At 36.7% G+C, this 72,089-nt stretch overlaps 4 protein-coding genes across 4 annotated transcripts; all 4 read left to right on the top strand.

Annotated features, from left to right (window-relative positions):
* Positions 1-17,153: 17,153 nt before the first annotated feature.
* Positions 17,154-19,723, top strand: LOC110926365 (probable aquaporin NIP5-1). Its single transcript, XM_022170115.2, has 4 exons — positions 17,154-17,940; positions 18,023-18,442; positions 19,122-19,183; positions 19,272-19,723. Exons 1-4 carry the CDS (start codon positions 17,722-17,724, stop codon positions 19,456-19,458), a joined length of 888 nt encoding a protein of 295 aa, XP_022025807.1. The 5' UTR covers positions 17,154-17,721; the 3' UTR covers positions 19,459-19,723.
* Positions 19,724-31,112: 11,389 nt separating this feature from the next.
* On the top strand, positions 31,113-33,124 carry LOC110921506 (probable aquaporin NIP5-1). Its single transcript, XM_022165844.2, has 4 exons — positions 31,113-31,996; positions 32,090-32,509; positions 32,613-32,674; positions 32,764-33,124. Exons 1-4 carry the CDS (start codon positions 31,790-31,792, stop codon positions 32,957-32,959), a joined length of 885 nt encoding a protein of 294 aa, XP_022021536.1. The 5' UTR covers positions 31,113-31,789; the 3' UTR covers positions 32,960-33,124.
* Positions 33,125-37,229: 4,105 nt separating this feature from the next.
* Positions 37,230-37,784, top strand: LOC110921301 (uncharacterized mitochondrial protein AtMg00810-like). Its single transcript, XM_022165594.1, has one exon. It carries the CDS (start codon positions 37,230-37,232, stop codon positions 37,782-37,784), a length of 555 nt encoding a protein of 184 aa, XP_022021286.1.
* A 19,544-nt stretch (positions 37,785-57,328) lies between these two features.
* On the top strand, positions 57,329-59,414 carry LOC110923357 (WAT1-related protein At3g30340). Its single transcript, XM_022167472.2, has 6 exons — positions 57,329-57,623; positions 57,710-57,772; positions 57,842-57,958; positions 58,052-58,481; positions 58,729-58,880; positions 59,143-59,414. Exons 1-6 carry the CDS (start codon positions 57,436-57,438, stop codon positions 59,294-59,296), a joined length of 1,104 nt encoding a protein of 367 aa, XP_022023164.1. The 5' UTR covers positions 57,329-57,435; the 3' UTR covers positions 59,297-59,414.
* Positions 59,415-72,089: the final 12,675 nt, after the last annotated feature.

The following is a 72,089-nucleotide window of genomic DNA, read 5'->3' on the forward strand; positions in this document are numbered from 1 at the left end:
TGGTGTAAATAAAACATGATGAATTAAAATCATGTGCTGCATATTTTATGCCTTTTGTTTTGGTTGAATATGATTAAAAGAATGAACAAGATTAAAAGTAGAGAAGAAAGTGATAGGTTGTTGAAATGAATGGTTTAGACCGTGTGTAGTGGGGCGTGATTTATAAAATTTTTTCAAAAAAAAACGCCCTATAACGCCCCGGTAACCACTACACCCGGCGTTACCGGGCGTTATTTTTCCAAAAAATTGAATCAGGCGTGATTATTAAAACGCCATTTTGCATTGTTGGAGCTTTGACTTATGTTTGACCCACCAATGAGAAATCACTGTTTTTTTTTTTTTTTTTTTTTTTTTTTTTTTTTTTTTAAGGATTGAAAGGGGCATTATTTGGGCATTATTCCTACTACGCCACTTTTGCTATAATGCCCCCTTGCTGACTAGGACGCCACGTGTCGGATAATGCCCCATGGTGGGGGCATTATAAGGTGTTACCACTACACATGGTCTTATTATACTTTAGAGAGAGAGAGAGAGAGAACATGGAAGTTTTGTTTTGCTGGAATTCAGTGGAATTGGAATACGAGTTTCATTCAAACCTGTTTGGTTTGCAAAATTTGTCGAAAAAGATTAATGGAAATGGAATTGAAATGAATTTTCTTAAATTTACTCGTGTAAAGGAATTCAACCAAATAATATGGAATCTTCGATTCCTGTAGCTGTCAACGTCACTACATGTCTACACCACTGCCACAACCACCACTATCGTTGCCATCATCTACTGAAATACGGTGATAGTTATTGGTGGCCTCGAGGACTGTAGGTTAGTAGTGGCCCCCGTAAGGTGGTGATAACGGTGATAGATTTCAATTCTTTCATGAATTCTTTTTAACCATACCGATAAATTTATCATTTCAAGCCTTTTTTGAAAATTTCAATTTCAAATACAATATTTTTTTTTAAACTTCAATTCTCAGATTCCAATTAATTATAAAACCAAATATGTTGCATTTTCTTATACATGGATGTCATGTATCTTGCTAAGGACTCGTGTTCACTTGTTATGGTGGTTTCTCTATGGTGCTAATGACTTTTGAATAATTGTAATTAAAGCACAAGCTTAGTGGTTGATTCCATCATTCTTAAAAGCAATCATTTCCCCTGAGTGGTGGATCCAGGATGAGATACCAAATTTGATTCTGAAGTTATGTATGTACCAGAATCATCATATGGGATTGTTAGGAATTTTACCCGAACACACCCATGAATAATTATAAGACATGTAATAAGTTCCTAACTTAGGTGCTCCTAGAAACTTTGCTTCTCATATTGGACCATCAACCCCAATGATGTTCATGCGTTCTAGTAACGTTCAGATAAAACACATATGTGATAAAGTTTATTATAAGGGGGGAAGGGGGGCTCACGGGTTCGTTGCAGCGGGGCAACACTGATGCCACCCTCTAGCCATGCACGGTAGTCTGCCTAGCGGGAAACCTTTGCTGGAACGGGTTGAATGTTTGGAGAGTATAAAGTGGGTGTGATTGGTGTGTGGAGTAAAATGGTAGAGTCCATGGTTCTAGGGTACTTGTGGGTAGGCGGCACAAGTGTTTTGATGGTTCTAAAGTAATTGGGTGTAGAATTGACATGGCATCGCAGATTAGACGAGGCTAGGATAGCACCCTTAGGTGCCTCTTCCACCCTAATATCAAAAGTTGTTTCAAGCTTTACAAATAACTCGATATTTATGGATTATAAACATTAATTTCGATCAAAGTAACCTACATATTGACTATGTTAGCTATAGGCTTAAATGAAATAGAAGACAGTAATTCAATTTTGAATTTTCATTCAAAATAACAGACATTCTAGACTTTGTCAACATGCCAATTTTGGCCTCTGAGTGACTGTTTACGGACCGTAAGCTTATATTGCCTACGGACCGTAAGCAGGGTAATTTAGTTTGAAGCTGACACTTGGTTACGGACCGCAAGGCTTATAGCTTACGGTCCGTATGTAATTCAAAACCAGTGGGTGTGCTGTGGGCTTATGGACCGTAAGCCTAAGGCCCTTACAGTCCGTAAGCAGCGTATCTGGGCAGATTTTGTTTGCTAGCCAAGAAACTCTGCCCTCTTGCCACATATCCGTGATTGTGCCACCCATCTTCATCTCTTAACACGTCAAGGGGCACCTGGAATGATCCTAGATCAGTTCTAAACACATGGATCAATCCTATGAATCATCTCCAACTATAAATACCCTTGCATTTGCAACTAAGAGCCTTGCTCATTCTAAAATTTCTTCCTCTATCACTTATTTGGAGCTCCTGATCAAAAAGGACCTCATAACCGAGTTCTAATATTCTCTAGGATCACAAGTAAGTGTTCCTACTCTGCTCATTTCATTTTATAGGCTATTATTTAACCGAAAGTTAAGCAAATTGACTTTTGCTTTGGCTTTCGGTTTAGACCATTATGGTCCAACCATTGTTCGAATCGAACGTGGCTACATGATCGTAATAAGGTAGGTATTAATCCCTCTAAAGGGCACCTCTCGGAAATCACGTGGAGTTGGTCAAATAACGGGTCAAAGTTAAGTTGAATAAAAAGTCAAAATGCAGATTTTCGGAAAACTTATAAGATGAACTTGTAAACGTTTTAACACATCTTTTTGACACTAAATCAGTTGGTAACTCATGTCGAAGCATTTTCAGCCCGTCATTTCCAGTTTACATGTCGGTTCGCAACCGAAAGTCAAGCATTTTGACTTCTACTTTGACTTTTGATTCTGACCCGAATTAGCAACCTTAGCTATTGATTCTAAGTTGCATTATGACTATAATTACATGTAGGATAACCCTCTGTGGTTATACTACTTGGTCATGATCAGTTCTTTAGTTTTTATGCAAGTTGATGAATTATGCCATATTATACCGAAAATGCCCTTATAGTGCATAACTTGGTTTTAAACCATAATGAACATACAAAGTGCATAACCTACTGATGTGGTAACTTAATTAAAATTTCTTGGCATATTGAACTTGTTTATGGCTCATCCGATCACCTGATACCGCCTATGCGCGTACGATTAACTTATGTATCTAGTTTACGTAAGTTTTCGGAATCGGGTCACTTCTTTTCAAATTCTTTGAAATTCCAGAATGTAAATAAGTTTACCCATATTATACAAGTCTTAGTACTTGTGAGGGTTTAAACTACATTCTATCTGTCACCGCTTGATCTAGCGTACCGTACCGTTTTCATTTATTTTAGGTTAACCGGTCCAAGTCTATGACTTGAATAAGACCCGTTAACATTCTAATTGGTTATTATACCATTCATTCCAGACTAAGGCATTCCAGTAGATTGCAACCGTGCTAACTTATGTGATATATTGGTTGTGCTTATTATTATATCTAACATTGAAAGATTACTAAGCCAGGTAAATACTCTTAACCTATTTTCCCTATACGGGCTTAGGATACGGTATATTATTACCGCATGGTCGGGTATGGGATCAAAGACCTATGTGTCGAGAATCCAAATAATCTGTGTTAATTCGTATTGCTTGAACTTAAACACTGGGGGTTAATACGACCGTGTCCTGGATATTCTCGGCTCATTTAATTGCAAGTGGCCACGACCTAATTACGGGGTGTAGGCGTAGCCTGACAGATGCTAATGCTGTATTAAAGTTATTTTTTTAACCCAATACGGGTTTACCCAATAAGGGTATTAAAGTGGTGTGTCGGTTAATCATGATCTCGGCATGTTTTTGGGGCCCCATATGTATTGTCAAGCTTGTAAAACTGATAACATGAGAAATAGTTTATCCCAAGTTATTTATGAATATATATATATATATATATATATATATATATATATATAGAGTAAGGTTAACATACAAAAAGCCTTATCATACATTACGTAGGAGACAATGGTAACCGTTGGATCAGGGGTATAATCACGCATGGGACCACATAATCACGCATGGGACCACATAATCACGCATGGGACTATAATCACGCACGTTCTATGATAATAACGCACGTTATATTTTTTGTCATGTATGTTAATGTAGGTTAAGCCTTGAAGTACATTATACTTTCCCTATATATATATATATATATATATATATATACCATTGTGTACATGAAAATGATTTTGAAATATTTTCAAAATGTGTCGGTTATTTGTATTTAACAGTGTAAACTGACGTATCTTCAAAAGACTAAGTGACAGGTTGCAAGGTTACGAAATAGGCTGGAAGTGCCCAGTAATGCTTAAGAGGAATTTGCAACTCCTTGCATTTGAAGCCTGGTAGTCTGCATATTTCATTTTGTTATTTTCGATCCGCTTATGGATCTTTTGAACATTCCGTCTATATTATATTTTGAACATTCGGACTTGTATATTTGTAATAGTATTTTAAATCCCAAGACTTCCTCTGTACTATTTGTGTATTTGATATCAATCGTCACGTACCCCAAGTCCGGGCCCACCGGGAAATCAGGGTGTGACATGATCCTTTGATCTCTACTAGATCTTTAGATCCACTGTGGTGATCTTTTGGTTCTTCGATTTGCATCTACTAAAACCCACAATCTTGCCCGTCGGGTTTATCAATCTTTAGTTTCTCTTCTGTCATGATAACGCAAAGAAACGAACCCTAAAATTGGAACCACACCGAGTCTTTGCTCAGATACCACTTGTTAGGGTATCACGACTGTGAATTGGAACCGAGAACACTAAGGTACAAGCCTGACTTGGGTTGGAGAATGGGCCATACATTGATCGACTACGGTCGACAGGTGGCGCAAAGCTACGGTTGGTGTTAATTGTGGCGACAATTTTGGACTGTTGGCCAGAACGGATGCACAAACACAAACACTTGCTCACACACACACACACTTAGAAAAGAACAACGGAACACTAGTATTTTACGTGGTTCAGTCTAGTCTAATCTGACCTACGTCTATGGGTGCAACTAATGGGTATTTCTATTATTATGTGGTCCAATGAATTAAAAAGGCCCTATCATCAATTTTGAATTACTATATTAGGGTTTACAACTTTTGGAACAAGAAATGTTAATTTAGTGCAACATGTCAATTAACCGATTTGGAGTATTAGGGTCGGATGCCCTAGGACAAAGCCTCCACATTCCTAATAAGCGGACTATTTGAGTAATCAACTCCTCATCGTCGTGGCCACGGTCAAGGGCGTAGCTTTGTGGGGGGCGGTAAGGGGCGGCCCACCCCCCGAACTTTTCGCTCAGTTCTGAAGAGTATGTAGTTTTCGTATAGAAATTTTTAGGTATATACATTTTCCACCCCCGGTTTTATATAAATTTTTTGGTATATACGTTTTCCACCACCCAGTTGGAAATCTCAAGCTTCACCACTTGCCACCGTTAAATAACTTAACTACTTAACTGTAATTTTATTAATTCTGAAATGTAGGTGTTGGAGAAGGCAAGGTGTTATGTAAAAAGATTGGCTCTATAGTGCATGTAGGGGCAAGTGTTGTGGGTGATGTTACCAAAAGAAGATTCTTGACTAGACATATAAAAAGGAAAGAGAAAACAACAAATCCTACTAACCCATAATTCAGAGTCATGATGATGGCTCGGGTCGGGTATAGTGGATTGAATAGTGATACAATGGCCCGATTGTAAAATTGTATGCAATCCTAACCAAGAACACAAACGGATGGTGGCAAAGTCAAAACTTACCGACATAATGTGATAGTGGTGGGGGCGTTTTTGATTAGTTTAGACATGATTTATGACCATTAGTTTAAAGGGGATGATGATCGATGACATGGGAGTGGAAAAAAAGTGCAAAAAGAAAAATATTTAATAATTAGGGTGGCCAATCATAATGAAAGGGTATATGTATAAGCTGTCTAGATTAATTGATTTTAAATTATTTAATACGGTATTTTGTACGATTTTTAAAAACATGGATATGCTACTGAAAAGTGTATTTTGATATTGATGTGTGCCATTACGTTTTGAAATGATTATTTGATTATTGCGCTTTTAAAATATAAATAATCTAAAAAAGTGTTTGGATGAAAAAGTGGTTATCTGCCTCTAAAACGCAGTTTTGAAGAAGCATGTACCTACATGTTTTTTCAAGACGCAGTTTTGAAAACACAAAATCTATTTTGAAAACACATAATCTATTTTGAAAACGCAACACTAAACACCCAGTGTTTTGTAAATGATATCATTCTAATGCTTGAAACCAACGGTTTAAAACTCATCTTTCTTTTTTGTATTTTTTTCTTATAGGTTTATTTCAAATATGATGGATTATTCCTTTCTTTTTGATTGATGGGTGTCTGCATGACATTGATTGAATGTGTTAAATCTCTCTAAAATAGGTTAAATTATATTTTAATAATTTTTTTTTTTTGTATGTAATACCCTTAAGGGTATGTGGGGGTGTATTCGGTATACTAATATCGGGGCAATCATCGAGCAGTAACACCGTTACTTGTGCTACGGGTAGGGTTTGCATGTTATAGTTAGCGAGGAATGGAGTGAGGATTGTGTGTGTGTGTTTGTCTAGAAAATAGTGCAAAGGGGCGGGTGCAACGGCGTCGCTTCCGGCGGTTGCGACAATTTCAAAGAGGAGAGCTGATTTGTACAATGACAATTGGTTGTTGGGATGGTATGGACGGGTTATATGTTGTCCACCCTAAATTCAAGTGTGATTATTAGAGATTAAATTGTAGAGTTTGTTTAGAATTATTTCAGATGCGATAAGACAAGTAACCGAATTAACTGATTCATATGGGAATCGGTGATTGTGTGAAAAAAACATAAAGAAATGTTAATAATTCTAAACCTGAATTTCAGGTTTATTTTATTGATTGTTATTTTATAAGTAAACTGTGAGTTGTCAAATTCCTGTAATTATTTTTTTTTTGAACGGTAAATTTTGATCACTGACGGACCACTGGAGTATCATCATGCCACCAATGGAACCACCCGATCATATCCATCTCCACTAGGCATAATGCCTATACACCAATTCAGGAGGAAACACAATAAACATGGGAAACCCCCCCCCCCTTGTGGGAATCGAACCTAAGACCTATTGGTGTCAAAGCCTTATCCCACCCCCAGATGCCACTAGGCTAATATCATAATTATCATATTTAGCTTGTCTGTCAATGACAAATACTACGTTATAATCATCTATAAGACCAAAGGGTATGGTGAGGATAGTTCCCAAAGGGACCATCTGTAACAACTGCCACTAAAATCAATGATTAGGACAATAATTAGTCAATAAGAAAACCCTAATTGAGACACCCAAGTAATTCTGCATAAGCCCTAAAATTTTCAGAACAATCGGAATCAGGATCAGGGCCCCTAAAACTCGAGGGGGGCAAACCCTAGTGGAATAGTTATCAATTAAAATCGTTGTTTAGATCTGATTGGCCAAAAGTTTTGATTCAGCAAGCCTAGTCCCGAGCCTAGGCAGCCTATAATTAGACTGCTTAGCTTACGGACCGTAAGGGGATCAGGCATACGGTCCGTAAGCGAGTCCCAAAAATTAGTATAAATAGCCGACCTTGGGACTTGAACAGGGAAATGAAAACGACGTAAGAATTCTGTCTGTACGTCGAGTTATACTCAAAACAGTTCACAACACACACACACGATCACGAGGTGCTGCCGCAATCAGGGTAATAACTCGATCGCTATTACGATTCAACGTCCGATCGATTATAACTATCCAACGATTGTCCGAGTGTTGCTCAAATTGAGCTTGTACTTTGTTATTCATTATGATTTCAACTTGAATGTTTGAGTGCTGTTCGAATTCGGACTATGCTCTGTCATTCGTTGTGAATCCATTGGATTGTTAAGTATCGCACTTGATAATAGTTGTGAGGGTTTAATCTCGTGAATTGACGTAACTGCTGAATTAGTTACTAATCCCGTTTGTGTGTGCATTGTTATTTAAATTAGGTTAAAAGGCTAATCAGTAAAGCTTATACTCTGCTCGTAAATCTGCAATGTGAGTCATTCTCTTTTTATCAACTGTTTTACAAAACTCCAAATTATTTTCATAGTTATAATTACAGGGATTAAGTCTTTGTAATCACCATATTACAGCCGGTATGTGGGGTTTTGTATACATTACTTGATAATCTTCAACATTGGGGCAGCCAATGGGTGATATGACCATAATCACAGACACCACTGGACAGGTGGGCCAGTGGGTCGAGTGGTAAAGTACCGTGGTAGTTGGTTTGATAATCAGAAACATTGTAATCGCTCTTAATACTGTGAATTATAACTAATGTGTCGTTTTAGTAAAATGAATGATTCACTCAGTATTTCCCCGCTGACAAAACCTTTTTCAAACATGTTTCAGGTAATATGTTGTGAGCAAAGAAAGAGAAGTGCCGTGAAGCACTCCCAGCTTAGAAAAGTGGCTCAATGTAAATAAATAAAAGAAACATGTTTTGAAAAATAAAGATTTCCCTGGGAAATCACATTATTGTAAAATACGGGAATTTATCCCTAAGTTATGAAACGAGCAGTTTAAATTATTTAAAGATCCTGTTTTAAAAAGACTTCCGCTATCGCCTAAATTAAATACCACAGGATTCCTGCCCCGCGGCCTCTGAAACGGGTCAAACCGGGTCGGGGGCCGTGACAGGAAAAAGGTGGTATCAAAGCCACTGTTTTAAGCTTACTGATTAAGCTCACTGTTTTAAGTACTCAGGAAAATTCTAATTGCCATTCTGTGAATATGTGTGCATTAACTGACTAATTGTTAAAATTACAGTATGGGTAAACAAAAGATTTCTGCTATCTACCACAAATTAGATAGTACACCTAAAGAACAGGAAACCTCTTCCTCCAAATCTCCCACCAATTTAGAAAAATGAATTTTTGTCCGTAAGGCAAATTATGAAAACCCTTTTACCCCGGAGAAAAGGAATTCAATTCTTAGAAAAGGTCAAGAGAAAAAGAAACCCCAAACTAAGAGAGTGAGGTTTAACCCAGAAGTCCAGGAACTAGACAATTTAGATGAAAAATGGGCAAATCTGTATCTGCTCGCTACCGTAGCAGAAAATGCAAATCTTTAAACTTTAAATCTAGAAATAAGTACTTCCCAGTAAATAAATAAATAAATATGAGTGTGTTCTGTTTGCTGTTATGTTGTACAAATTAAATGTGCAATAAAAATGTTTATTTGTTAAGCTTTGTTCCAAAGTTTTAACTTAGCATTTTGTGCATTTTTCATATATGCTGCTCAGCATGAATGAGATATCGGAAGCATTTTAGAATCTCAACCTCTATCCTGTGCCAATTGAAGTCTCCCACAACTTCACTGGTTACATTGCTGACATAGAGGAACCTCTCCAAGCTCCACCGCTGGAAAAAGCAAAACCTAAAAAGAGGAGAAGATATGTAGGGTGGCGAAAAGTGCGCAGAAGGAAACCTAGGAGACTCCCTAAAATAGAAAATCCTGTGAGTGTGAGCAAGGGAAAAGAAATAGAAACCGGAGAAAGTTCCAAACCAGCAGAAATAGGGATAGACCTAAAGCAAAAGGGAATAGAGATCGGAGAAAGCTCTAAACAGTCTGAAGAAATCACATTCCTGGACGAAATAGACCGCCTACTGGATAATTGTGATGTACTAGAGCCTATCAACGATAATCTCTTCTCTTATCCTGCTACAGCCCAACTCCCAATAAACCTAGGACCAGCTATTCCAGACCCACTAGTTCACACCCGACCATTAGGCCAAATGGAGGAATGGTGGACCAATGACTGGCAATTTCAAGATATAGTCAATAGTCCCTATAGTTTTCTCCCACAGTTTGACCCAGAACCTATCCCTAATCCGCCAATGAGCTATGAAAATTTAGCTGAACTGCGTCAGTTTGGTGAAGAACTGATAGGCACCGGGAATAGGATCCGGGAAATGGGGGAACAAATCTCCTGGAAGTACGACGAGAGGGAGCGTCGTTACTGAAACTGCCAGTAAACCAAAAGATATGAGGGGTTTGGAGAAGTTTGTTTGTATTATAACTAATATAGTAAAACTGACTCTGTAAAATGGGCAATAAAACAATGTAAGATAAACAGTGTGTATTGAAGCAGGTATAATATATAAAACAAAACAGAAGTCGAGGCATCGACAATTTTGGTTATATTTATATGTTATAATAATCTATGTGTTATCTGTGATTTTATTATCAATAATTAGACACTAATAATTCCTATTAATACTAATTAGCAGATGGAGAACGCTAATAGTGAACCAGTTAATGAAGTAAATCAGTCTGAGCAAAATCAGGAAGACCAATATCTAACTAGACAAGATATTGAGAATTTTATTGCTCAAGGGATAGCCAATGCTATTCCAGAAATTGTGGCTGCTGTTCAAAAACCTGCCGAACCACAACAATTAATTCCTAGTAAACGTACTCCGGAAGATAACGGCAGTAACAGCATAAATGGAGGCGGCAATCATGACGATCATGATCCGCAACAGGCCCCACTCCCTAAGAGAATGAAAGCTGCAACGCCTGGTTTCACTTACAAAGAATTTCTTGCCTGTAAACCCGCAGAATTTGCAGGTAATGAAGGGGCAACTGCAACACTGCGTTGGTTAGAGAAAACCGAAGCAGTAATTGCAATAAGTAAATGTGCTGAAGAAGATCAAGTGATGTATGCGTCAAACTTGTTTAAAGAAGGGGCGCTAGAATGGTGGAACACGGTGCTACAAGCAAAAGGAAGAAGGGTGGCCTATGCAATGAATTGGGAAGAATTTAAGAGTCTTGTAGAAAGAAAATTCTGTCCCGAATACGAAAAGGAACAAATGGCAAACAAGTTCCTGAGCCATCGTATGATAGGAGTAGACTGTCGAGGATATACTTCGACATTCTTCGAATATGCGAGAGTGGTACCTTCCCTGGCTTCGCCAGAACCGGTACTCATTTCCCGTTATATTTGGGGATTAATCGGAGAAATCCGTAACATCGTTAAAGCTGCGAGACCACACACGATTGACGATGCTGTGGAATTAGCTAATACCTTAACCGATGAACTAGTCCGCACAAGAGAAGAAGACCGTAAGAAGGAATTGGCTCAGAAAATTACCCAAGGATTTCGTACGGGTAATAATAACCGCTTTAAAAGAAGAGGAACAGGGCAATCCTCAACCCCACCATTCTGCAGAAATTGCAAGAGAAAGCATTTTGGAAGATGCAATATAACCTGCAATTTTTGCAAATCAGTAGGACATAGTGAAGATAACTGCAAAAAGAAAGCCATAGTCTGCTATAATTGTGGAGAAACCGGACATTACAAAACAGAATGCCCTAAATTGGTTAACGCCGCAGATAATAAAGGCAAGCAAGCTGAAGGGGCAACTAAGAAGAATGCTCGCGCATTCCAGCTGACCACTCAAGAAGCCGAACTCATACCAGACGTGATAGCGGGTACGTTCTTAGTACATAACGTCTATGCAAAAGTATTATTTGACTCTGGTGCAAACCAAAGTTTCATTAATACTTCATTTTGCCAAGCTCTTAATCTACCTTTAACTACCCTTAGGCAGATTTTTACAGTCGAAACGGCAGATGGAAATTCTGTCAACATAGATAAGGTATTGCAAGAAGGAAAGATAGAACTATTAGGCCATAAGTTTTCTGCAAACCTGTTACCTATGAATTTAGCCGGATTCGATGTAGTATTAGGAATGGATTGGTTAGTCGCCAACCATGCTCGAATCCTGTGTGATAAGAATTCCGTAGAAATCCGTACCCCCACAGGAGAAGTAATCTTAATTATAGGAGATAGACCTCGGAAGCCATTAAAATTCATTTCAGTAATGAAATTGGCTAGTTATTCAAGGAAACAAGAAATGGTGTATATGATTTCTGTAATCATTAACACTAAAAGTAAGGAACTCCAGGACATCCCTATAGTTTCAGAATACCCAGATGTCTTTCCAGAAGAATTACCTGGGTTACCACCAGATAGGGAAGTAGAGTTTAGAATTCATCTAATTCCAGGTACTACACCAATAGCTAAAGCATCTTATCGATTAGCACCTACCGAAATGCTAGAATTGAAAAAGCAATTAGATGAATTACTAAGCAAAGTATTTATACAACCTAGTTCATTCCCTTGGGGTGCACCAGTGTTATTTGTGAAAAAGAAAGATGGATCAATGAGAATGTGTATCGATTATAGGGAATTGAATAAAGTTACAATTAAGAACCGATACCCACTACCTAGGATTGATGATCTTTTTGATCAATTGCAAGGAGCTAGGTATTTCTCTAAGATAGACTTAAGATCTGGATATCACCAGTTGAAAGTACAAGAGGAGGACATACCTAAAACTGCTTTCAGAACTAGGTATGGTCATTATGAGTTTACAGTCATGCCCTTCGGATTAACAAATGCTCCAGCCGCATTTATGGACATGATGAATAGGATCTGTAAACCATACTTGGATAAATTTGTAATCGTATTCATTGACGATATACTTATTTATTCCAAAAGTCAGGAGGAACATTGTGAGCACTTGCATGCACTCTTAACCTTGTTAAGAAAGGAAAAGCTTTATGCCAAATTCTCAAAATGTGAATTCTGGCTGCAGGAAGTACAATTTTTAGGTCATATGTTGAATCACGAAGGAATTCACGTAGATCCTGCTAAAATAGAAGCAATCACAAATTGGAAAGCTCCACGAACGGCTATGGAAGTTAGAAGTTTTCTAAGATTAGCTGGATATTATAGATGATTTATTAAAGACTTCTCTAAGATAGGTGTACCTTTGACTAAGCTAACCTGTAAGGCAGTTAAGTTTGAATGGGGACCTCGACAAGAGGAAGCTTTTAGGATTCTAAAGCACAAATTGACAAATGCTCCAATTTTAGCTTTACCCGAAGGAACTGAAGATTTTGAAGTATACTGTGATGCTTCAAAATTAGGATACGGATGTGTGTTGATGCAACGCAAAAAGGTAATTGCGTATGCCTCTAGACAGTTGAAAAAACACGAAGAAAATTATACGACTCATGACCTAGAATTAGGAGCCATAATTTTTGCCCTTAAAATTTGGAGACATTATCTGTATGGAAGTAAGTTTACCATCTATACGGATCATAAGAGTTTAAGGTATATATTTGGGCAAAAAGAGCTAAACATGAGGCAAAGAAGGTGGATGGAAATCCTAAGTGATTACGACTGTGATATTCAATATCACGAAGGAAAAGCGAACGTAGTCGCAGACGCCTTAAGTCGTAAGTATCATGAAAAGCAAAGACGAGTCCGTGCTCTTAGGTTAAATCTACAATTAGATTTAATGGAACAATTGAAGAAAATTCAGGGAACGGCAATCAAGGACGATGCCGAAGGAATGAAAGGTTACCTAAAGGAACTAGAACAAGGAAAAGATGGAATTTGGAGATTCCATAAGAAACGAATTTGGGTACCTAAACAAGGAGAATTAAGAAATAAGATTTTAGAAGAATCTCATAAATCAAGGTATACTGTACATCTAGGAAATAATAAGATGTACCAAGATTTAAGAAATAATTTTTGGTGGATAGGAATGAAAAAGGATATAGCCGAATACGTATCCAAGTGTTTAACCTGTTCACAAGTTAAAGCCGAATATCAGAAACCTTCAGGACTACTACAACAGTTAGAAATGCCTGTATGGAAATGGGAACTCATAACAATGGACTTTGGTACTAAGTTACCCAAAACCAGAAAAGGTAATGATGCTATTTGGGTAATTGTGGATCGATTAACCAAATCAGCTCATTTTCTACCAATGAAGGAAACCTTTAGCATGGAAAGGTTAGCCAAGTTGTATGTAGATGAAGTAGTATCCTTACATGGAGTCCCACTCTCCATTGTATCGAATAGAGATAGTCGTTTCACTTCCCGTTTCTGGACAAGTTTCCAGGAGGCAATGGGAACTCGACTTAATTTAAGTACTGCATATCATCCTCAAACGGACGGGCAAAGTGAAAGGACGATACAAACAATGGAAGACATGCTCCGAGCATGTGTAATTGATTTTGGTGGTAATTGGGATAGCCATTTGCCATTAATTGAATTCTCCTATAACAATAGTTATCATTCGAGCATCGAAGCTGCTCCATTCGAAGCACTGTATGGACGCAAGTGCAGAACTCCCGTTTGTTGGGCAGAGATAGGAGAAAGTCAGTTATCAGGTCCAGAGATTGTGCAAGAAACCACTGACAAAATAACACAAATCAAGGAAAGATTAAAGACAGCCAGAGATCGCCAGAAAAGTTATGCGGACAATCGCCGCAAGCCGTTAGAATTTCAAGTCGGAGACAAAGTACTTTTGAAAGTATCTCCTTGGAAAGGAGTAGTACGATTTGGTAAGAAAGGGAAACTGAGTCCCAGATATGTTGGACCATTTCCAGTGATCCAACGAATAGGACCAGTAGCTTATCGGTTACAACTACCAGAAGAGTTAGCTGGAGTACATGATGTGTTTCATGTATCCAATCTCAAGAAATGTCTATCAGACGAATCCCTGGTAGTACCTCTTCAAGATATAGAGGTAAATGAAAAGCTGAAATTCGTAGAGAAACCCTTACAAATAGAAGATCGGAAGATTAAGTTTCTCAAACACAAACGACTAGTGCTAGTGAAAGTCAAATGGGAATCCAGGAGAGGACCAGAGTACACTTGGGAACTGGAATCAGAGATGAAGCGAAAGTACCCTCATCTATTTCAGTAAATCTCGAGGACGAGATTTTTCTCAAGGTGGGGAGGATGTAACAACTGCCACTAAAATCAATGATTAGGACAATAATTAGTCAATAAGAAAACCCTAATTGAGACACCCAAGTAATTCTGCATAAGCCCTAAAATTTTCAGAACAATCGGAATCAGGATCAGGGCCCCTAAAACTCGAGGGGGGCAAACCCTAGTGGAATAGTTATCAATTAAAATCGTTGTTTAGATCTGATTGGCCAAAAGTTTTGATTCAGCAAGCCTAGTCCCGAGCCTAGGCAGCCTATAATTCGACTGCTTAGCTTACGGACCGTAAGGGGATCAGGCATACGGTCCGTAAGCGAGTCCCAAAAATTAGTATAAATAGCCGACCTTGGGACTTGAACAGGGAAATGAAAACGACGTAAGAATTCTGTCTGTACATCGAGTTATACTCAAAACAGTTCACAACACACACACACGATCACGAGGTGCTGCCGCAATCAGGGTAATAACTCGATCGCTATTACGATTCAACGTCCGATCGATTATAACTATCCAACGATTGTCCGAGTGCTGCTCAAATTGAGCTTGTACTTTGTTATTCATTGTGATTTCAACTTGAATGTTTGAGTGCTGTTCGAATTCGGACTATGCTCTGTCATTCGTTGTGAATCCATTGGATTGTTAAGTATCGCACTTGATAATAGTTGTGAGGGTTTAATCTCGTGAATTGACGTAACTGCTGAATTAGTTACTAATCCCGTTTGTGTGTGCATTGTTATTTAAATTAGGTTAAAAGGCTAATCAGTAAAGCTTATACTCTGCTCGTAAATCTGCAATGTGAGTCATTCTCTTTTTATCAACTGTTTTACAAAACTCCAAATTATTTTCATAGTTATAATTACAGGGATTAAGTCTTTGTAATCACCATATTACAGCCGGTATGTGGGGTTTTGTATACATTACTTGATAATCTTCAACATTGGGGCAGCCAATGGGTGATATGACCATAATCACAGACACCACTGGACAGGTGGGCCAGTGGGTCGAGTGGTAGAGTACCGTGGGTAGTTGGTTTGATAATCAGAAACATTGTAATCGCTCTTAATACTGTGAATTATAACTAATGTGTCGTTTTAGTAAAATGAATGATTCACTCAGTAGTTCCCCACTGACAAAACCTTTTTCAAACATGTTTCAGGTAATATGTTGTGAGCAAAGAAAGAGAAGTGCCGTGAAGCACTCCCAGCTTAGAAAAGTGACTCAATGTAAATAAATAAAAGAAACATGTTTTGAAAAATAAAGATTTCCCTGGGAAATCACATTATTGTAAAATACGGGAATTTATCCCTAAGTTATGAAACGAGCAGTTTAAATTATTGAAAGATCCTGTTTTAAAAAGACTTCCGCTGTCGCCTAAATTAAATACCACAGGATTCCTGCCCCGCGGCCTCTGAAACGGGTCAAACCGGGTCGGGGGCCGTGACACCATCCGCCACGTAGGCGTCAACTCAGCAAGGGTGGAGGACCATCCCCTTGGAGACTACCCAAGGGTGTGGAGGGGAAGCAATGACTACCCAAGAGAGTTGTACCTTGTGCTGATTTACTTGTACCCTGCAAGGAGAGAGAGAGAGAGAGAGATCAGATTTGTGGGGGCCACCAAAATATAAGCAGCCAATCAACAAGCCCCGTCCCCAACGTCTCTTGGCGGACGAAGGCGCCACGACGGGCCCCTAGGGGGTGGTGTGGGACAGTCCATGACCGGAGGGGGGGGGGGGACGAGCCCCATACCCGATGGTCTAAGACATTTAGTCTAACCTTAAAACTTATTTGGTAACATCTTATGTTTTGTCAAAACCTAAGAATACACTTTTGTATATGTCTACCTCAAATAGGGTGTTCATTAAACTTTTGTCACATCATCCGCGCACAATACATTTGGCTCACGGATCACATAAAGACCTTCATTCCGTTCGTGACCGTTAGTCGCCACGAACGAACTCTAGGCTCTCTCCTAGCAACACCTGCGTTGTTCGTGACCTTTCTTCCTCTCTCTTTCACCTAAACATCACACGGGCAGTATTTTGGGTGCTCTTAGAGCTTGTCTGGTTTTACTTTTCTGTCTTTGCGTTCTATACATGAAAAACGTTCCCTATTTATTCTGTATAACATAGGCTAAAACAAAGAGAATATTTGTAAAAAGAAATATAGAGCTTCCAATAATAGCTTGCCACCACCACCATCAGCTGTGAGACAGTCCAAGGTACCCTACCCACCTGTGATATGAGCATGGATGAAACAGATACGTTGTGTACATAATTCCCCAAAGAGTTGACCTTATTCTCCTCCCCTTTCCCTTTGGGTACACTATAATCCATGACCCACAATTCACTTAATCAAAAACCCCATCAGCCTTTTTTTTTTTTTTTTTTTTTTTGCTTTTTGGTTATTTAAACACTATTCCCAAACCATTTCTTAGTATATAAACATACATTGTCTTCAATCTGAACCACACCTGCTCTCATCTTTCCCTTCCATGATCATATATTCATATAAACAAAATATTCTTTTCAATTCCCTTCACTATTTTTCATACACCCCCAAAAAAATAAAGATATAGAAGTAAATTATATGCTTATAGTTTTGAAACTATTTCTTGCTTTCATCTAGTTCACTTGTTCAATCTGGCTCTCTTCAAATTCTCTCTTCCTTAATTCAACATTTATAAAAATCTTTCTAGCATGTAACTTCTGACAAATCCATCCACTTATTCAGTTAAAACCCAAAAATATATAAAAAAAAGAGAGAGAGATCTTGGTTCGATCTGGCTCGAATTCAGACGATCTTGTAGCGACAACTTTATAAAAACATACAAATTATGTAAGATATCCGCCACTCCCTATTTTCAAAACAAAACCAAAAAAAAAAAAGAAACATTATATTTTGTACCATATATATTTTGTTGAAAATGGAGAGTAAGGACGGGCCAACGCCACCAGTATCAGCTCCCGCAACACCTGGAACGCCTGGAGGTCCATTGTTCACGTCTCTTCATGTCGACTCATTGTCGTATGACCGCAAGTCAATGCCTCGCTGCACATGTCTGCCTGTTGCTGCACCATCTTTCGGCGCACCACACACCTGCTTCACTGATTTCCCTTCTCCCGACATCTCTCTCACCCGAAAGGTACATCCATTTTTTTTTACAATCAAGATTATAATATCATACTTTGCGTTTAATAATATGATTGTGGTTTTCGGGCATGCAGTTAGGAGCGGAATTTGTGGGAACGTTTATACTGATGTTTGCAGCCACAGCAGGACCAATAGTGAATGAAAAATACACAAATTCTGAGACACTAATAGGGAATGCAGCATGTGCAGGGCTTGCAGTGATGATAATAATATTATCAACTGGTCATATTTCAGGAGCCCATTTGAACCCGTCTCTCACGATTGCGTTTGCAGCCTTCCGCCATTTTCCATGGGCCCAGGTCCCGGCCTACATCTTGGCCCAAGTGTCGGCTTCCATATGCGCTTCGTTTGCACTCAAAGGTGTGTTTCACCCGTTTATGTCTGGGGGTGTCACTGTTCCTTCTGTAGGCACTGGCCAAGCCTTTGCCCTTGAGTTCCTCATCGCCTTTAATCTCCTCTTTGTTGTCACTGCTGTTGCTACCGACACTCGCGCTGTAAGTATATATATAACCTACTTTTTGTTTCTTCTTTTTACATATACTTTTTAGAAATTGATATGTTTATATAGGTAGAGGGTCCTGTACATTAATCCAGAAGTGTGAGAAGTGTATTATAACACTATATATAACAGTATATAACACCATATAAACACCGTATAACAATATATAACACCGTATAACACCATATAACACTATATAACAAATATAACACTATAGTTTGTCTGATAGCATGTTTATGATAGATGTATAGTGTTATATATTCTTATATAGTGTTACATAGTGTTACATGGTGCTATATGGTGCTATATGGTGTTACATATTGTTATACGGTGTTTATATGGTGTTATATAGTGTTATAATACACTTCTCACACTTCTGAATAAATGTACACTATCCCTACCCTGCTCATCTATACCTAATAAATAAGTACCTGTGAGCATAAGATCGGTGTTCCTGTTTATCTTTTTTCACCCCTTCGTATTATATTATATTTTCTAAATTTAAAAAATTACTTAAAGTACTAACTTACACGTAATTTTAATCATATGTTATCTCAATATATCGTTTTATAATAACTTAATCTTCATTGCTAACTATTTAATATCGTTTCATTCAACAAGTCTAACACATGGTTTCTTACCTAGTCAGTGTATATATGTTTATATTAATTCAGGTAGGAGAACTGGCAGGTATTGCAGTTGGGGCTACTGTTATGCTCAACATTCTTGTTGCAGGGTAAGTAGTCTTATATATGAACAACCTTAAGCTGGATTATTAATTGCTGAAATGAAAATTAATGATGATTGATTAATCTGTGTGGCAGGCCATCAAGCGGTGGTTCGATGAATCCGGTGCGTACTCTAGGACCAGCAGTTGCAACAGGGAACTACACGGTGCTATGGGTGTACCTACTGGCACCAACACTTGGAGCCTTGGCTGGAGCTGGTGCCTACACATTGGTTAAACTTCAAGGGGGTGAGGGAGAGCGACCACGAAGCTTTCGTCGGTAAATTGGTTATGGGGATGCAGGGAATTATATACAAGAGGCATGTACGATAGCTGCCCTTTTTATTTAAGTTGTGTATTTGGTATAATGTTAATAAGAGGGGATGCGACTGCATGCATGTCCCTTGGAACTGGTGTGGGAATTAAGGGTGATTTGGTGTAGGTGAATGCAAGTGTGTGATGTGAGAATCGAATGTATGTTGTTATAGGGTTGGATGATAATTGTGATGTTCAAAGTTGTGATATATATTTGATGTCTTTATTTTGTAACTCTTACCAACCCAATTTCTTTTATCCGTAACACATATCCTCTTGGCTCGGCACATATACTAATCTAATATTCTAATCTAACTTATAATAAAAGACTCTGAATAATGCCACGTGACATTCTTTCTTTCAACTTCATAAATTTTATTTATATTTGTTTAATAAATTTTTTTTAATATTAATATTAATTAATAACCAATATATAGATATCACTTATTTTTATCCTTATCTTTATCTATAATTAATAAATAACTTTAATTTTACAATTTAGGCCCTTTGTTTTTTTACTTCAACTCAAAGTTTTTCATCTTTTACAATTTAATCCCAACTCTTTTTTATTTTCAATTTTGGTCCACCATACTTTTCATCTTTCAAAAGTTTTTCGTTTCGTTCTAAATTTTGTGAGTTAACGCACCGCAACGTGATGTGGGGTTCAACATTTCTTCGTATATTTTTTTTTTCCGTTTGACTGGCCCGTCGTGTCACATCTATTTTTGTACGTTTGACAAGTTTGTCCAACACGCGGGTCCTGGATGGACTTAGTTATTTTTTTCTATGTTTTACGTTTCGGTTTAATTTCTCAGCAACGAGCGTGCGTGATTCAAAGATTTTACGTCTGCTTTTCGCTCGGCGTTATTTTTTTCCCGTTTTTATTTATTTTGTTTTTACAAGCTTTTCCTGTGTTGGTGGTTGCTGACATTGGTATAGTATTGCTACTACTTAACATAGTTTTATGACAATCACTGCAACGCATGAGCTTAATACTATTACCTTATTAAAGCAAAGTAAACACAAAGAAAATATTATTTTTATGGTTTTTATTAGCATTTGATCCATACTAGGTTCTTTGAACGTAAGACTTGGGTCACATAAAAATAAAATAAGAAGATATGAACATTTTTAATAGTATATACTAGTGGGATATATTCCCCCCCTACGTGGCAGGACTTCTGTTGGCGTTGATTAGGGACGGTTCTTAGAAAGGTTATGGCAGGGCCACGGTCCGGGCAATTTTTTCGGCCGTAGTGCTAATTTTCCACATTTCGATCGAAATTTTTTATATATACTATGTTTGGCCCGGGCTTGCCCGGGCTTTTTTTAGTGCCCGTGTCTTTCGACCCTGGCACATTTAACGGGCAAGATCCGCCACTGGCGTTGATTAAGCTCGTTACACTACCATCATTCGCTATTGCAACCGAAAGAAGAAGAAAAAAACAAATAATAAATAAAGTCGTTATATGCCCAAAAGAATATCGAAACATATTTTACGATGATCTAAAACCATAAAAATGATTACTATTATTGGTTCTGATAATTCGAAACCGAAATCGATGTTATTCGACTAGAATGCTTCGCTTCGTTAGGGTACTGGTGCAGTACTGATACTCGTATAGCCTATGATATATATATATATATACACACACACACACAAAAATAACACTCTATTTTGAATACAACTTCGTAGTCAAGAAAGTTTTTACCAGAATGTCGAAAAAATAAAACATAACTGTATATTTAGTCTTTTAGAAATAGTTAACGAATAGAAGTTACTACACAAAAATTAAATTATAAAGAAAAAGACCTCTACTCACACACCAACTTTCTTTTTTTAATAAGAGTAAACTTCCGTTTTGCTCTCTGTGATTTGGTCACTTTAACGGTTTTCCCCCAAACCTTTAAAAATAGCCATTTTACTCCTTGATGTTTTGGTTTTGTTGCCAGTTTGCTCCATGCGGGGAGCAAAATGGAAAAACAAACAATTTTGATGGAGTTAGAGGCGGGGAGCACACTGGCAAAAAAACCGAAACATCAGGGAGTAAATGGCTATTTTTAAAGGTTTAGAGCAAAACCGTTAAAGTGACCAAACCACAGGGAGCAAAACGGAAGTTTACTCTTTTAACAATAATCTATGTTAGGAAAGGGATATAATAAAATGCATGTTAAAAGCTTAATAAAAAAGGTGATATGTTTCTATATATTTTTTTAATCTTGGATTGAAGTCTTGGGTTGGGGTCAATAATTGGTATCAAAGCTAGCTTAAAGCTTGAACCAAGGCATGTAATTCGAGTTGGGAAGCAGCAAGTCTCGGCTTGATCAAGGTGTATCTGAGAAATCTTTTTTGAAGGTAGTAGGATTTGGGCGAGGCAATGATCTTCAAGGTGTGTTTTTTTTTTCAGGCTGTTCATGTGTCCTAGGCCATTGATTGGCTCTAGGCGGAAAAAGGTAACTAGCTAAAGTAGGGTTTTGGTCAAGAAGGTGATTCAACCAAGCGGGTTTTTAGGTTCATGAGTGCGAAAAAAGGGCAACAAGTAACTTTTCTAGCGATTTCGAAAAAAAGAAGAAGATGTTTATTTCAGGAAAACCGATGTCTTTTGCAATAAAAAATCAAGAAGGTTATCAAGATCAGTTCTTGATAAATTGAAGAAAGCAAGTAGGTAGAAAGTAATCAAGAACATTCGTTGGAAAGAAGGTTGCCAAGAACGTTACTTGAAAGTAGGTAAAAAGATACACTAGAACGTTCCGTGTAAAGAAGGTTGCCAGGTTTGTTTCTTGAAGAAGATAGTAGGTAATCAAGAACTCAATTTTTTAAGAAAGGTAAAAAGGTAGTCAAGAGTCAGTTGTTGAAGAAAGAAAGAAAGTAGTCAAGAGCTAGATCTTGAACAAAGAAGGTAGAAAGAACAACAAATGCATAATAGAATCAGGCTTTGATTCTAGTACGAGAGCAAGAGAATGAGCCACTTCAATGCCCAAAGTTAAGCGAATCGAGCTATACCATGTGGTTGATTTTGATGGAGCAAATCTTGAGGGCATATGGCATTTGGAAGGTAGTACTTGCAGAAGAAGGTGTGGAAATGAATGAAAAGAATGAAGCTACAACCAAGGCAATGATTTTTCAGACATAGTCCAATGATATTTTGATGCAAAATAGCCTAGTCCCAAACTATGAAGGAGGTGTATCGAGCAGACATGTTTAGAAGGCACATTTGCAAACTTTGAGGTCTGAACTTAAAGCCATGAAGATGAAGGAGAATGAGACGGTAGATGCTTTTGTAGGTAATTTATGTGGGGTAAGAGCCAAGTTCAGATTTCTTAGTTCTGTTCATGGTGATCATGAAAAAGCTGTTGAATTGAACACCAAGGAAGGTCTTACCATGCATAACTTCGATTAAACAATATTCTGATATTAACAATATGTTGTTTGAAGATGCATTAGGTAGAATGAAAGCGGTTGAAGAAAGGTTAAGAGCCAGCAGAAAGTAATTAAAGCAAGTTATTGCTGGCAAGTTCAACTGTGTAACAAGTTGATGACGCAAAGAACTAGAATTATAGAAAAGGTCGAGTTGATTGATATGCACCAAATGCAACATATAAAATATATCAAATAAGGTATAAAATCAACCCTTTTTACTACTAATGTTGGAAAATTGCGTTTCTTTGTATACTTTTGATTTTCAGGATTAAAAGAGCTTAAATGTACAAAAAGAACAAACTAACAGCAAAAAACAACATAAATACGAAAGAAGAGAAGTTGATACATCATACCGACCCTCCGAGCTTCACCCTAAGACCAAAAAAAAAAAAAAAAACAAATCAGAAGAAAAGCACGGGGTTGTGCCACCAAGGCATGGGGCTGTGCCCCACTCCAAATTGCATGAATAAAAAGACAAACAGAAGCAGACAAAAGACACGGGGACGTGTCCCATGGACACGGGCCATGGTCAACTCCTAGATATGCAGAATCTTGCATAGTAAAGCAAGTACAAGGACCACGGGGTCGTGCTTTTGACACACGGGGCCGTGTGAGCATACGGATTGACACGACTCATTAAATGAAGATAGAGAATAAGGTGGAATGGGGCCATGTGAACAGTCTGTTTCCAGCTATAAATAGAGGTGTTTGGTTCAATTGCAATTCATCCCTTGGCAAACCGCTTCTCTCACATCTGCCACCACTCCACCACCAAAATACCACCATCATCCACCACATTCTTCCATCATCCATCCTTAGAATATGTGTAGTAGTCTCGGGATCCAAGATTGATTGTAAGTGTTTTTATCAAACAAAGGTCATGCTTGGCTAATTTCTTACATCACTTGGTGAAGACAAGTCTTTTATGTATTACTTTTGATTTCCAAGCTTTGGTTAGCTTTTTAATTGGGTATGTATTAATGACTTTATTAACTAGTTTTTTATATTGAAAGTGAACTTTATTATATCATCTCTTCATGTTTTGTTGATTCACTTATTCGTGTCTTTACGGTCAATATAAAGCGGGCTAACTGCATGGAAGAGGGTTTGAAGTGTGGTTTGGGTAAAGTTCTAGCCTTGTTCAGTGTATAGATCCTGCAAGGACTTGATTCAAGATTATTAGGACTTCCCTTGAGGCAAATAGCTTCAAATCGGGGGAAATAAGACGGCTTGAATCCCGTATAAATAAACTACTATTAAAACTTTAAATCGGCTTTGCGGGACTGTATCCCTGCTGACCCAGACCAATATGACCGAGGGTAGCGTTGCCTCCAAAAGTGGGACATGCCACATTTTGCATTAATAACTTACTTAATATTTTTCAATATTCCGTCCTTATGGGACTGTATCCCTGCTGACTCAGGCCAATATGGCTGTGGGTAGCGTTGTCTCCAAAAGAGGGACATGTTACTATAACTAAGATAATCTCTTAAAAAAACCCAAAGTCCGGAAATCATCAAAGGATACGTAAAAGATGAGTTGGAACCAAGTGGTTCTATCTTGTCTATTTGTATCTTTTATTATTTTAGTTTCTTTGTTTATTTTTAATTACTAAAAAATCTTTTCTCAAAATTTGGTTAGATTAGACGTTGACGATATTCCGGTATTAAAAGCTCTTGTGTCCTTGGACGATCTCGGTATCTTACCATCACTATCTACGCCAACGATGGGTGCACTTGACCTAGCGTATTGTAGAGAGTGATAGTGTTATATCGTGTTTATAAATTCAAAGCTTGATAAACGAGTAAAAGTACTTAAAACATATTAAAAATCATACACCCTCCACTCACGTCAGTGCTCAAAGTCGTAGATGTGGAAGAGTTTTTGGTAGAGGAGAAAGAGGTCGTGGATCCAGATATAAGAGTAGCTTTAGGTGCTTTTGAATTTGGCACATTTGATCACTTTGGATATGAGTATACCAAATGAGGGATAAAGAGAAAGAACAAAGGAAGAGGAAGCTCATCTCGCACATGAAGATGGTCTACCATTGTTTTGAAGAAGCATGGACAGGTTTTAAGATTAAGAGAGAATATTGGAAGTTAATTTTGACAAGTTCACTTTTGAAAGAAAGTAAAACATGAAGGGGTGTTCCGTAAAAATTATTTTATAATTTTATTTAGATGTTTGATATGGTATTTCGAATGGTAGAAAATCTAGTCAAATTGAGAACTTGGTTTCCAATCTATAATAGGTTTTCATGTTTTCCAAGGGTTTTGATTAGGTTGTAAATAGGCGGTCTAAAGAAGGTATTTGACGTGCCTAAATTTATGATTGGGTTTAATAGAAAAGTGTCTATCAAGTTTGATCAAAATATCTGTTCATCATCTTATTGTGTTTTGTTCTTGGGTTGATATCTTGAGTCGGGGCCAATACTATAAAAATGACGTACCTAACTGGCAAAATGGATAAAGTTAACCCAGTGGACTAAAATAGCAATGATGAAACCTTTTTGGATTCACAGACGAAAAATGAAACATTTGTACTAAACTGACAAATATGACCCAAACCGCATGAATTAAAATGAAATTTAACTCCAAGTGGTAGATGGAATAATTCTTAAAAGCAGTGATTTCACATGATTACTGGAGCCTAGATGTGGTTTAGTCTTACCTGGATGCGATACCAAATCTGTTTAGTACGTAACTTAGTAGAATCATCAATATACACCGGTCCCAACGCAAATTACAATTGCCTTCCTGACCGTCTAACCATATACTTTTTTTAAGAAAATGGCAATGACCCACTTGAACAAATTAAGAACGATTTTTGCACGTACACCAATGATGTGCTCAACTAGCCATATCATTTTTTTATGTTTTACTTTTGTAGTTTTATGTTAATTTAGTTACACTTTTTTATGTGTTCTTCCTACCCCCTTTGGTATCCTCTTAGTTTATATTATATTGTTTAGTTTAATCAATAATTAAAGAAACACCTACGCCATATTATACTCAAAAGAGAAGGTGATATGCAATAATGTAGCAATTAATTAATACATTATGATACCACCACCACACGTTTATGATATGCACTTTTAGTGATTATTCCATCGTTTGCTTGAAAATAAGCCAAACCATTGAATCCATATAATTTGTATGAATTTCATATATTGTAGGTGGATGATTGACTATGGATGGCAATAATTGTACCAATTTTTAGATGTTGGTGTAATTGACAAAACATGACTCTTGACAAGACTACTTAAAGGAGGGAGAAAACAACAAATCCTATCAAGTCCATAATTAAAGGTCAATGACAAGACTACTTAAAGGAGGGAGAAAACAACAAATCCTATCAAGTCCATAATTAAAGGTCAAGACGCAAGACGCTCACTCAAGCCCGCTCGGGTTGAGTCACATGATCGGATTGTTCTATACGAATATATCCTTATCAGCAATAACCAAGGAGCACACGGGGGTTACAACAAAGACATAATGTACCTATATTAATATTAGTATCATATGTAATAATAATTAAGACCATTACCAACAATTGCGCAGGTTAGAAGGGATGGGGGGCCGTACTTTTCGCTCAGTAGTGTTATATATAGCTTTCATATAGAAATTTTTGGGTATATACGTTTTCGACCCCCCGGCTCTATAGAAATTTTTGGATATATACGTTTTCGACCCCCGGCAGAAATCTCAAGCTTCGCCACTGATTACCAATGGGATGTTGGGACCCAAGGAAGCTTATGTGGCGGTTAAGATGAGACTACGTAAAGATGTTCCATTACTTCTGTTTTTCTGTTATTTTTCTTTTTTTTTTTACTTATAAATTTTTAAAGTTTATAAACATATAGATTCAATAAACTATCTATAGAACGTAATATTGGTAGGGCTTTTGTTACTTTAGGGAGGAAACACTCCAATTGAATGCAGGGACGTGCTTGGAATTTCTTAATTAAAAGAGGATGATGCTGGATGGATGAAGGAAGGTGGGAAGAAAATGCAAAAGGAAATAGTTTATTAAAAGTGTTTGAAACATGATTAAAGGGTGCGTTTATAATCTACGACTAATTCTTTTGGTGATTATTGAATAAGAAAATCAATATAATGTGTTGTATTTCTATAAAAAAAAAAGTTGTGAACCCACTTTCATATTTATATTTCAGAACAATAGTTAGGGGGTATATTCATTATTGGCCACACAAATTAAATAAATCTGAATTATTCAAGAAACCAACAAACAATACTCATTATGTATACTTAGTACTTCAACTTTCAGGTTTTTTTAAAAAAAAAAAAAAAAAATTAAACTTCATTAAAACAAACCTCCGATCCAAACGGTCAAAAGATCAATATAATCTTTCAATTTTCTTAACGTACGAAATTAAAAACTTAAAGCCATAATATTTTATGTTACATAACTAGATTGAATGTTTTAACGTTTCCTTAATCTAATTGTAAAGAAATGGTACATTCTCCTAACAATTTGTTTTTGGAATTTGCAAAATCCCTAAACCTATTTATGTGGAGCTCCCTTGAAGGAAAAGGGTTAGAGCCTTGGAAGAAAAATCATATTTCAAACAAAAAATCTATGTTTTTCCACTGTGGTGTACATTGAAATTTTGTTATAAATTATGTTGTTCTAATTAAACGAAGTTAATAACTTGTGCACAATGTTATAACCATAATAATAAGGGTGTAAGGGGTGCTCACCTAATAGGTGAGTCCCCCATCTTACACGTAACCAACCAGATCAAACCACGTCAACTCCCCTAATACACTCCCCTAATACCCCTTTTTGATGGCGGCACTCCCCTATTAGGGGAGTTGGTTTTTTTTTTTCTAAAATAATGCATGCTTATAAATTAAAAAAAGATTAATAAAAATAAAAATTAAATAAAAGACATTTCATTAAATTAAAAAAAAAAACATTCGAACTAGAAAAAAAAATACATTCAACCTAGAAAAATATAAAAACAAACTACTCCTCGTCCGAATCAACTTCAAGGTGAGACAAATCTAAACTTCCGAGATGCTCAACGAGATCGTGTTTTAGCCTCCAATGCGTGTCTTCGTCAATGAGCTCCGTATAGGCTGTATCATCGAAGACGGGTTCGACTGGAGGATCTTGAATATGAACCGGTGCTATCGCCCTTCCGTCGTCTTTTATAATCATGTTGTGTAAAATAAGGCACGTATACACGATGGACCTTATCTTTCTCACCGTTTTCGAACGCATTGGACGATTTAGTATTCCCCACTTCGATTTTAACACACCAAACGCCCGTTCCACATCTTTTCTTGCGGCCTCGTGTTGCCTCTTGAACTTTTTTCGTTCGGGTCGTGTGGATATGGAAAAGACTTCACAAACACGGACCAGGTATGGTAGATTCCATCAGTAAGATAATACCCGCGTTTGTATAAGTGGTTGTTCACTTGAAATGGACAATTTGGCGCCGTTCCGTTTCGTTGAGCAAGAAATAACGGAGATTGTTGCAGCACGTTGATGTCGTTTTGTGAACCTGCTGGCCCACAAAAAGCATGCCAAATCCACAAATCTTGAGACGCTACCGCTTCTAACATAACCGTCGGGTATTGATGATCGCCTCTCATGTATTGTCCACGCAATTCTGTGGGGCACATTCTCCAGACGAAGTGTGTACAATCCAGACTCCCTAACATACCAGGTAGGTGATGCCTCTGCTCATGAGCCTGATACAATAGCGCGATGTCGTGGCTCGTTGGTCTACGTAGGAATTCACCGCCATACCTTTTACATACCGTCTCGCAGAAATATTCAAGGCACTCACGAGAGGTCCTTTCAGACATATTTAAATACTCGTCCCCCTCGTCTGGTGGGTTACCGGTTGCAAGTTGTTTAATTGCCGAAGTAACCTTTTGCAACGGTGTAAAGCTTTTCTTCATTCTCCCGTCTAAGCCTTCTTGAAACCACTCGTCATACGCTTCCACGTCACTAACAATTTTTAGGAACAAAGACTTGGACATACGAAACCTGTGACGAAAAGTATCTTCACTAAATTTTGGATTTTCATCAAAATAATCGGCCATGAGTGTCTCGTGGCCCCCCACACGATCTCGACGGACATAATTTTTTTTACTAGACGATGCCGTGTCTAGTAGCTCCGCTTGTTGGATGAGATTTTGGAAGAAAACTAAGCTACTATCGCTTGACGATGCATCTCCATCGTCGGGAAAGTCGGGTAGGGTAGAAAGAAACGGAAACTTGGAATCCATTTTGTGTTTGAAAGATTGAGAGGAATGAGAGTTTTGGTGTGGGTTTGAGAGTTGTGAATGTGGTAAAAAAAATGAATTAGATTGGTTAGTATATATTGTTTAAAAAAAATTGAATTTTTTTTTTTTAATAAAATCGACCGTTTACCAACGGTCATATCATCGATCCACGCGCAAAAGCAATCGGTAAGGCCACACCCAAAAGCCACCCCGATTCGGGACCCCGCGGGGATGGCGGCGGTGTTCCCAATCGGGGAAAGGCTTCACCGAACCACTCCCCGAAGACGCCCCGTACACCCTAATAATTTCACATGTTAATAATACGACATGATTGGATTGTAATCCATTTTATTCTCTAAATAGAAAGACCTTAGTGGAAACCATATTTTACTATAAATAGGTCCGCACTATCACATATACAACAAGTAAAATGATTATTTTTAGTATTATAAAGAAAAGTGGATTCAGCTCTCTTATTCACTAGCCTTTTGAATTTAGTTCTACTTTTTGATAGTGGCAATGTTTTACCATAGTAGTTGGGCCTTGGGCGGTCGGTTAATTACATTATTTCTATCTTCCCATGTAACCTTGTATTAATTAATAGAACTTTGACCACGTAATTTAAAATTCTCAAAGACCTCCGTACTTGACATATAAACAAATAAAAATGTTTTACACCTAATTAATCAAATGCCAATAATGTTTTCTAAGAGGAAATATGATAACTTTTTAAAAAAATTAATGGCATACTTTGTTTATAAAACTTAGTAACTTAAAGAAACGTTATGGTTTTATATCACCATCAAACATGGAGACAAAAAATATTCATACTTTAATAGTTTTTGTTGCTACTTGTGAATGATTATTGGAGTTGTTAATAATTCAAATTGTCAACCAAATGAAAAGAGTTCTTAAATAATAAGCAACCATTATCAGGAGAGAGAGTATATATATATATATATATATATATATATATATATATATATATATATATATATATATATATATATATATATATATAGGGTAAGGTTCATGCGAGAACCACCTTATTGCGAGAACCACGAGAACCAATGTGAACACAACCTAAAATAGCTAAAAAACCTAAAAAAACCCTAAAAAAACCTAACCCCCACCCCCCAAAAACCTAAACCCCCCACCCCCCAAAAACCTAAACCCCCCCACCCCCCGCCCCCAAAAAAAAAACCTAACCCCCCCCCCCCAAAAAAAAAAAAAACCTAAACCCCCTCCCCCACCCCCCAAAAACCTAAACCCCCCCTCCCCCATAAACTAAAATGCTAAAAACTAAACCCTCAAAAAACCTAAAAAATCTAAAAAAAAATCAAAAATTTTTTTTTATTTTTTTATGTTCAAATCGCTACTTTTAGTAGCCAAAAAAAAAAATTTTTAAAAAAAAAAATTTAAATTTTTTTTTTTTTTTTGATACTAAAAGTAGCGATTTTTATATAAAAAATAGTAAAAAAATAAAAAAAATTTTTTGAGTGTTTTTTAGATTTTTTTAAGTATTACTGTTTGTGTTCACACTGGTTCTCGCGGTTCTCGCAATAAAGGGTGGTTCCTAACGGATCTTTGTCCTATATATATATATATATATATATATAGGATAAGGATCATGTGAGAAGTGATAGGCTAGTTGAGAAACTTGAGAAGCATTCTGGACCACACATTTTTCTAAGCCTTTCGTAATATACACATATGTATAGTTTAAAATTGACTATATACATATATGTATATTGAGTTATACACATATGTATATAGTCAATTTTAAACTATACATATGTGTATATTACGAAAGGCTTAGAAAAATGTGTGGTCCAGAATGCTTCTCAAGTTTCTCATATAGGGTGGACTTCTCTTAGGATCCCTACCCTATATATATATATATATATATATATATATATATATATATATATATATAATATACATACATACATGCATCCATACACAGGAGTGCTGTGAAATAGTCGAATCTGATTGCATGTGATGTATGCATTGTTACTTAACAATAAATTTAAAGAGTTGACTTCATAATTGTATTTCATATACATTCATTAGCAACCTTCACAAACCATTCAACTCATTTTCGATTCTTCTGTTTCAGCCTTTTGCTTATTTAACTCTCTTTTTTCAGACCATTTTCACTATTTATACATCCTTCATCTTCAACCTGGATCGCTCACTTCGTTTTCTTCCATGATCATACTCTTATAGAAACTCTGTAAGCATTATATATATGATTGTTGTTTCAAAACTGTAAGTTTCTTTGATCTAGTTTCTTGTTTAGCCTGGCTATATTCAAGATTTATCTTCCTTAATTCAACATTTATAAAAATCTACCCAGTATGTAAGTTTAGCCAATCCGTCCATTTCTTTTCTTAAAAACAAAAAAAAAAAAGATTTGAAAAAGGAAGCTTGATTCGATCTGGATCGGATTCAAACAATTGTGTAGCGATACCTTTATAAAAATCTACAAATTATGTAAGGTATTTGTCACTGTTCTTTAGATCGTATCTGAAAAAAGTTCAAAAAAAAAAAAAAAAAAAAAAAAAAAAAAAAAAAAAAAAACTGTATATAGATTTTAGTATAGATATATACTAAGAAATGGAAAATGGGGATGCACCAACGGCGCCGGTGTCAGCACCGGCGACGCCTGGGACACCTGGAGGTCCCTTGTTCACTTCTCTTCATGTGGACTCTCTCTCTTATGACCGAAAGTCAATGCCTCGTGGCAAGTGCACGCCATCATGGGGCGGACCGAACACATGCTTCACGGATTTCCCTACACCGGATATCTCTCTCACCCGAAAGGTATACACGCGTGCGAACACATTGTTTTTGTAAATTTTGTTCTTCTCATGGGCCATGTAGCATTGTAGACTTATTCACAGATTTGGTATGCAGTTGGGAGCCGAATTTGTGGGAACGTTTATATTGATATTTGCCGCAACAGCCGGGCCAATAGTGAATGAAAAATACACAAATTCGGAGACACTAATAGGGAATGCAGCATGTGCAGGGCTTGCAGTGATGATAATAATATTATCAACTGGTCATATCTCAGGAGCCCATTTGAATCCGTCTCTTACGATTGCGTTTGCAGCCTTCCGTCATTTTCCATGGGCCCATGTCCCGGCCTACATCTTGGCCCAAGTGTCGGCTTCCATATGTGCTTCCTTTGCACTCAAAGGCGTGTTTCACCCGTTTATGTCTGGGGGTGTCACGGTTCCTACTGTTAGCACTGGTCAAGCTTTTGCCCTTGAGTTCCTCATCACGTTTAATCTCCTCTTTGTCGTCACAGCTGTTGCTACTGATACTCGCGCTGTACGCATATATAACCTACTTTCATTTTCTATTACTTTTTTATTTTTTTAGAAAGTGTTATGCTCATTGGTATATATATATATATACACATGTGTATATTCAGGTGGGAGAATTGGCAGGTATTGCGGTTGGAGCTACGGTTATGCTCAACATTCTTGTTGCGGGGTAAGTAGTCCTATATACGAACACCCTTAAGCTGGATTAGTAGTTAAAAACTTAAAATGGTAATGATGATTGGTTAATATGTATGGCAGGCCGTCAAGCGCTGGTTCAATGAACCCCGTGCGCACGCTGGGTCCAGCAGTTGCAACAGGGAACTACACGGTGATATGGATATACCTATTGGCACCCACACTTGGAGCCTTGGTTGGAGCCGGTGTCTACACATTGGTCAAACTTCCAACAGCTGAGGGTGAGCAGCCACGTTCAGCTCGAAGCTTCCGTCGTTAAATGCTCTGCTCTTTTGTTTCGTGTGTGGTTTGATGTTAATTATGAGTTACTTGAGATTTGTGTTTTATGGTTTGGCTTTTGTGTTGATTGTTGTAATAAAGAAAAACATGTGTATTGTGAAAGTTTGCTTAAAGTTTATGATATATGTAATCTTTGTTTTGTGAAGGACCACTTGAATTGTTGCATTTATGGACCCTTTTTGGTCCTACATGGTTTGTTGCATCCACGAACCCGTTTAGCCCTGTAGGCTCAACCATTATACTTTTCTTTTTAAAGCGCGTGGAAACATAAAATAACACCGATTGCACGACAATCAGGAGATTTTACACATTGGAAGTCATCTTCAAGAAAACACTGGATGTAATTCCTATAAAACATGTAAGTGATGCAGCCCTCACCTTAAAAACAAAAAAGTAAGCTTACATCTATAAACATATAATCCATTAAAACAACAAACCATGGCTGAACTATAAAACAGAGTTGATGACAATTGTTTCATGCCATTGCCGAGAGCCAGATGGACAAGCTGGAAGATCACTAGCCACTTTTTGGCCCTCCAGTACATATGATGGAGCTGATGATATTGTTTATTTTGATGTACACATTTGTGTATGGACTATTAAGTATTTATCGTCGGTAATATCTTCTGTTCCTTCAAATCCAAAGATGGCATGAAGACATACATCCAGCAGCTGTAACACGTATATGATATCAGAAACTGGTTTTATGTATAGATTGTGTTAGTAACACAAAGTATAGCTGAAAATTTATAGTGAATAGATAAAAACGGCCCATACTACATAATAATCTAAGACTACATATAACATAAACATTAGAAAATTTATAATTATTAAGTCTCCAAAGTCGATCAGTGTCATTATAAATTATAGCAGAAACACACTTTTAGGGGTAACACCAACATTAACTAGTACCTTATGATATGGATCAAATAGCAAACAAGTCATAAGGCCTTGTATCATGTAGATTATGGAGGCCTACCACTATTTGTTCCAGTTAACTGAGAATCAAGGCTTGTAGACAATCTGTGGAGCTACCAGCAACCTGTAAATTATCCATAAAATTCTAAAAGAATTAGTATGAGCAAATAGTCGCTACAACAAAATCAAGTCCAAATAAAAAATTACACAGTCTTGAAGAGATCCTTTTTGCATTTACTAGAACCAAGTGCAGGCAATGTAGAAGTGAAGTATATCATCTGCATAACAGATGCATATGCAACATTCAGTTCCTGTTGATGAGATATGCCCGGTTTGTCATAAGGCGTGTTTGGACTCCTTTGGGGAGCATGCAATGCACTGTAGAGAGCTCCCGAGTTTCAAGTACCGACATGATTTGGTTAGGATGTCCTCTTTGACATATTCAGGCGCGCTGGGATTTCTGCTAAGAACGAGGCATCGGTGAATTTCTTAACTGACCAATTGGAAGGAAGATTTACCCTCAGACCAGCCGACGTTTTGGTTTTTGGACGGACATGAGGAAAACACGCTTGTGTGGATCTAACAGGGGTTCCCCTCTTGTGGGCTTGGGGAGTAGTGCTTTCACGATGGGTCAGGCTGCTTTAAAAGCTGCTTCGGGTAAAGTGACCAAACACGAGAAACCGTGCCTTGACAACCAACACCTGTTTATCCCATTTGCATTTGACACTTTTGGTTTCCTTGCACTAGAGGCTGTGGACCTGCTTAGTCGACCCGGGATCTATAAATGTAATTTTTTAAAGACTTGGTTTTGCTATTAAAAAAGAGGTAACAGCGCAGCTTGTTGTCCGTTTACCTTCTATTTTGATGTAATTTCTTACAGGGGCGGACCTAGAGAGATAGAAGGGGGAACCTTCGTTGCCTCTTAATGCTCCGGTGATGCTTCGACGGTAGTGTAAATTTTGGAAAAATTTGATGTTTTTTCGATTCCGTTACCCCTTTTTATTGAACGTTACCCCTATGTGCATTTTCTAGATCCGCCACTGATTTCTTATAAGTTTAATATATATAATTAGTATTAGAGGGTAACCCTGAATACCACTTGATCAAAATGGAGCTAGAATATTCAGAGAGAATGAAACCATTTTGAGAAGAAAGTACAGTTGCACACTGTCTAATGGCGAAAAGGTTGCAACTTTTAAATAAGTAGAATTAACCATCTACATTAGACCGTGGGGTATGGTGGAACTTGGGTTGAGCCTTGGGTTGGGCATTGGTTGACACGTGGAACGGGAAAAAAAAGCCACGCCCATGGGGTATGGTGGGGCTTGGGTTGGGGGCATGAGTTGACACATGACCATTGAGAGCCCGCCATGTCACCTTGCTAGCCCGCCCCACGCCCGGCTTCAAACCCACGCCAAAGGGGCCACGCCCAAACCCAAGCCCCAAGCCCCAACCCAAGCTCCCGGGGTGATGGCTTGGACGTTTTCCCCCAACCCACGCCCCAACCCACGCCCCAACCCAAGCCCCATACCCCATGTCCTTACTCTTCCTTTAAAGAAGTTATTAAGCACTATTTTGAGGCCTCAAATCTCAATAACATAAACATTATCTCTTAATTCTAGTTCTAACATGCATGTCAATTATCGAATTCAAGCACACAATTATCATCAAATAAGATATCATACATCAAAGATAGAACAGAGTGGAACTCAAACTGGGAAAGGATGTTACATAAAAATGTTGTTGATAATAGGATATATATTAAGCACCGATTATATGTATCAATCTGTAATTATTTGTTCCAAAAATAGTGGAACCCATTGTATTATTTATAGTTATGATTATCAATAGAGAAGGCAAGGAACTTATTCTTTCATGGTATCAGAGCGACGTCTAATACACCATGTCTTTGCAGCCAATGGCATCCTCTACCGCCTCTCATGTCCCTACACGTCCTCCCAAAACGGTAAAGCCGAAAGAAAAATCCGCACAATAAATAACATGGTTCGTACCTTACTTGCCCATGCTTCTCTACCAACCCACTTATGGCATTTTGCCCTCGAAACCGCCACCTACCTTCTCAACATCCTACCTAACTCACATACCAAATCCGCGTCACCAACTGAAATATTATATCAAACTACACCCACATTCGAGCACCTTCGGGTCTTTGGGTGCCTTTGTTACCCTCTTACCCCATCCACTTCCATACATAAACTACAATATCGCTCACAACCATGCGTGTTCCTAGGATATCCCGCCACTCACAACAGGTTGGTATAGACTGTGGGGAAACGTTCAGTCCAGTTGTGAAACTAGCGACAATTCATACCGTTTTGTCCATTGCTTTATCCAAACGGTGGTCGGTTCATCAGTTAGACGTTACTAATGCCTTTCTACATGGGAATTTAAATGAGACGGTTTACATGTACCAGCCTATGGGTTTTAGACATAAACAGTTTCCGGATCACGTGTGTCGTCTCAAGTGTAGGTCCCTTGTCGGAGGATGACGAACCTCAAACCTTGTTATACTAACCCACTAGCGAGTGCGGAATCCAAGCTAGCAAGCAAACCGGGATGAGACAAGTATAAAGCACAAACACACAAGGTTCACCGATTAACACCAATGTATTAATACGTATGAAGGTTTCGGTTACAAGCACAATGTTTACAAATCTAACTTGCAAACTCTCAAGTGTGTGTGTGTGTTTTCGGACAGAATGCTCTCAAGACTCTATCTTTCTGTCTGTCTCTCTATGTGCATCTGAGTGAAACACAACACACTGCATGGGTATTTATACCCAGCCCATGATGTCTGGTCCGAAGGATCCGATAGATGGTCCGAAGGATCATCTATCGATGACAAAGCATTCGAAGGATCAGCAGGGACCTCGAAAGATCACCTTTCGAGATCTATCATTCGAAACATATCTTTCGATGAGATCGAAGGATCCACATTATCCTTCGATCTCTTATCCTTCGACACAGAACATCTTTCAACATTTTACAAACTGTTGTCCAAGTCAAACCGGAGGATGGTTGACTTGGTCAACTTACAACACTAATCAGGACATCGTTTACATCGTGACCGAATACAGACAAAGTACAGACACAAGTGCACCAACATCAAGAAATCTCTCTATGGGCTCAAGCAGGCTCCACAGGCCTAGTACCAAAGATTCACACACTATGTCCTCACTTTGGGTTTTAAACATAGTCGATGCGATGCTTCTCTCTTCACTTTTCATCACGGCAGTGACACAGCCTTCCTACTTCTTTACGTTGACGACATTCTCTTGGTCACATCATCCGACCTTCTTCGCCAACGTTTAATGTCCAGTCTTGCCCATGAATTTGCAATGAAAGATTTGGGCCCTCTCAGCTATTTTTTGGGGATCTCTGTTTCCAGAACTGCCGACTCTATGTTCCTTTCGCAACAATCGTATGCTGCTGACATCATTGCTCGAGCCGGGATGCAATCCTGTAACCCGGTAGCCACGCCAGTTGACACAAATTCGAAGCTTAGTGCTACATCCAGCGAACCATTTCATGACCCCACACTCTATCGTAGTCTTGCTGGGGCTCTTCAATATCTCACATTCACCGGTCCAGATATTACTTACGCAGTACAACAGATTTGCATGCACATGCATGCTCCTCGTATTGACCACTGGAATGCTCTCAAAAGGATCGTCAGGTATGTAAAGGGGTCTGCAACTCTCGGCTTGATGCTCACAGGTTCGTCGTCTCCATCTTTGGTTTCCTATACAGACGCTGATTGGGCCGGCTGTCCCGACACACGTCGTTCAACCAGCGGTTACTGCATTTATTTCAGCGACAACCTTATCTCTTGGTCTTCCAAACGACAGTCCACCATCTCTCGCTGAAGTGCGGAGGCTGAATATCGTGGCGTGGCAAATGTAGTCGCCGAAATTTGCTGGCCACGAAACTTACTGCTTGAACTTCAGTTGCCGTTGTCCCGGGCTACACTCGTGTACTGTGACAATGTTAGTGCCATATATCTGTCAGGTAACCCGGTTCAACACCAGCGAACCAAACATATAGAGCTAGATATACACTTTGTTCGTGAATAAGTTCAGCGGGGTCAAGTACGTGTTCTTCATGTTCCTTCTCGCTACCAAATAGCGGACATCTTTACAAAAGGGTTACCTCGTATCCTATTCGAGGATTTCAGATCCAGTCTCAGCATACGGTCTCCTCCCGCTTCGACTGCGGGGGTATAATAGGATATATATTAAGCACCGATTATATGTATCAATCTGTAATTATTTGTTCCAAAAATAGTGGAACCCATTGTATGATTTAGACTTATGATTATCAATAGAGAAGGCAAGGAACCTATTCTTTCAGTTAACACCTAAATGGAAAAGTTGATTGTTTATTGATGAATAAAAACATGAAAAAATTTTTACCGTATTAATAAACTGGTAAACTATAATATAATTTCTATGAATGCATTAAAGCAACAACTATTTAGAAAACTCAAGATTTTAACTGTAACATTCCTGAGGAATAATTCTAATCTTGTATCGTGTTTCCGACATTGGATATTGTTTGCTACAATTAAGAGGTTATAATGATTCTGTTAGAGTAAACTGCTGCATTAAATCTAATCCAAGTTCAAATTTGTGCAAAGTCAGATCTAGAAATTTAACCGTTTACAATCAAAACAGATTCGAAGCTACAAATTCAACATCAATTTTCAGAAAATCTCCATCTTGTTCTTTCTTGTTATTCGAATATGCAAGAAACACACAGTTAGTGTGTGTTTTAGAGAGAGAAGAACGAGTAGGGAGAGAAAGACTCCGAAAAATTCCGATGAGTTTTCTTGGTGTAAGTGTTTTTCTGGTGAACTGACTTCCGAAAGCGAATTTAGCATTCAAAAGTGAAACTAGATCCATTTCAAGCGAATTTGTTTCAGAGATTCACGCGAATTTATTTGCATAAGCGAATTTACCTGTTCTTTTTTGTTTTGATGCGTTTGTATTTGGTCGACTTAATCGGAGTATGTTTTTGGTTGACGACAAAAGGTAAATCAAACCTTGAAACGACAAGAATTCATGACTAAACGCCCTCTAACATTCCGACACCCTCTAAGCCCCTTAATTTTGAATCGGAAGTGACTATAGAAGAGGAGGGTTGGGTTACCGAAGAAGATGATATATAATATTACAGATAGGGTGTAGAACTGCAGCGGGATCAACCACAGGGTGTATAACTGCAGTTTACTCATATAAGAATATAAATATGGGTAAGATTACAAAAATACCCTTGGATGAGATTACAAAGGGGTGAACATTGATGGATTTTGAAAACGTCAGGGTGTAAAGTTGACGAAATTTCAAAATATGGTGTAAAGTTGACAACGGGTGTTAACCACAGGATGTAAAACTGTAGTTTACTCCGGTTTAAATTAATCAAGTACATTTTCACCCTGAGTGCAATAGGGCTCTCGTGAGTGTAGTGGCGGGCGTTAAAATGTCTTGTGGACCCCATTTTACAGGTGAAGAAGCCAATCAAAACCTCATATTTGGAGGGGGTGCTATTTATGGCCAAACCACACCAGCTTTACGCTAAGTTCACGAGTTTAATAAATGAAAGAAACAAAGAGAAAATGAATTAAGGAGAGAAAAGAAGTGGAAATAAAATATTTAATTAACTATCGTGGTCCCGAGTTCGAAGGAAAGGAAATTAAAAGAAAAGTTAAGATTTTATGTATTAAAAATCATTTCATTTGAAATCTCTCTAATTTGGAACGATGTAAAATGAAGGAAATCAAGATAAGTTTTTTTTTTTTTTTTTTTTTTTTTTTTTTTTTTTTTTTTTTTTTTTTTGCATTTCCTTCCTTAAAAAAACTCTTTACATCCTTTCAAATCCTTTCTTTTTCTTCTTTTAATGAAACTCGGGAACACAACGTTACAATTATTGGTGTAAAGTAGTAAGAAGTAGAATTTGTATAAGAGCATTACCAATAAGGTGTTTTTTAGTGTTTTTTTAGGAGAACAAAAGGTGAGTTGGAGGAAGGAGACATAGGACCACCCGTGACGTTGTGATTAGTTCACGGCGTCTCTATATTAGGACTTATTAGTTTATTGATCATTGAGAGGCGTATAGATCGATCCTAGGATATTATTGTTATTATATTGGTATTGGGATAGGTGTGTGTGCCCACATCCCCTCTACAGATTGGTGCATTAATCTGCATCTAATGTACATACTATTTATTGTTTATTGTCATTAGCTCACATGGGTATTTCCACATAGATGTTATCGTATTGACTCACCATTGTTTGATTATCGCATAGTATTGATCGTATAGTTAAGTTGTTATTGTTATCATATTGACCACCGCTGATTAATCACCACGTAACATTGATCTTACCGTTAAATTGTCATTTTTATCGTATTAGTTCATCATGGATTGACAACCACATAGTACTCATGGTCCTGTTACATTGTCATTGTTATCGTACCGATTCATCCATGATCGTTCATCGTATAGTATCGTTTTTAATGTTATATTGTTACTGCTATTGCTTTCTCCCTTACTATGCAATTTTTGGCTCAAAAGTTTTTCTTTTTGTTGTTTCGTCTTATTGTTAAAACAGATACTCTTGGGAGCCAGGGAAATGCATGAAGTATGGGATTGGAAAATGAAGAGTTTAATAAATAGTTTGAGCGGTTGAAAGATAAGACGTATGTTTTCCTTTAAAACCGTTGTCAGATTCTGGCTTTAAATTGATGGTAAGTGTTTCAATTAAATTATTAATATTGTCTCTAATCACTGTATTGTGTGATACACCTGCCTAACCGGGTTGGGGTGTTACAGCTGGTAATGCCATTCCTGGGTGCTTAACTCTTTTACATATTCCACATGACCAGAAACATTTTTAATAACATCAAGTAATGGTAAGTTGATTTTAGCTTGTTTAAAATTTCCCCACCTCTCGTCCTTTGGTGGGTCTCGTTTTTTTTTTTTCACAATTGATGCATTAGGTTCTACTAATGCCAAAGGATATGAGATGGTATTAACCTACACACCTTATCCTCACTCTTAGAATGCATTTCATTTAAACAATTTTAACAAAAAGATTATTTTTTTAATTTATGTTTCATGAGTATTTTGTGATATTGTTTCCTGCTCATGTTCACTCTCAGGCTCTTCATCAATATCCTCCACCTCCCAGTCAACAAGTTGTGAGGATGGAGTATTTTTAATACTAAAAACTTAGAAGAATACTTATCGCATTGATGCGCACAATTTTCACATTCTTCGTGGTGCTTGAGCTTTGATGTTGTGGATTCACGATGGTGTCACTTGGAAGCTTCCCCATGCTTCCTCTAAATTGAGCCATTTCTTCGGCAATAGTTGACCCACTTTCTTTGCTAGAACCTCGTGAGACTAATCTCTCGCCTCATTCTCCTTCAATGTTACAGAGTTTTAGTAAGGAAGATGGTGGTTACAATGATAATGGTAGCTGGTTCACAATGACGTTAGCGTTTTTGGAGTTGATTTGATAACGCCGATAAAGAAAGGGGGTTGGTTGTAGCGGATGTCCATTCGGATAGCCGTGTTGTGTTTTGTTAGTTTTCCAACTTTGTTTCGTTTGTTAAGCGTTGCGTTGCGTTTAATTGAGTTGCGAGTGAGCGTTTGAGCGTGTAAGCGTTGCGTTGAGATAACCACATAACATTAAACAAGTAATCACACAATTAACACAAATAACATAAATAAATCCGCGTTTCGAGTCTGCGTTGTGATAGCGTTTGGTCTAAATATGCGATGAAATGCGTGTAATCATTAAGCGTTGTAAATAGCGTTTAAAATGCGATATTTGTGTTGTGAATATGCGTTGTAATAAGTGTTTTAAAAACGTGCGTTGTAATAAAATGCGTTTAAAAAACATAGTTTAACCCATAGCGTTAATCGAAATCTCGGGAGTACAAGGGATTACGAGAAGAATAATATCGACAAGTAACGATCCAAAAAGTCGGGTAGTTACATTTTCGTTGAACAAAACTGTGAACTCACTAACTTTTTGTTAATACACTTTAGAACGTTTTGCAGGACGCTAGGTACGACACACATGGGGACTTGCAGCTTGGAGTGGTTGTCGGTGACACAAATGATGATTACCGTCCCGGCGAGGGATTCCGATGGTGACCTTCCTCGTCGGAGACGGTGTTTCCGACAACAAAGGTAAAACTTGATAACCTTGGGTGTGTTTTTCTTTGTATGTTATCTTTTCGGGTTAAGGTTAGGGTCTAATTGTGGATGTTAATAGTAGTTGTGATGAGTTTGGCGTTGGTGCTATATGTTGATGGTGGTAGACATTCCAATGACGAGAGGAGTAATGGTGATGATTGTGGTGGTGATTGGTTGTTGCTATGGTGGGGGTGATGCGTTTGGCAGTGGTGGTATACGGTTGCAGCTAATCCATCCCCTGGTAAATCTGTATTTAATTTTTTTTAACGACAAATTTCTTTTAATACCTGTTGTTTGTGGGACTTGAACCCAAGATCTCTTCTCTCCAAAAGTGTTTAAAGGCTTTGCCTTTGTCAATGAACCACCACCCCATTGATAAATCTGGATTTAATATATGTGTTTTTTTTTTTTTGGGTTTTTAAAATATTTTACTTTTATTTATATGGGTAAAGTTGTCATTTAACCTCAAATATAACGTTTCAGTGATGAAGATCGAAGGAAAACGAAATCAGAGAGGCTTAGGGAACCAAAATTTGGGATTAGGGGGCCAATGTGCTTTTTTCAACTAACCACATGTACTCAAATTGTAATTTAGTCTACATATAATATTATATACATGTAATTAATGCATCACATGTAAACATTAAAGAAAATAAATAGAAAAAGAAAATAAATTATTCACTTGGTCACCACCATCTTTGCATTTTAGTGCACGTATGGAAGGGCACTCCCTCCATATGCTTTTAGCTCCAATGGAGCACTTTGAGAAGGATGGATGCCATGTCACAAATGCAGACTTGTAAGCCATGAGGGTCGAATATAAAAACATATCTATTGTTGGCAACCACAATAAATCATATTAATTTTTTTTATCAACAACATCATTTTTTTTACGACCGACAACATTGATTTTATGAAAGAAACCTGACCTCATTTTTCATTGGTTTTATAAGTATATATATAGAGGCCGGTTAACGTACAATAGGGCTTATCGTATATTACGTACGCGATGACCCCAGCCGTCAGATCTTCATCTCCTATGCGATTTCATAGCTCGATGCGAACTGTACCAACTGTGCGAATTCAATCTTCCACATGCGATTTTCTCCATCTACACACCCCATGCCATTTTTCACATTACCCCATGCTAACCAATTTTTCACATGCGATATTCAATCTTCACATGCGATTCTACACACCCCATGCCATTTTTCACATTGGCCCATGCTAGCCATTTTTTCACATGCGATATTCAATCTTCCACATGCGATTCTACACACCCCATGCCATTTTTCACATTACCCCATGCTGTCATTTTTTCACATGCGATTTTGTCCATCTACACACCCCATGCCATTTTTCATACTACCACATGCTAACCATTTTTTCACATGCGATATGTATTGAATTCGCACCAGATCCGCACCTGATCAAACGGTTGGGATGATCGTGTACGTATCGTACGATAAGCGCATTTGTATTTTACACTTTACCTATATATATATATATATAGAGAGAGAGAGATAGAGAGAGAGAGAGAGAGGCCGGTTAACGTACAATAGGGCTTATCGTACATTACGTACGGGATAACCCTAGCCGTCAGATCTTCATCTCCCATGCTATTTAATACCTCCATGCGAAGTGTACGAGCTGTGCGAATTCAATCTTCCACATGCGATTTTCTCCATCTACACACCCCATGTCATTTTTCACATTACCCCATGCTAACCATTTTTTCACATGCGATATTCAATTTTCCACGTGCGATTCTACACACCCCATGCCATTTTTCACATTACCCCATGCTAGCCATTTTTTCACATGCGATATTCAATTTTCCACATGCGATTCTACACACCCCATGCCATTTTTCACATTACCCCATGCTAGCCATTTTTTCACATGCGATATTCAATTTTCCACATGCGATTCTACACACCCCATGCCATTTTTCACATTACCCCATGCCATTTTTCACATGCGATATTCAATTTTCCACATGCGATTCTACACACCCCATGCCATTTTTCACATTACCCCATGCTAGCCATTTTTTCACATGCGATATTCAATCTTCCACATGCGATTCTACACACCCCATGCCATTTTTCACATTACCCCAAGCCATTTTTTCACATGCGATATTCAAATCTCCACATGCGATTTTGTCCATCTACACACCGCATGCCATTTTTCACACTACTCCATGCTAACCATTTTTTCACATGCGATATGTATTGAATTCGCACCAGATCTGCACCTGATCCAACGGCTGGGAAGATCGCGTACTTATCGTACGATAAGCGCATTTGTATTTTACTCTTTACCTATATATATACATATATATATATATATATATATATATATATATATATAGGCCGGTTAACGTACAATAGCGCTTATCGTACACTACGTACGCGATAACCCTAGCCGTTGACTCTTCATCTCCCATGCGATTTAATACCTCCATGCGAACTGTACGAGCTGTGCGAATTCAATCTTCCACATGCGATTTTCTCCATCTACACACCCCATGCCATTTTTCACATTACCCCATGCTAACCATTTTTTCACATGAGATATTCAATTTTCCACATGCGATTCTACACACCCCATGCCATTTTTCACATTACCCCATGCTAGCCATTTTTTCACATGCGATATTCAATCTTCCACATGCGATTCTACACACCCCATGCCATTTTTCACATTATCCCATGCCATTTTTTCACATGCGATATTCAATTTTCCACATGCGATTCTACACACCCCATGCCATTTATCACATTACCCCATGGTAGCCATTTTTTCACATGCGATATTCAATCTTCCACATGCGATTCTACACACCCCATGCCATTTTTCACATTACCCCATGCCATTTTTTCACATGCGATATTCAAATCTTCCACATGCGATTTTGTCCATCTACACACCCCATGCCATTTTTCACACTACCCCATGCTAACCATTTTTTCACATGCGATATGTATTGAATTCGCAACAGATCTGCACCTGATCGAACGGCTGGGATGATCGCGTACGTATCGTACGATAAGCGCATTTGTATTTTACTCTTTACCTATATATATATATATATATATATATATAGGGTTAGGTTCAACGCGAAACACCTATGACCCAACCCGATCCGGAAATTTTGACCCCGGTTTGTTATAATTCCATGTAAGGGAAATAAGTGACACCAATTGTGAATGCTGTCACCCTAGATCAGTTATGAAAACCAGGTAGAACAAAACTTAGTGAAGTGAAAAAGAATACAATGCGTAAAAACTTCCTCTTAATTTAATATATATATATATATATATATACATACACACATGTGTGTGTATGTTAAGTGACATGCGCTGATTTTCTGTAAAAGTTGGTCAAAACTTTTGTAGTGAACGTTTTTTTATATATAGACATGTGAATTGTCGTTTGATTCTGATGTATGTACTTCGTTGTTGTATTGAGTAATGTTGTATCATATACATGCAAGACTCTCGGTACCTCCTTTATATAAACAAATACCACGAGACCCACAATCTGTGTTACATTCTTTGCAACCACAATGCCCAAACTCATTTTGACGAATTAGTAAATTAATAACTTATGTCTTTTGTACCTTAACGATATCAAAATGTTTGTTTCAACGCATTCCGATGTCTTCTCCTTGGACGTTGGGTAAATCTTGCTTATGAATTAAATAAATGATATATCTAGACGTGAATATCTAACAAGAAACATTAATACACTAGTTGAACTCAACTATGGAACTTATAGATAAAAAGAATTCTATTTCTTATGATAGAAAATGAAGAGTGTTATTCATCCGATTGACATTAAGACACTTTCTACTTATAGATATCCTCAATAAATCTCTCCGGGAAAGTAACAAGTTATCCATGATTAAGGTCTATGCTTCAACTTGAGAATTGAGAATGAGTGTTATTTGTATATATTATACTAGGTTTTTACCCGAGATTGCTTCCCAGGCTCGGGAAAGTTATTTAGATTAATTAATTACTATTTGTTTGTAATACGACCACATTACATCAACCATCTAATTCGATTAAACAACAATGTCTTCAAATCACCGGATTAGATCATGAACTCATATTAGAGGACAAACAAAAGCACAACAGGACCATATGAATAATATCATTTCCACTTTTACTTCAATGCACTTACATGATAGGGTGATTTGGGATTTTGAAAAAATCTTTGTTTTTTACCTCTTTTACAAAATAAGATGTTGACCAAATTTGAAACAGATGTTGACCAAAAGTTAATAAGATATTCACAAATAGTCAAACAAATGTTGAGCTTAAACAGATGTTTGGTTTAAGGCCAAACATCTGTTTATGGCTAAACATCTGTTTAAGTCCAAATATCTGATATAGAAGGAGAACATCTATTTAAGGCAAAACATCTGTTTAAGGTCAAACATGTGTTTAAGGTCAAAGAACTGTTTAAGTCCAAACATCTGATATAAAAGACAAACATCTGTTAAAGGCCAAACAACTGTTAAAGCCTTAACAGATGTTTAACTTGTTAAGATCTACTGTCTTCTCACATAGTTTTCCTCTTCAAAACACTGTTGAACCTAACATGGAAAGTTATTTAAAAACACTGTCTTCAAATCACCGTTTTAACCAAACAACGGTTTCAAACCAGAGTTTTAACCCAACAGTGGTTTTAAACCACCATTTTAACCAGACAGCGGTTTCAACCACAGTTTTCTGAACAGTAGTTCCAAACATCTGTGGACATCAATCTGTTGACCAAAGTCAACAGATTTATCAACCACTGTTTTATTTTCAAACATCTGTTCCCAATAACAGAGCTTTGATCATTTAAACATACCTTTGCCAATATTACAAGCTTTTACACTATCAAACCTAAATATTTATAAAAAGTACAAGTGTTAAACAGCATACAAAGTTCATCCATCAGTTGACCCAATTCAACAGATGTATCAACCACTGTTTAATTTTGAAACATCAGTTCTCAATAACAGAGCTTTGATCATTTAAACAGAGCTTTGCCAATATTACAAGAATTTACACTCTCAAACATCAATATTCATTTACTTAATTTTAATAACAAACATTATTAATAATTTTAACACAACTAATTATATAAAAAAATACAATTGTCAAAACAGATAATAGCATTCAATAAAATACAGGATCCTAATTCCTAATCTATTGGTGAAACAGTAGTTTCGATAAGTAAAGCTCCTTTCGGACCATTGTAGTTGTCAACATGTTGGACGTATTTCAGAAGTTCATTGGTCAGATCAACTTCAATCATATCCCCCCAGATGCTTGTTATCAGCCACTTGTTGTCTTCAATTATATTAGTACTTCGGCGTGCATCAACATAATCAACTACACGAGGATTATTGAAAACAAACATCTTCTTCCAGCCTTCTTCTTCATATCGGAGCAAATCAACAGTTAGCTCAGCAGACTTTCCAATAACAATCAAATGCAACCTCTTTGCAATGGTCAAAAAATGCCCTTGGCAAGGATTGACTACAATACTCTCAGGAAAGTGAAGCATTCTGAAAGTCTCACTAACAACATCAAAACAAACGATGTTCCTCTCACCTAGTGGATACCAATAATTTGAAACCATAAAATATATGGTTTTATCAGCATAAACTCCTGTAGACCATGAATAACGACTTGAACTATAATTGTTTACGATACCGGAATTTATTGTTGTCCATGACTGACGACGTCGTGAGTAAACACGAGCAACAGTTACATTACGGTAACATCTGATGTTCAGCACTTTCAGATCATTGAACTGATCAAAATAAATTCCACCGGTATCAGAGTTTCGATGATGATTGTAATTAAAGTAGTCATCACACAAAACCTTATACTGCCTAATAGTAGGATTCCAAAGAATCAACTGACAGCAAATCCCTTCATTGGAAACTAACAACAACCCATTAAATGAAGATAGAATACGTAAGAAGCTAGAGTGGACATTGTTAGGAAAACTTAAGGTTTTACTACTAACAACATCCAACTTACCACCAACTACGTCGTCAATGACAATTGACGTGTCTTTAAAGGATAATAGTTTCTTTTCTACTGAATCTCCACTTCGGAGAGCATGCATCATCTGAAATGCATGACTTGACAATTCCGTATAAAAATTCTTGGAAAGACATTTGAAACGGAAAATATCTTCTGCAGAGAGCCTTGAGAAAACCTCGTCAACAATCACTTGAAACCCAAATTTTTCCATCCTGCAGAGAGCCTTGTGAAAATCTCGTCAACAAAATTTTTGAAGATGATTTAGTAGATAGATGAAAATGGTAATGATCAAAACCTCTGCCAAATGTATTTTATATACCCAATGAAGAAGGCTATAACTAAATACATCGTCAAACGAAAGAATATCATGCGACGCTCATTAGGCTTTTAATGCATTTACATGGGAAAAATATAAAATTAAACACGTTATTATAATTATAATTAACCTATTCATTTACCTATAACACGCCTTTAGCATAAGACAGAAGTGATTGCTTAACGTGCATTAATTGCAAAGTATATATCCCAAGGCATTTTGAATTTGAATTTACCGGCAATTTCAAAACCACTGCTATGGTATATGTTTGCCAAAAGAAATATCTACTAAGCTATACTTTCTTGGTTATGGGCAGTAGTTTGCTGATCTGATTTGAAAGCAATTGTCATGATGAGTTTTCTAATAGCATTAATTATTGATTTAATTTGCAACAAATAGTCATCAAGATTTTTTTTTTATTTTGTAATTTAACTTTAAATTTTATCATTAAAACAATGTTTTAAATTAAATATTGTTAAACATCTAATCTGGACATAAACAAATGTTTGAAAAAAAATGGCACATGTAACTTTAAAGTTGCATCTCTGCCATCAAAAAAGGTAACACGTGCAACTTTTCACGATGTTGCAACAATGATACTGCAGCATCGATATTGAAAGGTTGATGTGGGATGCGAATTTACATTGAAACAACGATGTTGGAACAATGATACAGGAACGATAACATGTAAACATTATCAACAAACATTCGAACAAAGAAGTGTAATGGGAAATTAGCTGCTAAATCACAAGAAAGATGCATTTAACGCTCACATATATGAGCGAGCGAGATTTGAATGTGAAATCAGATAATTGTATCTTATTTATAGGATAAAAATATATATGGTTTGAAATTTGAATTTCAAAATTACTGATATTAATTAGTAATTACTGATTTGATTTGAAAACGATTGTGATGATGTTTTTTGGGAACTGATATGCAAAGTAGGAAAAAAAAAAAAGAGAACGTCAATTCTAAATTACCATCTTACATATTTTTTATTTCAAAATTTCAAAATTACTGATATTATCAGTGATCTGATTTGAAAGCAATTGTCATGATGACTTTTCTTATTTTTATTTTAACTTTAACTATTAACTAAGAGATAATAACCGTCAGTTTGAAATTCATATTTTGCATATTTTAAAAGTCCAAAGCTCAAGAAATTACCATTAATTATTGATTAGATTTGCAACAAATAGTCAAAAAGTATTTTTTTTATTTTTTAATTTAACATTAAATTTCATCACGAAAATAATATTGGAGGAACTCTTATCACATTGCAATATAACAATTAGGTAAAATGGTAATTTCATTTTAATTCTAGGAAAACCGTTGATGGTCAATATCAATGGATGTAAACACTAAAAAAGTGACCAGTGGCTATTTTATCCTATCAGTGGATACCGAACAGTTTTTTAAACACTGACATTTGTTAACTCAGTGGTCAACACGAAGATTGAAGAAACAAAGGTTATATTTCATCAGTAGATAAGTTTTAACAATCAACTGTTTCAACCAAAACAGCGGTTGTAACAGGCTTTTAAACAGATGTTGTTGCTTAAACAGATGTTTCGCCTTATATATCAGTTGTCTGGACTCAAAACAAAACTTTGAACCTAAACAGGTGATTGGCAATAAACAGAAATTAGGCCATAAACAAATTTTTGACCTTAAACAAAACTTCAAGCTAAGACAAATGTTTGCCCATAAACGTCTGTTTCCAAAAAAAGACTAATTTCAAGAATACTATACCCAAACAATCAAAATGAGGAGCTTAATAATCATATAAGTATACTTTATTTTTATTTATTAGTATAAAAATGAAACAACTGTTCAGTTTATATTAAAGATCAAATCAATGAAGGGATTTGATAAATACTGTTACATATAAAGACTGTTGAGAGAGAAAAATACACTCACATATATAAGCGAGCGAGATTTGAATGTGAAACCAGATAAGTATATCTTATTTATAGGATAAAAATATATATGGTTTGAATTTTGAATTTCAAAATTACTGATATTATTAATAATTACTGATTTGATTTGAAAGCAATTGTGATGATGTTTATTGGGAACTGAAAGGTAAGTAGTGTATATCTTTATATCCCTCCTTATTAAAGTAAATAAATATTAGTTATGATATGCAAAGTAGGAAAAAAAAAAAAAGAGAACGTCAATTCTAAATTACCATCTTCCATAATTTTAATTTCAAAATTACTAATATTATCAGTGATCTGATTTGAAAGCAATTGTGATGATGACTTTTCTAATTTTTATTTTAACTTTAATTAAGAGATAATAACCGTCAGTTTGAAATTCATATTTTGCATATTTTAAAAGTCCAAAGCTCAAGAAATTACCATTAATTAGTGATTTGATTTGCAACAAATAGTCATCAAGTATTTTTTTATTTAACATTAAATTTCATCAGGAAAACAATATTGGAGGAACTCTTATCTCATTGCAATGGAACGATTAGGTAAAATGGTAATTTCATTTTAATTCTAGTTTTTATTTGATAATTTCAATATATCACTAATTAACACCATCAAGGCATCAATTATAAAAATGTGAGCAGTGGCTGTTTTTTAGGAATACCGTTGATGGTCAATATCAATGGATGTCAATAATAAAAAAGTGACCATTGGCTATTTTTTCCTATAAGTAGATACCGAACAGTTTTTTAAACGTCTGATATTTGGTAAGTCAGTGGTCAACACGAAGATTAAACAAACAGAGGTTGTATTTCAGCAGTGGATAAGAATTAACAATCAACTGTTTCAACCAACACAGCGGTTGTAACAGGCTTTTAAACACATGTTGGGGCTAAAACAGATGTTTCAAAATCAGGAGCTTAATAATCATCCAAGTATACTTTAATTTTATTTATTAGTATAAAAATGAAACAACTGTTCAGTTTATATTACAGATCAAATCAATGTAGGGATTTGATAATATTGTTACATATAAACACTGTTGGGATATACACTGTTACATATAAACATTGTTGTGACTAAATTGTTACATATAAAACACTGAGGTGATAACATTTATCAACCAAACAGACTATAAACACTGTTAACATAAACAAAGGTCTGAGCATAAACAGATGATTGCTCATAAACAGAAGTTTGGCCATAAACAGATGTTTAACTTAAAAACAGTGTTCAGCCTAACATGGGTTTCCATTATCTATTAACCAAAATGCAAACAGATGTTAAACCACTGTTTGTTATTGTACTTTACAAAATTACATACAATTTAAAATATAAGAACAACACCAATAAATTTAGGAACTTAACAGCAAAAATTTAATGCTTTTAGCTTAAAATTTAGTGCTTTTAGCTTTAAACTCCATCAAAGTATATCTTCGACAATCGCCATGAACTCCGTGGAAGTACTCAATGCATTTCCAGCAGGATTTATAGAAACCTGATCTCTCGTGAACAAACCAACATGCAGTATACGAAAACACTTCTTCAGCTGTGGAAGAGTAGCCCTGTCCTCATATACTTTATACTTAACTTTGTTCATAAAAAGATGCGATAAAACAAACTTTATGCTTCTTTAAATACAAAGAAGGCAGGAAAGACCAAATACTTTAGCAGGAAGTACTGCAGCTTCTACATCATCATCATCATCAGTATCATCATCATCTGCAGCAGATCATTCACAATCATCATTTAGCCACAACTCATATAACAAAACTTCAGTAAAAATTAAAATAAAAAACACATACCATTATCAAGGGAAACCACAACTCTACCATCAAAGAAGGTAGCACATGCAACCTTTAACGATGTTGCACACAATTATATTGCAACATCGATATTGAAAGATTGATGTGTGATGGGAAGCTTCATTGAAACAACGATGTTGGAACAATGATACTGGAACGAAGATTATATAAGGAGCAGTGGTTAGTTATAACGGTCCTTAGCACATGGAACTTTAACAGAGATTTGTCGACATCAGTGGATAGGCCTCATCAGTATTTAAGTCCATCAGTCTTTATAAGGAGCAGTGGTTAATTATAACAGTCATTAGCATGATCAGCTGTTAAAACCATCAGTCTTTATAATTGTATTACATCCTATTGAAAAATAGAATTGATAAATTTAGGGAAAGTGAGGTTGAAAGATAATAACCCAACGGTGGAGCATCTCATTCTACAGGTTCGATAAACTAAAGGTATTCTCATATAATTCTTCCTGGCTGCTTCCAAAGAAACCGCACTTTGGACATCTGTTGTTCTTCAAACATCTATTATCTAAGAAGTTTGAAGTTTGAAGACAACAGATGTCCAAAGTGCCACTTCATTCACAACAGTAGAACAATCATCATCATCATCATCATCTGCAGCAGATCATTCACAATCATAATGTAGTCACAACTCATATAACAAAACCTTAGTAAAAATAAAAAACAAAAACACATACCATTATCAAGGGAAACCACAACTCTCCCATCAAAGAAGGTAGCACATACAACCTTTAACGATCTTGCAACAATTATATTGCAACATCGATATTGAAAGATTGATGTGTGATGGGAAGCTTCATTGAAACAACGATGTTGGAACAATGATACTGGAACGATGATTATATAAGGAACATTGGTTAGTTATAACAGTCCTTAGCACATGGAACTTTAACAGAGATTTGTCTACATCAGTGGATAGGCCTCATCAGTATTTAAGTGCATCAGCCTTTATAAGGAGCAGTGGTTAATTATAACAGTCCTTAGCATGATCACATGTTATAACCATTAGTCTTTATAATTGTATTACATCCTGTTGAAAAATAGAATTGATAAATTTAGGGAAAGTGAGGTTGAAAGATGATAACCCAACGGTGGAGCATCTCATTCTACAGGTTCGATAAATTAAAGGTATTCTCATATAATGGTTCATGGCTGCTTCCAAAGAATCCGCACTTTGGAAATCTGTTGTTCTTCAAACATCTATTATCTAAGAAGTTTGAAGTTTGAAGACAACAGATGTCCAAAGTGCCAATTCATTGGATCAATCGAGGAAGAATTATATGAGAATACCCTTAATTTATCGAACCTGTAGAATGAAATGCTCCACTGTTGGGTTATCATCTTTCAACCTCACTTTCCCTAAATTTATCAATTCTATTTTTCAACAGGATGTAATACAATTATTACCTTAATTAAGATATCTTCAACTGCATCTTCTGATAAATCAACATTGATTTCACTCAAATGACCCCTTCAACTGCATCAAAAAATACCAAAAATAAAACTAATAAAACCATCCAATATTCCCGAGTACTCACCAATAATGTGATGATCAATATAAAATCAAACCGTAATAGCATACAAATCATAAGGAAATACGAAAGAAACAAACCAAAAAACTTATTGCGCGATTGAAATTAAAAGGATATCATACGCAATATTCAGGTAATTAGAATGGCCATTTTTACCTTACTTGACAACAATAGCAAACAACATCAAACAATAATAGCAAACAACATCAAACAATAATGGCAAACAACATCAAACAAAAATAGCAAACACCTGATGTTGAATCCACTGTAGATGCTTAACCACTGCTGTTACAAACAGATAATACCTCGAAAACTGGAAATGAAACCCTAATTTCAGAAAGAATAATCGCTGAACATACTCAAACATCAATAATCAACAGATGTTATAGTCATATCATCACCATTAAGAAAAAAACGCTTATTTCTGAACATATTCAAACATACCAGCTTATGGCAGAAATCTATCCGCAGCTAAGCTGATTTAAACTTTGATGACAATCGATGACAACAACCCTGGAACCATATGATTAGATTATGAGTAGAAATTAGGATTATTGTAAATAAGAGGAAATGATGAAAGTACTTCAACTAAAAAAAAGAACAAACCTTTTGATGAAGTAATCGATGAACAAAAGAAGATTTTATAGTGGCGTCTGCAAGAAGATTAAGGTTTGCAGGGTTTGTAAAATTTGAATTTGAATCGCCGGAATATAGAGAGAGAAGGAACCCTGGGCATTTGTAAAGAAAGAGGAGAAGTGAGAAGAGAGATTATATAAGGAAAATGACAGTGGTACTGTTGGGCGGGAAAAGAGAACTGAGGATGCCCTAATTAAGTGACACGTGGCCCAAATAACTTTCATTTATTATATATAATAGATGTGTTAATTAATTATTATATTAGTTTCAGGGCCGTTCCAACGTTTTTGGAGGCCCTAAGCGAACTACAAAGTCAGGGCTCTATTGAATTGGTATAAAGGAATTGAGATTGAGATTTGAAACATTGAATAACCATAGCGATGATTTTTCCTAATCTTGGCCCTAATTTCGCTCAATCCGCAATCAGTTTCACATTGGTTACTCAAAAGACGTTGCAAATAACGAGGATTGATGTGTTGTGTGCGTGGACAATGCAGACTCCTAATGTAAATTCTAAATCCTGGGCCTAGAAATGTTGTTTAAATGGCAAAAAATGAGTCTAATATATGAAAAGAAATAAAATTGGAGGCCCTTGTTTTTTGGTGGCCCTAGGTCTTAGCCTAGGTTGATAAGCCTTACGGGCCGGCCCTGAAGTTTATGGTCTATAGTCCCACTATAGGATTTCCAAGAATCTCTTTCTTAATTCTTTATGTATTGAAGTTACCCCTCCATAGATAATTATTTAAACCACAACAACATTAATATGTGGTGATCAACCCTCAAGCACATAGAGTAAAGATGAGGCCATAGAAGACATGGTATGCAAATAATACGAAGATCTGCATACAGGTACAAACAAGTCTTTCAACATCGATACTTGAATTGCAGTTAAACTATTGTTAAATTTCACTACAAGAAAAATGTAATGTGTCATGAACTATCTACTTTATTATGCTGATTCAATGCATGGTTTGGTGAAGTTATGTTTTATGCTTGAGTTAACATTATGAACTTTTTAGAGGGATTAGAAACTTGATGTCTGATTCTGCCCTCATATGATATAGTAAGTGAACTTTAGCAACTTGATAAGCTTTTATGGCTTAGAAAAATAGGGACTTGATTCCTTACCTTTTTTGTAGAGGTAAGTGATCAATTTCCAAAACACAACTCATTAGATCAATCTTCCGTCACAATGATGACATGACTAATGAGCAAAGATCCTGCATCATAACTTGCAAGCATTAATTAAGAGCATAATGTGCAGTAGCATGCACAAACCCTCTTGTTTCCGTTGTCTAATTCATGGTTGTCTAAGTGTCAATCGTGCACAGTGTATGAACTAATCCAGAATCGATTCAAGATGTTTATGCGCATATGTTTTAAGCATAACTCATGGTTTTTCTAATCAACATATTCTACTTTATAATCAACTATCCGCCGACTGATTATTGATGTGTATTATATGCATTTTTACAAATTAAAAGCTATATTAATATTTGAATGAATTCATGAACTTTCCTCAAGTTGTTTTTGTCAACTTTAATCCACTAATCATATCAGTTTTTGGTAAAATCAGCAAGAGTCTTTGTTTTTAATCTCTGCGAAGAGGAACGCGTAGATGTTTTGCTCGTCTACCTGCCATTAGTTTGTAATCATATTGCATTTTGTTTTCTTAAAAAAAAAAAAAAAGGATTCTAGTAGCTTTATACTGACTGCTTAGTTTTAATAAATTTAGAACAATAAGTTTTCATTTTTTTTTAACTTTTATGTTGAAGAAAATAAGTAACAAGCATCACTTTCTATAAAAGCAGGAGCAGTGAAGTTTATGCAACTTTTGTTATACTTTACAAACATCAACATCAAGTGGTTTTTTTGAAGAAAGGAGATCTGTATCAAATGTCCTTTTCATGTCAAAAATTGTATGGAATATATCTGTATGAAACACCACTCAAGGTGTAGCATGCCAGGGGGTCTTTTAGTAAGTCACAACCAACTCATTATTCCTTGTTTACTAATTAAACAAACAGCTAATAAAACCTATAAGACTTTGGTACTATGATACTAAAATTAGGTCCCTAACAGCTGACTCTAAATTACTTTTAGTTGAATAATCTTACGATTAATAGTAACGGGCCATCCTTTCGAAGAAAGCGTGTATACTATAAGTTCTTTGCTGTTTCCTAATGCAAGTTTGACTTTATAAAGAAGTAAAGAATGATAAATAAATCACACAAATATATAAAACTTGCTAGAGACCATTCATCAATTCATATATTTGTTTATTTATAAGAGAAAAATATAATATATGTTGTCGTGATAATCATTTTACTTGCTCTCTACTTAGATTTGACATATTGTTCTCTACTTGCATTTAGATATGCTTCTTTAATTCAAGTCTCAACCAAAGTATCAGATGCTAAGCCTAGGGAGTGAGGGAGATCATCTGTGTGTGTGTGTGTGTATTTTTATATTTATATATGTACGTATGTATTCCCCACTTAATAGATGCTAGTGGCTCACAAAGTGAATTTTTAATAACTCAAAAGAAATTGCTCACATGGCTTTATTTGGTTAATGTTGATGAACAAAAGAAACTGATAGGATACTTTGGTTTCCATGTAAATGTTATATAATTATATATTAAAGCATTCATCTTTTCTTTCTTCTTATAGTTGTGTATTATGCGTTACGGATGCTTGATGATGGCGGAGTTGATTCCCAACTTCTATAATTCACCAATCGATTAAAGAACAGTCAAAAGCGATATCAAGAATAGAATATAAAATACTACTATTATACTCGTGCGAAATATACCTTGTCTGCGCAAAGCATTTGATGTGAACTGTCTAGAGAATTTTCGTTATTTCATCACAAAAATTTTAAATTCATTCAGTGTCCTATCGGTCTATTTAGACTCCACCAGAATTTTGTTTCTTTAAACTCATCTTATTGTTAGCTATCATAAGATTTACTAACTACATTCCTGCCTAGTAAAAAAGATCCATGGATACTAAGGGGTACGGTAAATGGTACCCGGTTTTGGTTATGATTGGTGTCCAGTTCGCCTTTGCAACTATTAATGTACTTCTCAAAAAGGTCATCGATGATGGACTCGACCATCTGGTCTTCATCACTTATCGCCTTGTTGTTGCTACCTTCTTTTTGGTCCCTGTCGCCTTCTTTTTCGAAAGGTATATCTGTAGTCTTTGTGTGTTCGAGAGCGCAACTTTGTATGTATGCATATTGTAAATATTTATTTGATTCATATATGCTGCAGGAAGAGAGAAACAAAGCTAACATTTAGCATACTATGCCACCTTTTCTTGAATGCGATTCTCGGGTTAGTAAGCAAGTTTACAATATATCTTCTTGTGTTAGTATCGATATTCATATCATTCTATGGCTGCAGGGCGTCACTCACACAATACTTGTTCCTTTTGGGTATACAATACACATCCGCCACTTTCTCATGCGCTTTTCTCAACATGGTGCCTGTAATCACATTTATCATATCGTTACCCTTCGGGTTTGCATCTTAAATCCTTCAATCTATATGTAGTTACTAATTTCTCTCTTTATATAGATGTTTTACGGTTATATACATGTCACACTAATATAGGTTGGAAAGTGTGAACATAAAGTCAAATGGTGGGAGAGCCAAAGTGATAGGGACGTTAATTTGTGTAGGAGGTGCCACTCTACTAACCCTTTACAAAGGAACCCCTTTGTTTAACGCCCACTCGCACTCACCCACAACAACCGAATCGATCCAAGCGCAAGCTATCAGCAAGCTGGGCTCAGTTTTTGCAACAAAGAAAGCAAGATGGACTTCTGGTTCATTGGCATTGGTTGCAGGCACAATCTTGTGGTCTTCATGGTTTATCGTCCAATCAAACATTGGCAAAAGATACCCGTTGCAGTACTCTAGTACCGCCATCATGATGTTCTTCGGTGGCATACAATCTTTCGCATTAAGCTTGTCCATCGACAGAGATCTTTCTAAATGGATTCTTAAAGATAAATTGGAAATCTTTAGCGTCCTTTACGCTGTAAGTAAATATTTTTTTTTTCTGAACGACAAACCATAACAAACGACGCACGGGTAAAAACACCAAGATAACAAACGACACACGGGTAAAAAACACCAAAAAAGACTAAACCATAAATATCAACGCCAGAAAAAAAAAACCACTAAAATTCTTTTTATTAAAGATTTTTCTGGGTGTGATTGATCGATTGATTTCCTTAATCTTTTTCGAAAAAAGTAAACTAATTTAACGGTTTTGATGGAACTAGGGGATTGTGGGATCAGGGTTTTGCTTCGTTGCAATGTCATGGTGTGTGAAGAAAAGGGGTCCAGTTTTCAGTGCAGCATTCAGTCCAATTGTTCAGATAATAGCAGCTGTATTCGACATTCCATTTCTACATGAACCGTTGCATCTCGGAAGGTATTTTCTATTTACTATTTACCATTTACTCGGTGGTTGCCCCGTGACTTTCCAAGTGAGTGATCATGGACATATTTTGTTTCGGGTTGAGCTTGGGAATTTTCCCAAGTTATGGGTTTCTTTCTGGGTGGGTAAGCCGTGTCACCATGTTCTGTTCTTCAGGCGGAAGGGTGATCCCTGGTGTCCCGGACTTATTTGTTAAAAAAAAACTATTTACTTACAATTTTTTTTTTTGCTAATTGATTGATTGAACATTGAACAGTTTGGTGGGATCGGCTATTGTGGTGGTGGGATTGTACATTCTGTTGTGGGGTAAGAACAAAGAATTGCAAAATGTTGGTGTTGAAAAAGGAGATCTGGAAAATGAAAAGGCAAAGGTGCAAGATCTTGAGTCTCATCCCACTGCGGTAATTTGAGATTCCAAGGATCCATAAACACTAGGTTACGCATATGGATTGTGTTTGTGTTGTAATTTGTTTAATAATAGTGTCGATAAGACGAATAAGATCATATATATTACCATTTTCCAATAAATATATAGATTGTAGTCTCAAGCATCAAGTATCTTCAACTCCCTTGGCCCATTTTAAAAAGAATTTACCTTGATCTCTAAAGGAGATTGGTAACCCTGCAGCTGCTGATGTGTCAGGTAGAGGCAGTGTTGTAAAAATCGGTATTAATCGGCATCTAGTCGCTAATCGGGCGTTAGCTGATTAATTTTGAGCTAGTCGGACCATTAGTCCATTAGTCGGTAGTCGGTCAAAGTCGGTGCAAGGCGGCCCAAATCGGCCCAAGTCGGCCACATCGTTTCTAGTCGGCCCATTCTTTTTTAGTTTAAATATGGCCCAAACAAATGTTTTTAACCATTAAATAAATGGCCCAAGTTGTTTAGTTCCAATCTGGCCGCCAAAAAACATGTTTCTAACCCATTAAAACATATATCATGAGGCCCTGACTCATATGTTAATGTTTGAATGTTTAAATACTTAAATTGCTATGTTTTAAACGTCGTTGTTTGAATTTTGAACTATTTTTAAGTATTATATTGATACTAATGTGTGTATTGAATGTTTAAATATTTGATTTGCTGTGTTTTAAACTTAGTTTGAATTTTGAACTATTTTTAAGTATTATATTGATATTAATGTACGTGTATATATATAAACTTAAAAATTATATATAAAAATTCCGTTCCGATTAATCCCGATTAATCCCTAGTCAGTACTTCACCGCCCGACTAGGGTCTAGCGATCTCTACAACACTGGGTAGAGGTATTCAGGTGGTGATTTCGGATGATGTTTATCGAGTGAGGTATATGTATGTTTAACGGCTATAATAAGGTCGGATGTTTAAAAAAGAATTTCAAAATTAAAACTCTATACTACGTTTTTTACATAATTCTATCTCACTTTCTCCTCTATATACCACATTTTTTACACAATTCTATCTCCATTTTCCCTTTATATACTACAAAGACGGTGACAATCTTGGAGTATACATTCCACTGCTCGACTATGTTTGTAACACCCTGTGTCTTTGAATGTCAAAGTCAAAGTCAAAGTTCCAGTCAACTTTGACTTCTTTGACTATAATTAGTCTATTTTATGTTTTATTTGTATTATGTGGAGTAGGTGTTGTTAATCAGAATAAATCGAAGTAATCGAATGTTTTATCGACGCGAACCGATTTACGACTGTGAATAGTAGGAAGTAACAATGCGATAAAGTTAACTAATCAGTAATCAAACCGATCTAACCATCATCGAACTCGAATCTCGAATTACGCGAATTTTGGTTGTTATTATACGTGTGTGTGTGTGCCTTATGTGTTACCTGTGCGTGTTCACTTTATGTTTTGTGTGATGATCAATCGAATCAATCGAAACTCGAAACTCAAATCGAATGCAATCGAAATCGAATTATGACGAATGGTAACGTAAGGATAGTGTGAAATATAGATGATTGTATGTTAGATATAGTAGTTAGGACTGAAAGTAATTTGAATAGGAAACTCTATCGTACTCGTATCGTCTTCAATCGAAATCGAAATATCGAAAATCGTCGCACCGAACACTCGAACCAGGCTGTTGATCGATCAGGCTGTCAGCCGATCGAACAGCCCAGCCGATCGGACGGACTATCCGATCGGGATGCCTGGCCGATCGGCCAGCCCTTTCCTCTTTTGGAGCCTATAAATAGGGCTGTCATTGTCATTCTTTCCACTTTTGGAAACTCTCTGACCGACCAGCTCGTGCTCCCCTCCTTTTCTCAGATTTCTTCCAATTTCGGTAAGTTTTCATCCTAAATCTTTGTACTTTCTCGATCAATACACACTCCTACACCTTTCTGTCTTTCAAATCTTGATTTCTAACCGTGAAATCTTCAAGATCTAAGCATTCTAGGGTGATGTCATCATGGTGTTCTTCAAAGAACATCATGTTTTGGCCTCAATCCACCATGAATAGCTCGGATCTAACCGATTTCCACATAAACAAGCTAAGATCTATCAAAGATCTGAACATTTACATGGTGTGAAGGATTGAAAGAAGGATTTCCAACTTTCTTTCAACTCTTTTGCACTCAATGCATTCAAACCGATAGAAACGGAGCTTGAGTCAACTCACCAATCATTCTAATGGACGAGTGGGTCAAGGTTCGGATTCTATCTACGAGGTTCACCGATTCCGGGTTAAACATCAAACTGCCGTTCGGAACAGTTCACCGGCCGGACTTGGGTGATTCCTGTCCGAGCAGGGGAAACAAGTAAGAACGAAAGTTCCATGGTTTAGCTTGTTGTCAAACTACCTCGAAATAACGCCAAATAACCAAAACAGCCAAGTGTTAGACGAACAGGCCGACCAGGTCAGGATGCTGACCGAACGGTTAGGCTGTCCGAACGAACAGCCCAACCGATCGGACATGTCAGCCGATCGACCAGGCCAGCCGATCGGCTAGCAAGTGGCCCCACACTTTGACAATTCCATGAAGTATAGTATTGAACGAGGTGATGTCCGATCGAACGAATCGTTTGGTAAACATTACTCATCGGATCATGAGATACTATGCTTCAACCCTTAATCGATTTACAACTCGTGCTAGTACGGAGTGCCACCCGATAGAACAGACTGTCCGATAGAACGGGTGACCTCCAGCTGAGGACTCACTTTTGAAGTTCCTAACCGATCGGTTAAGCCGGCCGATCGAACAGGCCATTCGATCGATCGACCTGAAAGGTAAGGACACTTCAATGTTCTCAAATGCTACAACGAAAACTTCAAAAGGTCAAACCATCATACACAAACACATCCTACTCAAAGGAAGAAACAATCCACTCGAACAGTCCAGCCGATCGAGCCTACCGGCCGATCGAACAGACTGTCCGAACGAACAACCCGTCTGATCGAACCAGCTGTTCGATCGACCAGGCTGTTTGACCCACTTACACTTGTTTCCATTCTACGTGTTACTCATCATTATGCTATCGAACTGTTCAGGCTAACCCTACTCTCAAGCGCTCCCTTCAATCCATCAACCAATCGCTGTGAGTATACTCGATCCCTTTTTGCTTTTAGCGCTTTTGGGTGTTACATACGTTATTTATATCAAAACACAATCGATCACACGACTCAAACTATTTGAACGCTAACCGATTCGCATGTATCACGTGACTAAATGAATGCTTGTTGTTATGTTTACACGTGGAATGCTGTCTACCTGCCTTAACGACGTAGTACTATAGTTTAGATCAGCACCCGTTCACACGGGGGTTGTTAAGGACAATTACTTGCATGGATTACGGTTGTAATCATGTATTGCGAACTGTCTCGGACAGTCAACCCGCAGTCATTGGTATCGATAGATCCATGTCGATAATTAACATGCTTCGTTTTCCTCTGTGTACATGCTGGTTATGCGTAAACTATTTCGAACTCTATATGCTATTATCAAACTTGTATGCTCACCTTTACATTATATGTATTGACTTTATTTTAACGTATGTGACAGGTGTTTAAGATGTTTTCTTGCTAGGAAAGCGAGGCTAGAATAAAGCTCTAGAGGCTCCCAACAAATATTTGTCTGTCAGGAACAAGCGTCTAAGGCATAGTTGTCTGTAGATCTTGTCCGACTGGGTCTTTAGGAGAATTTGAACAATATTTATTCGTTTTTAATTAAATCTGAGTTGTCGGAACAGAATTACTTGACTAGTTATTATCTGTAATAATATATTGTATTATTGGGATACGGTATGGGACGTATCATTTAACTGAATAGTATTAATAGTTGTTGTGGAAACTTCTGGACAATCTGTTTCGCTCAGTGCCATGCCCCGATGATTCCGCAATCGGTTGGGGTGTGACAATGTTTTATTAAGGTGTTTTAGGGTACTTGTTGGTAATAATTAGGTGACAACGCATAATTTGTGGAATCCAGGGTAGTGCTAGTATGCACCACTTCCTCTAAAAACCATCAAAATTCCTATAATTTAAAGAAAATTGTAAGGTTTTCACCAATTTTGCACTCTATCCGATTCCGTAAGATAAAGGATTAGATATATGGATTAAGTAGCGATTCCATAAATATATGGAAATACAATTCACTCTGTATATCTATTCCATATATATATATATATATATATATATATATATATATATATTGTCAGTGATTGTGAGGGGGACAAGGATAAAATATAATAAAAGATGAATAAAGAAGTATTATTTAATTGAATAGAGATAGATATGAGGAATATGATGTAGGAGATTTTAAAATGGGAACAAATTTTAGGAATACATGTGTATTTTAGTTAAATTACATTTATGAAGATAAAATTCCAATGTAATTGCTCTGAAATTTAGCAATTGATTCCTATTCAATGACCCCAACACTGTAAGGGTGGTAGGGGCATTAGGAGGTAGTGGAAAGTGGGTAGGGGTATCCCTGCGGGTACACCGACATCTTCAAAGGGGTTCCCAAAGGGGGGTAGTGAAATAAGGTAGTTGTCACTGCTTGAGAGAAGATGAGAAAGATAGAGATGGTGTGCCCTCAATCTTACTATCCAATCATCTATCATTTTTATGTATTATTTTTTAAAAGAAAAGTAAAATGGCTATAGGGTATTTGAGAGGAGTGGTATCAATGATTAAGGAGTATTAGGGTAGTTAAAGATAAAAGTGAGGTGACAGCGCATGATTGGTGGAATCCTTGGTCAAGGGCGTATCTAAGTTAATAGAATGGGTTCCTAGAAACCCACTCGATTTGTAATTTTAGCAAAAAACTATATAAAAATTATAGTAGGAACCCATAAAAAAAACTATTGGTGAACCCATAACAAATTTCACTAGTTTAATGTGCCCTTTCCAACCTTGAGATCCCGAGTTTGATTCTTGCATGGCCGCATCCAGCGTTTTTTTCTCTTTCGTTTTGTTCAATTGTAAAACCCATATTAGGGTTAAAGTAAAAAAAAAAAAAAAAAAAAAAACAAAAAACCGTGAGCACATACTCATGAGACACATCCTGCCTCCAGCCACCTCCCTCTCCAGCCCCCTGCCCTCTCTACCTCCGGTGACCGCCCACCACCTCCACCACCTGTTGTGTTTAAATCTGTTTGAAATTATTATTAGTTATGTTAATTTGTAATATATTGAAACTTGAATTTGATATTTCGGTAGTATGCAAAAGGAATATTTCACTTTGACTCACTTTTGAAAGATGTCACATCCTTTTGTAACAACTATAATATTAAGATTAACATGGAAGACGACTATGTTGACTCGGAAAATAGAAGAAGAAAGATCAAAACCACAAATCATCACCATTATGCGGTTAATAATTTCAACACGCTTCTCGATATGAAATTTAAGAGATTGGAACCGTTTCAATACGGTAACCACTGACTTGCATACATGATACGAGTTCTTTGAACTTGTGTCATAATTTTAGTGCTTTTAATAAACTAAACTTGCTAAAGTTGGCCGGGATGAATCCTTATGATTTTACTTTTGACTAAAAACACAAGCATATGCATGAACTCGGCCACTCCATTTCTAATATGTAAAAAAAGATAGTCGGTTTGACAACCTGAATGGGATAGGTGATCTTGCCAAAATGATGGTGGAAACAAGAAAACACATTAATTATCGATTGGTCTATCGTTTAATAAAGTTTTCACTAGTTTTACTGGTTGCAACGGCTAGTGTTGAAAGAATTTTTTTTCTTCAATGAAGCTTGTGTGAAGACGAAATTGCGTAATAGGATGGGTAATGGAGACATGAACTATTTTACATCTGTTACATTGAAAATGAGTTCTTACAACAAATTTCGATCAAGAGTGTAATACACCGCTTGTAAACCCGCTTCTTAACCTATAAACACCCTTGTTTGTATTAATTAAAGGAAAGTCACTATCAACCTCTATATAAAATTCAATGATAGAACTCATCATAAGTTTTATCATAGTGGCCTCACTGAAATAACTTTGGGATATTGAAAAGTGTAAAATGCAAAGTTAGTGAATTTCAATTTCAACAAAGTACCAAAGCACCCAAAGAAACATCACAAAAGGAAGCACAAACAACTATTATTTTATTTGTTGCTTATAACTCACATGCAACAAAACTGTGTTTCAATATTAGAATCTCATCATAATCAATTTCAAAATATGGAAAAGAACATATACCCGATAATGTAACTAAAATCAAAGAGGAGATATGAAACGAACCCAAAGGTGCACTACTTTTACATAAAAAAGCACCAGAAAGAGGGCGAGAAGGCTTACTAAGATACACAAACATGGTAGAGGCATCAGGATTACCATTTTTTTTACTTTAACCTAATTGAAGTCCTTATCCATGTTAACCCATTAGTTGCTGATTTTAAGCACTTAACCACATTTTATTTGAAACCCAAATAATGAACCCAAGTTAACCATTTAACCTTTCATAAACCCGTATGGTGAAAATTTGGGTTGAGTTAACACAGTTAGTTTTATGTTTATTTATTGGTTACCATAAAAATAGAAAAAAAAAGAAGAAAATTAACCAGGTAATTGGGTTAAAATGACCAAAATATAAGGTGAAGAAAAGCCAAGAATGGAAAGTTGTTAGATATGGGTCAAATTAACCCAAGTTTTGATAGTTTTACACTGAGTTGCTTGAAAATCATTGGCCTAATGTTTTAGATTTTCACTAATTTTAATCACTTCTTAAAAGCCTTATTCCTTGTCTTACCTAAGTCCAAAACCAGTAAGTTCTCTAGATTTGTGAAGCGTTGTGTTGTGTTAAGTGGTGGAAGTGTGAATGTCATACAAGCTTATGATAATCAACTTTCAAAGATGGTTTTGAGTATCATAGAGATACTAGTACATCTATACTAGTACAAATATCAAACCAAGTGGAGTGGTTGATTGTAAGGGGTATGAATGTGTGCTAAAAACCGGAAGCATGTTAGGCTTACTTAGGCAGTTATTTGTCCGTTAAGTTTATGTTGTTTTTCTTGTTGGGATGTAAACCTATAGAATGAAGTAAGTCTTAGAAGTTGGGTGTGACTTTGGACCTTAACTAAGAATTGGTAAGGGATTTGTGGGTGTGTTTGTTAATGATGGCCGTAGTGTAACGAAAGCATTTGCTTAAAGGCAAACAAATGATAAGTGTGGGAATGTGATAGTTGGGTGGTGAATTTTTGATGTTTAATATGTTTAATTTGATTTCCTTTTTATGATTTTTAGTGTGGAGCACTGTTATTTTGGCCTTTTATGAATTTCAGATAAAAACGTTACAAGGATGCCTTTTGTGGGGATATTTCCGATTCACCGTATGAAGCCATTGTATTATCACCGTAACACAGGAAATTGACACCGAGCAAATGGAGATCGACGTACGTTACGTAACACGTCAGTTAAGCCCTAAAATTCACGAAACTGTTGTCTATTTATGCCACAAAGTTACGGTTACAAAATTTAGCATCCACACGGCAGTTAGGGGTGAGTTTTGGGTGATTTTCTTGGTTTCTAAACACCCTAATTCAATCCCAGTGATGATTGATTTCACACACTGATTCAAGATTTGGAGAAATGTACATGAAGATGCAAGGCTAAATCACCCATGATAATACTCATGTGTAGGGTTAGTGCTAGTCATCGAAATGAATTCAACCTTGTTCACCTAGTTTTGGAATTGAATTGGATTCACTCTTTTGGTTATTTTCATTTAGTTGCTTATTTGTTTCGATTAAATGGTTTGATTTTATAAAACTTTGTCTATGGTTTTTTGTCATGAAAAATTGGAACCGGTTGTGTTTTTTTAATGTGAACTAATAATTTATTGAATAAATCGATTTAGGATCGTTATTTATCACAGTCAAACAATTTGTCTTTTGATATTTAGTTATTTACCGAAGCAAGTAGGTTAACAAATCATGCCTATGCGATTTTTAATTGGTAACTTAGCTTGTTTGATCTGCTTCACTTATCTAAGACCCATGTATAATCCATTTACTCATTATTGTTTAAAACCAAATTCAGTTTCGTTTTCTTTAATTGCAAACAATCAACCAATCATAAAAATCAGTATTACTTTCCATGTCTAGTTTAGTTAGTTAATTACTTAGTAACACCCAAGGTTGGAGAACTCGCTAGTCTTCATAGTCAGTTGGTGAGGTGGGGACTAATGACTATTCGGGATTAATCGGATCGAGTTTACTATATGTAATTTTCAGTTTTACGTATTACATATACACATTTTTATAGATAAATATTTTTAGTAGCTAGGTTTTAACTCTTAGGGGCTGTTTGGTAGCCTCTTAATGACCATTCAGATGCTACCTCTTAATGGTTTAAAATCTCTGAATGAATAAGAGGTAACCTCAAGTCTGAATGGTTAAGAGGTAACCTCTGAATGGTAAATTATCACATGTCACATTCTTCTACCTTCTCATTGGTAAAATTCTTAATGGTTCCATTAAGAGGTAGCCTCTTAATGACCATTCAGATGCTACCAAACAGCCCCTTACTCAACTCATTTTTTAAGTATACAAGATTAATTGTTGAAATTCACATGGTTTGGTTGGAAACTAGCCGGAATTTAGAGGTTTTGACCGGAATATACAGGTTTTTTGCCAGAATCTTGTCGGAATCGCCGATTTTTGGCCAGCCGACTAGGCCCGACTAGCAATTAATGGACTGATTAACGAAAAATTACTCAGTTACTACTACCGTCTAGCGATTAATCGCCGAATAGTCGCGATTTTTATAACACTGGTAACACCTTCTACTAGTTCCATGTGGATTCGACACCCTACTTGACTACTAGTTAAGGTAATTGACGAACTCTTTTTACACTTTATTTTTGATCGACCATTCAACATTGATCACACACAAAAAACATAGACAATAGATGGAAAAGAACACAAGATTTATGTGGTTTAGACTAAGCTGACCAACGTCTATGGCTGCACCGGAAAGTTGTAAAAGAAAGAGCCAATATTCAGCTTAGGCTAGGATTGCCTGCCCTCAAGCCTCTACAGGCCTAGCAATAAATCACGAGGTTTCGCGACAAAAAATAACTAAATTCTGAGTTGTACAATCTAATTTGTCTAATAAAAGAAATCATGTTTTGGGTTGTTTTGAAATTAAACAGATTAACTTGTTAAATTAATTAAATTAGAATAAAATAATCAAAGCTATTTTTAAGTTCAACACGTTCAACTCGTTTATGATTTATTGAACCCATTTACACGTCAATCCACTTTTGACTAGTTTACAATTTAATTATAACATATTTACAATCCTTCAATCTTTTTTAAAAAGTCACCGTTAGCTTATTATATCGATGTTGAAGCCTCAATCAAAGATAAGACATAAAGAGAGTTGGTTTATAAATACCACATTTGTCCCATACCTTGCAATCGTTTCTGTCGTAACTAGTTGTTGATAATTAATTTGAATGCATAAACAACCCTTAATTAAGGAAGAATTTGCTACTTATATGAAGAAGATATAATCACTTCCGGTTTAGAAAACATAGAAGGATGTTTAAAAACACCAAAGGATCTTTAAAATTCGTAACCTAAAAGAAAGAAAAAGAGTTTACCTGGTTTTTGTGCCCACCGACCAAAACAGCCGACAACAGTGAAAGCAAAGCTGATGCTTTCTTCTTACTGCCTCGATTGTCATGCCAGCAGCCTTCCTTCGAATACCCCACCCTCGAAACTGCTTGTTAACTTCCTTTTTATTCTCGGCCACTATTTATCTATTTCTTTCTTCAACCAATGGCCCATTACTTCAAATTAGCCCAATAGACTTTCCTGTGAGTGACATGGTATCTATCCACTATTTTCTTTCGGTTGCACCAACAATATATTTTTTAGAGAAAAATGCCCGGATAGTCCCTGTGGTTTCGCCTTTTTTCACCTATAGTCCCCAACTTTCTAAAATTACCTGAATAGTCCCCAACTTTTCATTTTTTGTTCCCGGATAGTCCCTGGGTCTAACTTCAGCTTGTTTTCTCTGTTAAGAGGGTGTGAAATGACAAAAATACCCATTCCTTAAAAGGCCAAACCATAGGGACTATCCGGGCATCTTCTTCAGTTTTATTTATAAAACCCCACCACCACATTTCATCTTCAACCTCCACCCACCATCACCCTCCTCCACCCTCCACCATCACCGCCGCGCAGAACCACTGTCGTTGTCGTCGTCCTCGTTGAGTTTCAGTTGTAATTTTGATAATTTCGACGATTTTTGGACTGTTTCTGGTGTGTTGTTTGAAATTTCCGAACTTTCATTTAAGCATTCTATTGATACACGATGAATTTCATACATGAATATGATTGGTTGATACAATTTAAGAATTGAAATCGTTTGGAATTGTTGATGTTTTCATTCAAAATCTGAATCGAATTTAAAAGATATAAATTTATTAATTAATGTTATCATTCATAGAATCAGAAGTTGTAGGTGTTAGTTGCTTTGTGTTTGTCAAATAGAAAAGGAAAAAGATAAGAGCAGATGCGATGGTTTCTTTGATGTTTACGGATTGAATCTGGAAGTAAGTTTTAGACACGGAAGTGAATCGGATATAACTTGTGCTAGAGTTGCAGATTCAATCGTTTAAAACTTTGTCGTTGTTGCTCATCGAGTAGAAAGAAGAAAACAAGATTGACAAGTTTTGGTAATTGCAGATTAGAAAACGAGCTCGTTTTATATTGTTTCCTCCGTCGCAGATCTCCAGCGGGATCCGGATCCGGTTAATGTTATGAGCAGAGTTGTGGTTGGGCGGCACAAGATTCGGATCCGATGGAGGTTAAACGAGAACAGAAGGTTCTCCACGGGATTAGAAATCCAAGAGGTTTGATTGTTGTGGTCGGGCGCCGTCGATTTATCAACACTGGCGGCAGTTGTAATTTGACGCCGTAAAACATGGCGACGGTTCATGGCGGTGGAGATCCGTTGTGCCGGCCACCCTCCATCTCCACCTTCCTACTTCTCTTGCTTTTCTCTCTGTTTCTCTATTTTACAGGTGTGTGTGAGTGAGTAAGATGAAGAAGTGGTGTAGGCATTGGTTTGATGGTGTTGGTGGCGGTGACGGTGGAGGGTGGAGGAGGGTGATGGTGGGTGGAGGTTGAAGATGAAGTGTGGTTGTGGGGTTTTATAAATAAAAATGAAGAAGATGCCCGGATAGTCCCTATGGTTTGACCTTTAAGAAAAGGGTATTTTTGTCATTTCACACCCTCTTAACAGAGAAAACAAACTGAAGTTAGACCCAGGGACTATCCGGGAACAAAAAATGAAAAGTTGGGGACTATTCAGGTAATTTTAGAAAGTTGGGAACTATAGATGAAAAAAGGCGAAACCACAGGGACTATCCGGGCATTTTTCTCTATTTTTTACCCCATGGTCCCATGATTTACATAATTTTAAGTTGTTTGGGTTATGATTGATATTTTTATATGAATAAAGATATAGATCATGTTCAAAGATTACAACTTAAGCCTCGTTTGGTTCGTGTAATATTTTGTATATGAATTCGAAAAGAAAATTGAATTGTAATTGTAATTGGAATTAGAACTGGACTAGAATCCCTTACAAAAGTTTTGACGTGTTTGGTTAGTAAATTTGTTAATAGAACTATAATTAAAATAAACCTAAAAGACCAAATTACCACTTAAGTTAACACTACGTCAAAAATAGTAAAAAAAAAAATAGGCTTCATTTGGATTATTGTCTTCTACACACTAACTCAAAAATAGAAAAACTAGGTTTATTTGGATTATCGTCTTCTACGTTTTTTTTTCTTTTTCTTTATAGCTTTTCAATTAAAACATCTCTCCTGTTAGGACATCCGGTCAAAATCGCATAGAATATTAATTACCCTCTCCCTATCCTTTTCCCCAACATCGCGAGCCGCCCTTAGGCCAACCCCTGCACCGTTGCCTGGCCGACGTGTGGCGGTGTTCCACCGTCAGAGGACATTTCCCTGTCCTACACATATCCTAAATGTATAAATAGTGCTTCTGCAAGAATATATTAAGTTATAATTAAAATAGAGTAAATTACTTTTTGAGGTACCTGTGTTTTAGTGTTTCTTACCATTTAAGTCTAAAATTAAAAGGCTTAACGCCTCGAATACCCAAATTCGCATTTTCTAACGTTTTGAGTCCAAATTAGTAACACTATCCACTAAATCTGTTAACTACAAGGATATTTTAGTCATTTACCTATTTTTTATGTCTTTATATTATATGTATTTTATTATTACTGATATGAGCTAAAATGCATATGTTTTTATATCATTTTATACCCACTTCTTATTATGTTTTGTCAATGAACTATTCATAAGAGACTTAAATTGGTTTATATTTGATTTTCAGGACGAAACTAACCTAACATTAACAAAAGAAGCAAAACCGAGCGAAAAACAAAAGAAATTAGAAGAAAATGTCCAGATACACCCCATGCCTCACCAGATACGTCCCATGCCTCGGATCCGGAGACTACCAGATACATCCAGAAGACCACTGCGCGAAGAACAGAGAAGAAAAGCCTAGGCACGCCTCGTGCGCTGAAGGCACGACCCATGCCTCGGTAGTACAAGACAAAGAGACCTTCTGGAAGATTTGGAAGATCCCGTCGGAATCGCAAAGTTGACCATGAGTCATGCCTCGTGAATCGGAAGTAGCCAGGCACGCCCCGTGCCATCCACGAACGCCCCATGCCTA

This window comes from Helianthus annuus, chromosome 17 (genome assembly GCF_002127325.2).
Source record: "Helianthus annuus cultivar XRQ/B chromosome 17, HanXRQr2.0-SUNRISE, whole genome shotgun sequence".
NCBI lineage: Eukaryota > Viridiplantae > Streptophyta > Magnoliopsida > Asterales > Asteraceae > Helianthus > Helianthus annuus.

Excerpts from the sequence above, each read along its gene's own strand:
- LOC110926365 (XM_022170115.2), top strand. The coding sequence starts at position 17,722 with ATGGAGAGTAAGGACGGGCCAACGCCACCAGTATCAGCTCCCGCAACA. Across the intron at positions 17,941-18,022 it reads ACATCTCTCTCACCCGAAAG|TTAGGAGCGGAATTTGTGGG; the intron begins GTACATCCATTT and ends TCGGGCATGCAG. Across the intron at positions 19,184-19,271 it reads CTCAACATTCTTGTTGCAGG|GCCATCAAGCGGTGGTTCGA; the intron begins GTAAGTAGTCTT and ends TCTGTGTGGCAG.
- LOC110921506 (XM_022165844.2), top strand. The coding sequence starts at position 31,790 with ATGGAAAATGGGGATGCACCAACGGCGCCGGTGTCAGCACCGGCGACG. Across the intron at positions 31,997-32,089 it reads ATATCTCTCTCACCCGAAAG|TTGGGAGCCGAATTTGTGGG; the intron begins GTATACACGCGT and ends TTTGGTATGCAG. Across the intron at positions 32,675-32,763 it reads CTCAACATTCTTGTTGCGGG|GCCGTCAAGCGCTGGTTCAA; the intron begins GTAAGTAGTCCT and ends TATGTATGGCAG.
- LOC110921301 (XM_022165594.1), top strand. The coding sequence starts at position 37,230 with ATGTCCAGTCTTGCCCATGAATTTGCAATGAAAGATTTGGGCCCTCTC.
- LOC110923357 (XM_022167472.2), top strand. The coding sequence starts at position 57,436 with ATGGATACTAAGGGGTACGGTAAATGGTACCCGGTTTTGGTTATGATT. Across the intron at positions 58,482-58,728 it reads TCTTTAGCGTCCTTTACGCT|GGGATTGTGGGATCAGGGTT; the intron begins GTAAGTAAATAT and ends TGATGGAACTAG. Across the intron at positions 58,881-59,142 it reads GAACCGTTGCATCTCGGAAG|TTTGGTGGGATCGGCTATTG; the intron begins GTATTTTCTATT and ends AACATTGAACAG.